General features: G+C 34.0%; 2 protein-coding genes across 2 annotated transcripts; both read left to right on the top strand.

The window, feature by feature from the left end:
• The first annotated feature begins 13,141 nt into the window (after positions 1–13,141).
• On the top strand, positions 13,142–24,638 carry LOC110452366. The gene is made up of 13 exons (XM_021500842.1): positions 13,142–13,257; positions 13,939–13,956; positions 17,217–17,237; positions 17,544–17,582; positions 17,927–18,043; positions 18,545–18,589; positions 18,884–18,904; positions 19,954–20,070; positions 21,524–21,541; positions 21,939–21,968; positions 22,478–22,501; positions 23,241–23,307; positions 23,547–24,638. Exons 1-12 carry the CDS (start codon positions 13,215–13,217, stop codon positions 23,267–23,269), a joined length of 522 nt encoding a protein of 173 aa, XP_021356517.1. The 5' UTR covers positions 13,142–13,214; the 3' UTR covers positions 23,270–23,307; positions 23,547–24,638.
• Positions 24,639–28,440: 3,802 nt separating this feature from the next.
• On the top strand, positions 28,441–36,952 carry LOC110452368. The gene is made up of 6 exons (XM_021500845.1): positions 28,441–28,507; positions 32,235–32,337; positions 35,377–35,540; positions 35,941–36,077; positions 36,605–36,749; positions 36,881–36,952. The coding sequence occupies exons 2-6, from the start codon at positions 32,247–32,249 to the stop codon at positions 36,950–36,952; spliced, it is 609 nt and encodes a 202-aa protein (XP_021356520.1). The 5' UTR covers positions 28,441–28,507; positions 32,235–32,246.
• Positions 36,953–72,089: the final 35,137 nt, after the last annotated feature.

The following is a 72,089-nucleotide window of genomic DNA, read 5'->3' on the forward strand; positions in this document are numbered from 1 at the left end:
GATAAAATATTTATAATCTTAAAAACCTCTTTGGTCATCAACTTAATACGCCTTACGTATCGTGACCACAGTATCGTGACCACAGTATCGTCACAGTATCGTGACCACAGTATCGTGATACGTATTGTATCGTCATGTCAATGTATCGTTGCAGCCCTAGGCAGCAGCCATACTCATACATTAAGGATCCGTGTTCCAATGCAGGCAAAACTCTAGATACGTCATACACAGTTATCTCCCCTTAGTTTCGTTAAGGATGTAACTATAGACGCTACTCTCACCAATAATTATAGCAATGAATATAGTGCTGGAAAATAGCACAATGTTAACACGGAAAAAAAAGAGGGAAAACAGACGACTTTTGGCATTAGCAAGAAAAGTGCAAATAAAGAGATATTCTAGTTGACCTTAGGTCTCCTCCCACTATCCTAACATGACCTTATCTGCCTATATATACAATATGTAGCTCACTTTTAGTAAGTTCAGTAAATCTGTTAGGACAGTAACTGACAATCTTGAAGCAAAATGAAACTGATTTCCCAGACAATATGATAATAAAAAATGTAACCCTACATATGCATTAATTGGCCTACGAACTTTTCGTGGGCGTTGGTCACATGCCGGGACATTGCTCCAATCTGATAAACGTAGGTAACAATAGATATAAATATATAGATTTGTATATAAAGATATCACTCGTAAACCTTCCAAATGAAGGAAATTGCGGTGGTATTTTGGCTAGCGTTGCTGGCATTTATTGACGAGGTGGTTCTGTGTCCCGGACAGGTCAGGAATATATACTGCTATCCTTAGTAATATGTGTTTTTATGTAGTGCATCAGCTTTTACAATGCATAAAGACTCCAAAATTTCATTTTTGTTTATTGGATATCTATGAAATGAGGCTATAAATCCTTTAAGCCACGTTCAGTTAAAAATCGTAACGAGTTATGAAAAGTGCAGATGAAATGGAAACGAATATAGGATTCTGTTCTTCACAGAATCAAAATTGTTACAAATATTCTGGCCAAAAAACCCCAAAGAACTAAGGTTGTCTTCAAATAGAGTTTCTTTATACGGGGGCCGTTGGTTAAGGCGTCTGACATTCGGCTACCACTAGCCCACCACCACTGGGTCGCGGCTTCGATACCTACGTGGGGCAGTCGTAAGGTACTGGCCGTAGGCCGGTGTTTTTTCTCTGGGGCTCTCCTCCACCACCAGGACCTGGCACGTGCAAAATGACCGAAGCTGTTGATAGAACGTAACATAAAAACCAAATAAAAGAAAAGTGCTCGAACAATTGTAGCACGTAGACTTTAGTCGCTGTTTTGTGTCATTGATCCCAGGACAGCGATATCGACATCGGTTAACATCTCTGATATGGGGTTAATACAACCACACATCGACCTCGTCAACTGGCTATTAATATATAAAAAAAGGTTTTTATGAGTAATATCACAACAATACATGTACGATCCGACACAGGCACTAAAACCATGAATAAACGAAACGTTTGAATATAAATAAGTTTAATTAGGTTTAAAATAAAATGGTTAGTGGAACGGCGGGTTAACTATATGTATAAGTGGTTCCGGTGTATATGTCTAGGGCGACAGTAGGACAACTAATGTGTCTGTACTGACGTGTCAGTATAGGGTGACATTTATGTAGCAGCTTTTGTCGTAATTGAAACTGAACCAAACCATTAGTATAATGATTGAACTTGGTCGCTCTTGCAAGTGACATTTACTACTAAACGCAGTGACGCATATATATACCTATCAGACAGCCAAGGACAAGCCAATCATGGGTTGAAGGGAGCCTGCTTCACGAGGCGAACAAATATGTAAGACATGAGAGTGTTAGTATTTAAGGTCACCAAATGTTAAATTCGGAAGTATTAGTAAATCACCATAGATTGGATAAGACAGAGAGGTAGGTCACAAACGATCTAACACGGGAAAGTATGTAGGTCACTACAATTCTACAACAGCAAAAGTATGAATATCATCAAAAATAAAATAGAAAAAAGGTTAGGTAAACCTAATGTTTAAAATATGAAATATGTATGTCACCAGATATATAATACAGAATGTTTCATATTCCTGTGTTTTTTTGTTTCTAGTATGCCAAGTTGATAAAGAGGTTTCGGAAAACAAACGGAACAAGTCATTACATTTTTCATAACTCAACAGCAATGTGCCGTATATTCCGTCTTGTTTCCCGGTTATTTATAAGTACCAAATATTCACCATGCACTTCCAAGCTAATTGTCATTGTAACAAAATAAAAAAAAATCAATAAGAAAAAAACAACATTAATTGCCATCAATGATATTGAACAAAACTTCATTTAATTCATGAATGGGTAAATTGCCTTGAACGATATTCATATGCATTGTAATACTCTAATAAAGTCGTCAGTATTATTTTAAAAATAATATGTACAACCAGCAAATAATTCCCGATAACCGATCCTTCTTATTTAAGATGACAAGAGGTTTTTCAATTTTATTTTTATTTTTAAAATTTTGATAGGGGTATAGGGATCAGTTCCGGAGTTAAGACGCATTATGAAAAATAAAAAAAAAATAACAAATGAAAAAACAAATAAAAAAATCTTGGTAAATGTAAATCAAGGTAAAGTAAATTATACTATTAACTTGCTTGGTTTCTTGCAAATTAATACACAATCGGATATACTTCATTTCGAGATCTGTGTATGTTTTTTTTTTTTTTTGCGAATACTTGAGTTCGAGTATGAGATAATGCTACTTCAATCTTTATTGTAATTATCACCGGATATAATATTCACAAACATTTGTTTTAAAGGACACATGCTTCTTCTTGCTTTTAATCACAAAAATAATTGTTTCAGCAAGTACCTTATAGCTCTACTACGAGACAGCAATTTCCACATTTGCAGGAGTTTAAGAGTTAGGTCCGTCAAAGTCGTTTTCATATACTTATTTTATTAAATAATTTCTGATTGGCCGATATCCCTCCACAAACCAGTCAATAACAAGAGGCACAGAGGGCCTGTATCGCTCACCTGGGTAATAAAGCAACCATGGGAAATTATTCTTATTATGTAAAATACTGCAACTATTTCCAAATATTGGATCAGTCTCTCAGCAACACCGTTCCTCATTAGGTCCCTTCTTTCTGCCCTTTTTAATCAGGGTGGATCACCCCCATTTCGGGCCCTCCCCTCTGCCCCCTAAAAACAACTATATATTCATGCGAAAAAAAGTTCCCTTTGCCCAAGGATGTTCTACACAGAATTGGCTTAAAACTCTCGAAATAAACTGAAAGTAAAGGATTTTAAACATTTAATATCATGTTCCCCCTTTGCTCTCAGTGGGAATACATTATGTTAAAACAAATTAAGTATCCCTTGCAAAATAATGCTCTGGACCAAAATAGTTAATTGGTTCAAATAAATCCAACCATACTGAATGAGAAGGATTTTAAAGATGTCGACCTATTATTCAAAGTTAAGGCCCATCTATCTGTATTCAGAGAAGCAACACCTTCCGTTTAAATTCAATCCCTTTCGCTAAAGGATGCTCCATATCAAATTTGGTTAAAATTACTCTAATGGTAAAGGAGAAGAAGGATTATTAAGATGTCAACCTCAGATTTCCGTTTATTGCCCACCTCTTAGCACCAAGAGGGCATTCCCCCTGGTAATATAAAATTAAATCACCTTTACCCAAGGATGCTCCAGGCTAAATTTGGATGATATCCTTTCAATGGTACAGAAGAAAAAGGATTTTAAAGGTTTAAACTTCAAATTACTCTATTCGATCCCGCCCCACAGCACCCAGAGGGGCCGCACCCTCCAGTTTTTACAGAATTGAATTCCCTTTGCCCATGGATTCGCCAGGCCAAAGTTAGTTTAAATCCCTCTGATGGTTCAGAAGAAGAAGGATTTTAAAGGTTTAAACTTCAAATTCGACTTTTGGGCCAACCCTGCAGCACTCAGATGGACCATACCCTCCGTTTATACAAAACTGAGTCACCTTTGCCCAAGAATGTTCCTGGTTAATTTTGGATAAAATCCTTCCAATGGTACAGAAGCAGAAGGATTTTAAAGGTTTGATTATCGAATTCCCATATTGGGCCAGCCCTGCAGCACAAAGAGGGGCGACACTCTCCGTTTATACAAAATTCAATTTCTTTTGCCTAAGGATGCTCCAGGCCAAAGTCAAAATCAAAAAGCTGTTCTGGACTAGTGGCGTTTTAAAGGAAAAATTGACGGACAGAAGACGGACACCGCGGTATGGCATTAGCTCACCATGGTCCTTTTTACCAGGCGAGCTTAAAACCGATATTCACCGATTTTCGCGAAATCCGGTAATTATCAAATTCTAAATATATAACCTGGAAATAACCTTAGTTTTCGGGCAAACCGACCTTTTCATTTCAGTAATAATTACCATAACTTCAGTATGCATATACAATACCTACACCCATCTTTGTAGCCCAAAAACAAAAGATTCAAATATCCCTACCCCCCTACCGTGACGTAAACCATATCTCGACGACAGAGCCACGGAGTGATCTCCCTTCCTCAAACCCCTTTTATGGAGCATAAATACGATTTTCGCGAAATCCGGTAATTATCAAATTCTAAATATATAACCTGGAAATAACCTTCGTTTTCGGGCAAATTGACCTCTTCCTTTACAATAACAGTTGTATTAATGGCGTCGGTGATAGCTAAGCCTAGTGACAGCTCGTTTAAACAACGATTTGCCACCGTCAGTAATGATGATTTTCAAATAATTTTGGCCCAAATGAGCCGTTAGGGTGTTTAGACAGTACATGCAGGAGAGCTTCTATTACGACGCTACTAAGGGAACAAATGTTGTTTCGTGGTAGAGGGAAATCCACGTGGAAAAACTACCATGCCATAGGAGGGATAACAACTCTATCAGTCATCATTCTCTTTTCCCGCCACTGCTGAGAATCGAACCAAAATTCCTGGGAGAGCGAGTTGTCTGAAGCTCACGCTTGATTGTACACATTGTTTGTCTAGTTGGTCAATTTGGACTAGTTGTAGTTGCATCTGCTTTGACTTTGCATGGTAGTGATATTTGAGGAAAAGTTTTATCGTAAAATAATCCATATGGAATTGATAAATTAATAAAAATATTTAAGTATGTTGATCTCATGATCTTTTTCTCTTTAGTAACTTTAAAGCCTATCTGTCCGTTTTATATTTCCAAATTAAATGCTTTTACATGTATTATGAGGATATGATATGAACACGATGGTCAAGTTTGACTTCCATACTAGTCCGAAATAACTAATTAGCATACTACAATATGATATCGTGCTTGCTCAAACCTCGAAAGAGTGACCCGATATTTATCAATATGTATATTTACTCTTCATTTCCACTTTATAACACTACCATGGTCAAGTCCGTGTGATAAAACCATTCCACAGGCGTAGTGATATCTCCACATGTCCGACTAACTACCGGATCGCTATTCCCCTCCGCACTAGCAAGTAGATACGCAAAATAACCCACCATGATTCAACAATATTCATCGTTTTATGTAAGTCTATATAATATTTGATTTTAATATGTTTCTTGATTACGTTATGGAAATAGTATCGAGATGTTTGTGTTTATTTCAACGAACTATATTTTTTACGGGGAAAGTCACGAGACAACATTCCGTGAGCAATTCAATGGGCTGTTCTACCTCCTGGACAAACACCGCGAAATTCGATTTTAAAGGTGCGTTGTGAACTTTGGACCAAAACACGGAACAGCATGCTGAGTAATGCTTAATTGTTGCTGCAGTTATATGTTATATAAGAATACGCAAGCTTCAGCTTGATTTCAGTTATTTGTAATACATGCGGCATACCTATATGCTATGTGTGTAGCTGTTGTGGTATTATATTTGTTGCACATCAATTACTATTTTCTTTGTTTAAATTTTTTGAGTTGGCTTCAAGGAAGTATCCTTGTATGCAGTGCGGGGAGGTGACATGATAGAAAACTGACAATATGTGTCGAGACTAAAAGATGTATGGCATTTCATGCAGTTTCCATGACCTCAATGCCAACTGAGATAATATTGATGTATGTATCATGTACGTGTACAGAGTGTAACAAGGAGTTTATCGTCGTAGGTCTAGACGCCCTACTATTATTGCCACCGTTACTGAGCAAGATTGTGATGTGATATGCAACGTTTTCATTGGTGCCACGTGTACTATTTCTGATACAGAGCGTATATAAATAACAGCTTCTTAGATGATTAGTCATTTTTAGCGCATAAACTTTTGAGCTATTTCATATGGTAAATGTTTAATATACTGCCATACCTATGTCTGTGGCTATCTCTTTCCCCCATACGATATTATTGCTAGGTGAACAAGTCAAGGCCGTTTGGATTCTTGCTTGAAACTACGCTTTGGATTAGGTATGCATTTAGTACCGTTGTTTTTAAAACAAAACACGTATTTTAATTACAAGAGAAATGCATGTTACATGTATCTGACAATTGAGACACATACATGTTGGACCTATCATTTACGATTTTTAGATATTTACATTAGAGAACATGTCAAACCAACAACTTTGTTCATTTATTGAGTAGATCCTGAAAAACCTAATAGATAATCCCACCCAGACTCTTTTGTTGCAAAAATCACAATTCTGGAGAATAAAACCATTGTAGTGAAAACATGCGAAAAACGATTTCATTATCCATCAAAATGGATCCCTTTATATAAGTATGTTCCCCATTTCTTCCCATAACACATGCAAGTGCAAAAAGGGCACTTGGTTCGTATTTTGGGAATGTTGTTAATTTACCGTCGAATATGTCAACAGAAGAGAGGGTAAACGAAAACCTTATTTTTTCAGTTATAGATGTATAAATAGTGAACTATTCAATCCTTTGTAATGGCAGAGTTCAAATGTGTCTTCAGGGGACTTTTTATCGATTGTATAGACATGTTTGATTGCAAATTGTCGTGTCCTATATGAAGCACTAACAATCATTTAGACAATCAAAGATACATTGTACTACATAATTCGAGCACCAACATAATATTACCCACATACTTAAGGGCGTTATACTCCTTTACCCAGTCAAGCATGTTTACTGTGCAAACACAGCAAAATCCCGACATACAGTTCTTACAATATGTAAACAATTCATCTTAAAATAAATAACAACTTTTTATGTTCTTTGCTTTGGAGAGGGTCATTGACATGTCCCGGAAACTGGAGCGTAATATACATGTACAACTATAGATCAACGTTATTTGCTTAGATTTTTTTTACTATAAAACATTTCAGCTTTACATTTAACTATACATTTTAAAATAATTTACACTGTTTAAAAGACTTTACATTGTTTTACTTCTAATACCGTTGCAACCACTTTTATCGCATTGTGTGCCTTTGTTGTAAAGATGCAAGCATTTTGCTTGCAACTAAAGAAAAGCGGCTGCATTTGAATATGAAATAAAACGTAGCTTTGTTTGTCTGATTTAAAGTTATGGCTGTTCAAAAGACGTTAATGAATATTTCAATTAAAGGAGATAGAAATCAAACAGTATTAAGTCATATATAAATTGACACATGCGTGTTTGGACCTATCCTTTAATATGTTTAGACATCTAAAAAGTTAAGATTTACATCCGATAATATGTCATCACCAAAACTAGGTCGAATTGGCGGGTAGACACTTAACAACTATAAATGGACTTAACCTGACACTCTTATTGCATGAATCACAATTCTGGTGAGTAAAAAAAAGTTTTAAATAAATCATTTGTAAATTTGTTTTCTCACTAACTTTCATGACACAATAAAACGTTATTTCTTTATGGAAATATTCAAATATTCTTTGGTTCTTCCAACAAAAATTGCATGTGCAAAGAAAAAAAGCTCCTGCAAACACTTCCAGTTAAGCTGGGTGAGCATTTTTTGCACTGTTTTTAGTTTATCGTCAAAAATGTCAACTGAAGAAAAGGTTAGCGAAAAAACGAGATTTGTCATTCGTGAATTTATAAATAGTACCTGTTTAGCATTCTGTAGTTGACCATTAGGGCAACATGAAAGTTTGAGAGCAGGAGAGTTAATGGACAGGTTTGATTGTATATTGCCGTGTCCTTTATGAATCACTAACAATCAGTTCTTTTGAAATATTTAAACAAAGATACCACACAATGCAAGCACCAACATAATATTTCCCACAGACTCATAGGCGTTAGGCGTCTTTAACCAGTCAAGCATTTTTTACAGTGCGAACATACTTAAACCACCAAATAAAGTTCTAACAATATGTAAGCAATTCATCTTAAATAAACACCAGTTGATGAGCCTTGCGTGGGAGACGGTCCTTGACATGTCCCAGAAACTAGAGCGTGCGATACGTTAAAACTCGCTCTTTGTAGCGTGCCTTAACACAAACTAACACGTGATAAATGAGTATTTTGTCCACACTTTGGTGACCGTCATTGCGCTTAATACGCACAAGTATGGAGCGAATGTCAGCTTAAGAGTCAGGGCAAACTATGACGAAACAAAATATATAATCATATAAAATGTAACAAACAATCATTTAGCCATAATTGTTTCTATTCAGATTTGTTATGTTACATTCAGTTTCAATACGTTATATTAGTTGCTGACCATAAGGACAATAGGTATAAATGAGGGCAAACAACAAATATTATTGTTTTTTTCCTGTAACATATTTAAAAATTTGAGAGTAGGTAGGTAACGAATTTAATTTTTATAAATATGTGATTTTAATAGGGGAGTGATCTTGAATTGAACAGTGATTCTATGAAAATTGATTAAAACGTTTAGGGTTGGCATAAACAAAATAAGCAAAAAAGTTAATCTTTTTTAAAAGTCGATACACATTGATATACATTTGGTATCACGTTAGTATGGAATATTGATACAAAAGTAAGTTCCAGCAGACGTCTTAGATAGTATAGACAATGCGTACAAATTCATAATAGTAAATGTAAAAAGATAATATACATTCATGACCCACTTGTATAAAACATCCCAACTCCTGAGATTTTCTCAAGTCCTCGATTTTCCACAGACAATACATTATTTGAGATTTCCTCAAGTCTAAGATTTCTCATGGACAATATATTGCTTGGGATTTCCTCAAACCAAAGATTTCCCATAGACAACACATTACTTGAGATTTCCTCAAGTCTAGACAATACATTACTTGATATTTTCTCAAGTCTACGATTTCCCATAGACAATACATTACTTGAGATTTCCTCAAGTCTAAGATTTCCCATAGACAATATATTGCTTCAGATTTACTCAAGTCTAAGATTTCCCATAGACAATACATTACTTGAGATTTCCTCAAGTGTAAGATTTCCCATAGACAATACATTAATTTTCCTCAGCTTTGAGATGTGTTATACAAGTGACCCTATATATAGTAGTACCATGTAAATGTCCACATTAACAGTGAACGGACATGACTTTTACCGATATAAGGCGAATATTTTACGCATGGACGAAACATTTCTCAGTATACAGTACACACTCCAATGGAATGTTCTAATGAACCGTAGCACCATCGAATTGCAATGCCAATGATCTAAAAGTCAAACCATCACAAGATTACTTTTGTTTGTAGAGACAATGAACGCTTAAGTGTTATGAAACCAATACTGCATTCCATAGCTATGTGACCATTGTGTTTATCGCAGCTTTGACCTCATAAATGGTCCCGTAGTGATAGTCACCTTTAATTTTCAGGAATAGTACACGTTTATCATATTAACATCTGCAAAAATACCTTCCTAGATATCTGGATGATAGGATGCAATACAACAAGATAAACTTTGCTTACTATTGTGATTATTCTGCCAGGTTTCAAATGTAAGTCTCAAAATACAATCAAGCATTGGGATACATGAGGTCATTACTCCAATCCCTCCCACGTTGCGGGAACACTTTGAGCAAGTCCTTCACTTGATATTTAATATCACACTATCGTACTTCAAGAACACGGGATTTTTTTGTTATTTTATAAAGTCGACTTAATTATTAATACTAAAACAATAAGAGCTGTACAATTCATTGACCAAACTTGCAAAATTCGGTAGCCTGTCATTTAAAAAATATGTTCATAGATCTACAGTGTGCGAAAAAAAAACCACTTAAAAAAACCGTTGTATTTATATAGCCAAAGCTGTTGAAATCTTTTTTTATTTCTATAATTTCGTTTATGGCAACGGCTGTACCACGGCGTAACAAAAAATCCATTTCAATTTTGTTTTTCCTACACTCGTTTTACATTAAGACATGTTTAGTGTAGGCAAATTATATATGAACGTATGAACGCAATAACAATTATTTATTTAGTTTATTAAAACGTATCACACAAACTACGGTAATAATTGATTACACAGCCCTAGGGAAGAGTGTTTACTAATAAGTTTGCCGTATCAGTTCAATGCCATTAGCTAGGCGAATATATTAAAAAAGCAGGATGATTTTTATCGAGCTCGTCATCAGAGCTGTATATCAAATATATTTTAAAGAAGATAGATAAGGTATCTTCATTTAATATGAAAACCAGTAAATGGACATTCTATGTGTTTCTGAATCGATTACGCCTATCTATAGAAATGTATGAACAACATACAATAAATGCATGATACTTTCAGGATTAGAAAATGTGCTTGAAATAAAAGCGGAGACTGCTCATAACAATGAACATTTGCTACCCAAAACAGATAACCCATGATCCTAAATTTATATATATATATCTTCCCACATACACAGGAAACAGGAAACCAGAATAGAGCAGACAGATTTATTACAGTTTATACACTTCCGTCAGTATGCGTCATACCTATTATGAAATTCATTTATGTGTACTAAACCTATCTACGTATGGACAGTGGACACTGGTGTATTGTCCAATTAGCTTCAGTGGTATCAGGTCTTCCCAAGGTCACGTTTATGACCAGTATTGTGTGCTTAACAATACACCACTGCACTATATACTTCGAAAACTATTATTAAAACTAATGTTTCTTGCATAGCAAAAACTCAATTAAATACATATTCGAGATATGTTTAAACATATAAAAAATGTACAAGTAATTATCATTTTTGATTTCTTATGAAAACAATCTGGGACACATCAAGCTTACAATACATGCAGTGTGAATTCGTTATGAATACGATGCCGAACATCGTGACATGGGCTGGGTCACTTCGGGTCACCTGCAGAATGTGTATCAAATTCCGCATGATGTGCATGTCCAACCAAACACGTATTGAACGAGCGACGTACTCACCTCAGGTCTTATTGATTATGTGATATTATTATCCTGATGATAGATAAAAATATCTCTGCAACGAGGAACGTAGGACACGTACAGGTGACTGCGCATTTGTAGTTATGTAATGAATACCGTACCAAAAAATATTTGCACTGTACTGTACAGCTGTTACGTCATTCTAGGAATCTTCGGTGATTCTAGGGCCCAAACAGTGGAAATCCAAACAAAGACAAAGTCTAAAATAGTGTTAAGGCAGAAAGGGAAATGTATGGAACACCTTACTTGAATGAGTTAAAAAAAAGTTAGAGGACTGGTAATTTTCAACGTTAATGAAGTACATACATTATGAACTCTACCACTACACAGAAGACATACTGTAATTCTGAATGTTACAGCAAACCTCTATACAAACATCTGTTCTAAGAAAATGTATAAAACCAGCCACAATAAACCATATTATTTCATTATATCTATGTTCAACCTAACAGCACATTTGCAAATGTTTCTTATCGTATTAAGCAACATGTTAAATTACACCCATTTTGACACACAAAATACGAATTTTATGACGTCAAGAATGTTTCCTCAATAAATTTCTTAATTCAAAACTATCGTTAATGAAATAGAATGTGACACTTTCATTCTCATTAGCCATATTATTTGATTATATCTATGTTCAACCTAACAATACATTTTCAAATGTTTCTTTTCGTATCATGCAACATGTTAAATTACATCCATTTTGACACACAAAATACGAATTTTATGACGTCATAAATGTTTCCTCAATTTATTCCTTATTTCAACACTATCATTAATATAAAGGATGTGTCACCTTCATTTTACCTACCCTTTGTTTGTTTTTCTTAAACCTTAAACTTCGTTTATGAAAAAAGAATTTCCAACGGAGAAAGCTTATTTATTTTTTAATGATTTCGCCAACACTGATTTCGTCTATTGTACTTTAAATAGCTTTATAATAAAATAAAAAGGAAAAAAATGAATACGAAAAATGTTTTAACACTGTGCAAAACACAGATAATAATAAAGTTACTATGTAAACCACTCACAGGAAAAACATGTCAAAATCGTACATTGTGTAAGCGTACATAAGTGTATTTTACTTTAAACTTAACGAAATGATATTGTCCAGTTACTATGAAAAGGTAAATGCTTTTAAAGGCAATCTAATTCCACGGAAAAATCCACTATTTAAAAGACAGAAGTTAAGTATATAATATGTAATGCAGCATGTAAATTAAGGTTCAGATATAATTACTACACATAGGTAAACACCGGATCATTGTCTCTTAGGGTAAAACATAAACACACATTTTCAATAAAACATCATGTATATATATAACGCATTGTGAAGTGTTATTGGCGTATAAACTGCATACAAATGTAATGTATGACATAATGAGTGACCTTACTATAGTGCATATGCATGCTGCTTTATATATTTGATATAGATATATACGGTTCATGCATGCCATAAACATCCATTTCATTGTACCTAACAGTACTAAGATTCTATATTTTCATGCCACTTCGTATAATGTTACTAATTGTTCTGATGACGTATCAATGTCATTACAATGTTTGTTTTTGCGGTATAACACCATTTTAGTGTCGTAGGTGACAAGCGCTGTCATGTCCTTGATACCTGCAGGAACGGTGATATATGTCTCGCGGATAGCTGATTAGATTGTTTTTGTCAACGATAATATGTTTATTGCAAAAGCATGACAGACAAGAGTGTTTCGTCGGCGGGGTATAAATACGACGTGAAGTTGTTATCATGTATTCAGTTCAATCGTCTTTTTGTCCCCTCTGTGCAGTGTCTGAGACATTAGTTCTTTTCGTGTTCCACATATTAAGTGATTTCTACAACATGTCTCTGAATAATCTTCTGTTCCTGTTTTCCTGCATTTTTGGTAAGTACACTATGTAGTCTAAAGTTACAAAAGACTATATTATATAATACAATCTGATGAATATTCATTTTAATAATCATACTCTGTCTCCATCAATTATATAGACGGTATTCATATTTCAATCTATTTTCAAATTAATAGTGAATTGTGCAATTGTATAATGAAAATGTGTATCTTTATATTAGCTGTGTATTAATAGTATAGTTATTCATTTTATATTTGTTTTTGAAATTTCTTTTCTACGTTTAAAAGATTAATTCAGAAATATGTGTTTATGGGGAAATCTATTCTTCTAGTTAATATGACATATATATTCCTTTACATTGTACGACTTCATAAAACTATTCATATCTTTATGATTATGTAATAAATAACAACTAGATATTTAAGGAATTCATTATATCAAATAGATAAGCCGCTGATAGTTATAATAAATCTGTTTATTCTAATTGATTTCACATTACCACATTATATAATAGTTAAAAAAAGAATATGGATAAATTATTATAAATCCGTAACCATAAATTATTTGATATAAAAGACTTATTATTGTCAATGGCTTTATGCATTTGATTGCATATTTCCTAAGTTGGCTGACCTCAAATAGTACTTATCCCCTTCCTTTAGAAATTTAAATTTCCACATTGATGTTAAAGTCTTGGTTTTTCGATTTCCTTGTAGTTGCCGCAAATGTTGAAGGTAAGACACTTTTTCATTTTTAATCTCTCATTTTAATTTTACATATTCCCATTGTTGAAAACCTGTTAACTTACATATGAGCAGATATAACCAAACTATACAGTCCCTCTTAATGTTTGTATAATATTGATGTTAAATCTATTTTTGTGCCAATACATCGTTAGATATTAATTAAAAAACATTTATCTTCGATATCGGTAACATCAGTTTTTCCAGTCAATCTGTATTATTATTCAAAAGCATTATGAATATCCGTGTTATCATATTTATCGACTCACTGCAATATCTCTTCAAATTATACATACAACAGTGAGGTTGGCATGTATGACTGTAAATCAAACTGTATTGAAATATTTTTGTGTTACAACATTGTCTTATATACTCACTTTGACAGATTAACATGCACACATAATACCGGAAAAACTCTACCTCTGCTTCATGATTTAATCGTATGACGTCATTATCATGTCACATGTGTGACTTCTTATTTGCTAACAAAACAAAGATTTATCAGTTTTATAATTTGCAAATTTGAATAAACTTTGGTAATTTGTACTATTTTATTATCTGAAAAAGGGACCACATACAAACATTTTTTGTTATCACGAAAAATCAATATTGCGACCGTTTCTCTCCATGGGGATTTGTCACCACGAAGGGGGGAACTCATACACAGTATGTTCATTCCACTTTCAAGTGGGTTTTTTTGCGTCAAAATTTATATTCGTAGCTGTAAATGAAATACTCCTTGCAATATTTAATCTGCACAGTAACATAATTTTCTTTATCCTAACCGAAGTATTTTTTTATTATTTTCTTGATGTATCTGTTGAAGAATAAGTAAACTGTATTTTACTGATACGAGTAAGGTATGTCGCACAGGGCGTTACCTGGTTCAATGACATGTAGGTTTTTCTAGTAATTGCTTTCCTTTGATATCGATGACGCAGACGTCTAAATTAATCATTGATGCCCCATAAAGATCATTTCTGCGACATAAAATGTTTACACGCAGTCTGTCGATATGACTAAACGTATGTGTAACACAATCCGTTTATCCTTGAATTCCAACGCCATCGCATTGACATGTTCACTTAGGCGTGTATTGCTGGCATAAAACACACATCCCGCCCTGATTGGAATGGGTGACGTATAATAATAATTATAATAATTAGAGGTTTTTAAAAACCGCTTTATTACAATCTAGGTCTTCTCATAGCGGTTCACACATAAGGAATCCCTTGTTATTGGACCTTTTGCAAACAGCCAATATTTTGTTTACTCCCTGACGAGAATACAGCCGGTGCTGCCATTTAGGCGCTCACCGCTAGCATTCAACAGATGCAGTACTGCCCAACCCCGTACTCATTTACAGCTGAGTAGACTGAAACAAGCGGGGTGAAATATCTTGTTCAAGGATACAACGCGGTGCAACGACGGGACTCGAGCTCGAGACCCTTTGGGTACGAGCCCGAAGTCTTACCACAAGTCTACCGTGCCTTTTAAGACGACAGGGTTAAACGAGATTCTTACTATTTTCATGCACAACATCATTTAATTTTTTGGAAGTATTTGTATGTCGATCATTTGGTATTTTCTAATCCACTGCACTTTGTATTCTTGTTAATTTGATTCTGTTTTAATTTCTGTGCGCTTCTTTTCTCTTGTTTATGGGGTTTAATCTAATATATTTGTATAGAGCTATAAACAAACATATCATTATATTAAGCGTTTGTCTTAAAAGGGAACTAAAGCAAACCGAAATTTGAAAGAAGAAAAAAAGTGGTACGAATTCTGAGTCCAACATAATGCTTCTTCGAAATCCAGGTCCCGAGTGTGAATGTATCAGTACTAACGTGACTTAGTCTCACATATGTAAAAGAAACCGTTTGTTAAGATAGTCGTAAAAGATGGGAGCCTGTGGAAACTATCTAATCATTGAACTGTTTAAGGAATTCCTGTCATGCGCTTACTATATATAGGTGTATAAGATTGATACATGACGCCAGGTGTATATCTGTTGTCGCCAGGTATTTTCAGGTAACAATCACTAGCCTGTCAATAGCTGTCCTATAAAGACATTACTTCAGCTATACGTGTTTGCCTCCATGGTGTCATCGACATTTACTATCATGGTCTATTTTATGGGAAAACCGTCTGGTAGTGAGACCGATCTTATGTTAGAGAATACAATTGTTGGCTTTTCCTGTGAGCTCCTGTACACCTTATACAAAGCCACGAGGTCTGTGGCTGCTCTATTTTTATGATCATAGACTGATAAACACCAATAGTGATCTCATCACCTTGTGTATTCCTTCCAAGTCTTCTCACGAAGATTCGTGACTTTTGGTCACTCTTAATTGCATGACATATATTGTCTGTCAAACACTCGCAGTCTTACGATGGATGGTATCTGTGGCACAATTCAAATTTACGATGGATGATGGCTGACGAATATTACTGTTTGCAAGACAAATCGTGACTACCAGAGATGGTAAATAGTATACAATAATCATCAAGCAGCCCCCCAACGCTAACCACAGAATTTCGCCTTGTAGCTGATATGCAAAACATATCCAGCCCTCATGTTACCCTCAACGCCACACACCTCCGATCTGCGTGTAGCCAAAATCCCACATACACAACCCAACGTGTGTAGCTCCAAACCCAAATGTATTCCGCATTGTCCATCACTTAAGTTAACTATAACACAATCTCAAAGGTGTCTTCATTTTCCTTACTGAGCAGTCATGATAGAAATGGGTAACATTTCAATATCAATATGCCACTCTCTGTTGAAGGTGTAAAGCAAAGAAATGGGCATAAGGGGGTCACACAATAGAAAAGGAATAAACAGCACGTGTTCCAAAAAAAGAAACACATAGATTGATAACCATTTGTAAAAAAAAAAAAAAAAAAAAAAGGGAAAACTGTTAACACAAAAGTACTTCTCTAGCAATCAGTGAATCAGATGGGTTTTTTTTATTTTAAAAGACACGGGAAATTAGCCACATTGTACAAACAAGATTTAACAGCAGATTTACTCATTTCATTGTACCTCCTCGGATACTAGTCAAAAAGTTGTATATTTTGTAATCATACTTGAATGAGTATGATGTTTTTCGATAAGTCTATTCATTTAAAAAAAAATACAAATCAAATTAAAGAAAAAGGGAAATGAAAACGAATGCTAGATTAATGACAACCAATGCATTTTTTGTTCCCAAATTGACTGATATGTGCTCCTTATTTCGTTGCAGCTTTAGTATTTGGATCGAGACGTAAGTACATTTTTATTATCAGTCCTATGAAAAACAGTATATCATCAGAAATTATTGTTTCCATAATGCACGTTTAATAGATATTGACAAATACATAAAAAACAAGGATAAAAATAGAAGGGTTTTTTTTAATGAAAAACGTAGCTTTATTTCTATGAATCAATTCAATAAAACATCTGGTGTCTAAGTTCTCCTCGAGGACATTTGGTTACGCAACAGGACACGGTCGAGTTTGTAGCAAATAAACAATGTTTTCTTCTCCTTATTAACTTTGTTATAACATGAGTCAAACAATATTTCTTGCAGATGCATTATATTCACCTAGACAAGCTATTCTATCATCAGGTAAGTGACATCGATGGGGAACATTTTACTTATTCTATGATGTATGAAAGATGCATTATATTGACGTTATTATGATTCAGCACATGATAGATACAATTTCGGATACTCATGTTTTCTTTGTTTCGGAATTTCTTCTGATCTAATGGTTATGTTGTGATATGGTAGTTCTTCCTAAATGCATGTTGTCCACTCAACGGATAATTTCAAACTGATTTTTCATAAGAAAAGTAATGTATTGAGAATAAAATCAGCTAATAATATTTGAGTTATTTAGTATAAACAATCTTGCATTTAGCCATTTTAAAAATGACACAACAAATTAACGCAATGATTTATTTAAACAGCAATGCATGACGCCGATACGGTCAATATCGGTTTCGGAGGCAGTGACAGAAGAATGTCAAGTTTGTCTGCACTCTCAAATCTTGGCCTAGGACTTGGTCGTCGAAGCATTCGGCCACGTAAGTGTAGCATCTAGAATGAAATGTTTCTCTTTGATGTCTAATTAATGCGGAATCATAGACAAGATATTTTAAATGGTATAGACAGAAAAAAAACCTTGACACATGTATGATGAATCTCTTTGTTATTCGCTACCTCGCATACCGTCAACTTATTTCCAAGTACCCCTTTTTCTTTTTCTTCATAATTCCTATATATACTCTTCATTTTTTCACAGAAACCAAAAGGTAGATATAGAAAAGTGGACAAAAACAGTGTTTTCCAATAAATGTTAGTAATAGGCGAAGTGGAAAATGCGATGAATGACATAATATCAACAGCTTCCTGTACAGGGTTTCGATATAGTCCTTTCTCTAAACGCATCTCACTGTTCGATGCAGTTCAATTTATCAAGGGTTATTTCTTTTGCTAATGATTTTAATAGTAATTGTGATTACAAGATCATTAAATGTCTTGATTTAAAAAAATAAGAAAAACATTTTTTTTTTTATCATTAATAGGACTCAGCTCAGGACAAAGAAGGGGAAACAACATCGTTGTCCTTGGTAAGTAGATTTCTGAGCTAAATCATACATTCAATCTTCATTTATATGTATTCATATTAACATTTCATATGTAAAACATCTACCTCGGAAATGTTGCCTACCATCACACACAGCGTTTTGAAACCCATTTAATGTAAATTACTGCAATGTATTTCTGGAACCAGCTGTTTGTATTTCATTTTCACCCTCTATGTATTATGACGTTTTCTTAATTAGCCTTGGAATTGATCTTTTAAAAAAATAATAGTTTCACAGATGATATAACCTCATTAACCTTTTTTGTGTGATTTTCAGGAACTGGCGACATGGATTATCGTAAGTAGTAGATAATCTCTTCACACAACACGTTGATTTACTAGTCGTTTCCTATTTCAACTATGAATTATAGAAAAAAAATATGTAACACCACCAATAGGTGTTTTTGCTATGACGATTCGATGACTCATACGGTATGTACTCTGTCACAAAGCGTAGTTTCGGTACATGTATAACAACTTATTGTACATATGCTTACGGCGAAGACGAATCGACATCGATGTGGGGACAACTGGTACGCATCTTACACCTTTGGGTACATACGCTTCATTGGCCATTTGTCTGACGAATGTGACATAGTACATGCCGTACTAGACATCGAAACGTCAAATAAAAAACACTTATTGGTTGTGTTACAAGAATCTTTTCATAATTCATAATTACCCGAAGAATATGTTTAGACATTTAAAGTATGACTCCTTATGTTTGTATTAAATGAATGATTATAACCGCCTCAAAATATGTACAACGAGGGTTTTTAAAAAAAGCGTGTTATTTGGAAACTGTGCCAATTAATGTATCATTAATGTTAAAATGAAATCATTGAACGCAAAATATAGTCTCTTGTTCGTTGACTCTATAGTTTACTTTCTATATCAACTTTAAATTTCGTACTAGAACTGAATAAGTACCTAGAACGTCATTTCCCTTTTCTGGTGACCTATAGTCTGTTTTGAATCTTTGCAGCTTTACAAATAGGGTTTAGTTTGGTTTGGTTTAATTTTGTTTAACGTCCTATTAACAGCTAAGGTCATTACGGACATGCCTCTATGTGTGAAGTGTAAGCGTGCTTGTGCAGGAGACAAGAAACAAGCAGGGCTGTACTGTGAAACATGCATTGCAATTGAATATAATGCAAAAGAAAAAAGACCGCCTTAAATCTGTAAAAAAACCACGCAAGTCATGATTAAATCGATTAGCATGGTTTGTCACTGTTTCAAATGATATAGTGATATAACTGATAATAGACATTTTTCACTTATATTTCTACAAAATGCACGTACTGTTTAAACTTCCTTTTGCATACATTTTGATATGTTTCTTTACAGCTTCATTAGAGTACGGAAGCAGTATTGGTAGCCTCAGTGGCCTAGGAAGCATTGGTGGCCTCGGTGGCTTAGGTAGCATTGGTGGCATCAGCAGGATCGGAGGTCTCGGTGGATACGGTAAATGTTAATATGTTGAGCGCAGGTCGTTTAAACTTTTATACATATGTACATATGCTACATTTTTCTGACATTAATTTTATCTCCAAAAACGCTAGATGATGAACATTTCAAAAATTAAATATAAAATTTAGACAAAACTAATTAAAAAAAAAATTAAACTCATTATGACATAGCTTAAATTAGTGAAGCATGTAGATTCAGGCTTATTGCACCGATTAAATACTAATTCTAAGGTAAGAATGTAGTGATTGAATTATCAAAGACACTCTTTCGTCATTGTCATAGTAATTGCCTTATAAATACCCAACAACACCATCAAGAGGAACGTGATTGCCTGTATGTTCATATTAATGTGTTATATATCTTAACTAGGATAAGTGTATGGCATTACACGTTCAAATTTAACTATTTCCCTAAGTTTAACAGCTCATCAATTGTGCATATATACATTCCAACATAAAGTAAACAATTAAACAACAACACACATACACATCACGTCCTAGAGGAGTAGAGAGATATCTTGCACTGCTAAAATAATGTAATTGAAAATAAAATGATATTTGGTGATACAGACATATTAATATATTATTGACAAGTACTAGATACTTAATTCAGTACATTTTGTCATCTTCTACTAGCTATTCTTACATTTTTCGCCTTATTAGCTATTTATTTTTTGTTGATAACAACTTAATAAATGTAAACATACTTGTATTTCTGATATAGAAAGGTTTAATAAATGAACTGTTTAAATTAGAATGAAATGGATATTTAAGAACAAAATATTTTTTTGTCTTTTTCATCATTAGAGGCACATAACGAACAAACCCTGTGTCTGTGGTATCTTGGTATCTACCAGTTTCTATATTAACTTTACAGATTTCTATTCACAATGTGACGTCACTTAAGAAAACAAATGCTTCTTGTCAAGATGTCCATAGTTTATTACAATTATGGTGGGCTATGACATCATATGTATGCTATCATTATAAATTATGACGTCACTTATCTAAAAAAAAGATATGTGATGATTGATGAAATCTCACAAGCGTTCCATAAACACTACAAGAAAAAAGCCATATAATTATAGGTTAAACCCGATGTACGACTCGTGAAATAAATTCAACTGTAAATGCAATTGCGAAAGATAAACTTTTAACGAATCTTGCAAACAATACTAAATAGTAAAAAGGACGGTAATCTGTAGTTATATCAAATAGCCTTTCATTGCATTAAGGATGATCTATCAATTCAATGAAACGATATACAAATGGATACACTTGCATACGTATTAAAACTGTAACAGATCGCTATTTGTAAATATAATAAAACACGCAGACATATTTCTTTAATATAATGTTAAGCATAAGATGATACGTATTGGTATTTCTAACGAAATACATAGTTGTACTAATCGTAGTAACACCAATTTATTTCTCTGTTAATACAGGCGGTGATTCTGATCATAGTAAGTAAACGCCGTGCTAGGGGTATAGTGGGTCATTAATTGATTAATACTATAACTTAAATCCAAAATATCCACACAATAAATGTATTATTTGTAGTACAAGTACAAGTTTTTTGCATTATTTTTATGCTTTAATGTCATTCCTATATTGATCACATTGCTAATTAATTTTGATTACCGCTTTATATATCTAATGTAAATAACCTCTTTGAACGACAATTTCAAAGAGTTTCATATTTCGCCACTATATATATTTATTATGATTCATGATGTCTTTTTTTCGGTGTGTCACAAATTCTTGCTGTTGTGTCTTGCAGGAAACACATATGTTCGATATAATATAAATGTATGCCAGATCATTCATTCATATTTTTATTTGTATTGTTTTATGTTACAGTAACAGTTCCACGGGGCACAGATTTACGATGTAAGTTAAATACTTCATTCATGCAGTGTTTTCCTTGATTTAATGCGACTGCACAATGACATTAGCTGTATGTCTCTATAATAACAATGCATTTAAAAAAGTATTTTTACCGTGTGTCAATAACGTTTTGTTCTAATACATTGCACTTAAGGGTTTACAAGAATAAGTATTTGCTTTGAAAAAAATAGTAGTAACAAAACAAAAACAGATACAAAATGTGTTCATCATTTAGCTAATAACATGTTACTGCACTTCCTTTTTAAATGTCTAACACGTATGAAAATTATTTGTTGAAGAAATAAGTTAAACCGATTAAAACAGTCATATTTAACTATTTCATTCACTGACTCAATTAATAAAGGATGCAAATGATGTTGGTATATCATAAAATGTGTTTCTAAAGTATACTTGACCCATAGTAATAAATTCGATTCAAAATATAAGCCTTAAATAACACATTCATATACGTTTTGCGCCATTGTCAATATTTGTATTTGTATCTATTACAGTGGCTGCAAGAGCAGGCCTTTTTGGTAAGTAAGATGATTACTACAATTTATCCAAGATAAAACAGTTTCTTAATTTGTTGGGTCATTTTTTTAATTTTTTTTTATAAAAAACACATAAAATTTAGTGTATATATTGACTACAAAATTAACAACTGACTAACATGTAAAAGAAAAATATGGATTCTCTTCCTAATTTGCCGTTTTATAACAACCTAGTTAAGCGGGAAATTGATAAAAAAAGGGGCAGTCCAATTGTTTATTTTGAATCTTGATTGCAAATTAGTTAAAAAATAAATAAAAAATAAATAAAAAATACTCTATATGTTTACACCAGTGTGTTATTCAAAGTCACGGGAAGTACGCAAGCTTTTACGACAAACAGATTAAGTGGATATCGCATTTCAGATATACCCTTAAATTTGATCACTAAAAGTTTGCGCAGTGCGTCCATTTTTTTGATAATCTTATTCTATTTATTTATCTATCATTTATAAACAAAAATTAAAGATCTTATTAGGAATGCACAGCGTCAAACTTTTAAAGTTAAGAAGGTGCGAGGACAGAATCGGACAATAGTGGATGAGAATTGGGCAATGGTCAGTTATACAAAAAAAACCACCTTTAACACTGATGGCAATGACAAATTATTTGGAATGGGTTATATAATATATAATGTTTTTAATCCTAATTATTATTTGTTTTACCTCATCAATCCTATGTTAAATGTTTACATTACATTTTGTTTTATTGTTTCTCATTACAGAGGATGCCGACAGCATCAATTTCTTATAAACAGAAGAAAAACATGCTGAAATTCCACTATTTGTAAGGTATGCACGAAAAATTCTATCGAATATTGCGCTTTCGAGGCACGACAGTACATTTTGAATCAATAATGAAAAAACTAAAGCAATATGAAGTTATGTATTATAATCTCCTGTAATTGTAAAACATTTGAATAATCCCAAGCGAACTGTATGTAAATTTACTCTCGTTAGCGTTAATATTTTCGGATGTCTGTACATTGTATGTGTGCGCTGATTGTTAAACAATATTCTATATGTTACAGTTCACCACATCTCACTGGAGGGAGGGACGCATGCTAGGGGACGTCACTCCTGTCGCTGTTTGGCGTGTACATCATCATACAAACATTTGAACATTGTTCATGAACTGTTGTGTTGTATGCGTCACTTGTATATAATAAACATTTCTAACCTATATTGACTTTGAGAAACGCCACAATATACGTATAGCTATTTGATATCGTATTTATACGGTTTCAATAAAGCAATTACGACGACACACAACAGATTCGAACACAACTGATATGTACATTTATATAGCACCTCATGTATGTTCTCACTTAAAAAAGACCTATCTATCGTTTTATATGAATTCATAAATGATTGAATTTAGTAATAGTTTTCGTCATTAAATATTTTCGTATGGTGATTTTTGGCAACTCTCTAACATTCGAAGAAAAGTTGGTGTTTCTTTTATCTTCCTCAATAATCGAAGATTTATCGATGTTTTTCGATAAATACTTATAAGTGGGAGTAAAAAAATAAAAGCAAGATGTTTTTTGATTTTTTTTTTTGTTAATTTTGTCGAACCAATATCTATTGCCATGGTATTTCATCGGCTTATTTGATTGATAAGTGCTAATGTTGAGACAAGAAACAAAATATCTACACCTAAGACAGAAAATGTGTGATGCTGATTTGCGAATATAGTACCAAACGCAATCAGATTATATCATATTATGATACACTACGCATGTGAGAAATATGGTTTAATACATAGGGGTAAAATGATGTTTACATATTTCTTAATCCGCAGGATCAATCTTTTGAGAGGGGAAGTTGTAGTTAGAATACTTTGCGCCAAATGTCAAAACATTGATTTATATAATTTTTGACAAGAATGTATACGTTTTGTTTGCAAGATGTCTCAAAATTGGCTCTGATAATATATATGTATGCTTTACTGAATTATCATAATGTAATTTATGCAAAAATATGTCTCGGGGATGACGTTCTAATGAAATGTCAAATAAATAAAATATTTTGTTCAGAATAAGGAGACTTTGTATATTAATTTATTAATCGTTGTGTATAAAGGTACTAATACAATTTATTATATTTTCTAATAAACTTCCTCCCAAAACATTTATAAATAATTGTTTGAGAGTTTTATTTAACATGCATGCATGTAATGAATTTAAATGAGAATTTTGGTTTCATTATTCTTAGAAAAATGTGTAAAAGAACAACGCCCCCGCCCCCCCCCCCCTCCATTCTCCTTTAAAACGATATTTTTGGAAAATGTGAAATGTCAGACATATCTACAATATTAAGCAAATCGTTTGTGCTATTGTATGATGAATTTGTGTAATATAGATTTATTCCAATAACAACGGTCCTTCAGAAATGACTGTAACTACTATCCATAGCACGCCAGTTATTGTAATAACAGGATGAAGATTTATATTATGACGTCGTGTCAAATATTACAATGGCTAATATTTTTAGTTTTAAAACGTGTTTATTATATACTTACATTTACTTAAATGTGCATGACAGAAAAACGTCAACAAATTAATACAACTGCACGCAAAGGGATTTGAATTATGAAATACTGAATATTGTAAAACATATCTCTTTTGACGGGGATACTGTAAATGTTTGTTTTGTCAAATTTTCGCCCTTCGCCCACGATATCGATTTTCGCCCATCACATTTAATTACTAGTATATTATGAGAAATGGACACTGGGTGAAAATCGACTTCATCGACGAAGGGCGAAAGTTTGACTAGGCGAACGTTTTACTGGACGAAAGTTTGAGTAGGCGAAAGTTTGAGTAGGCGAAAGTTTGACTGGGCGAAAAAGTAACGGTATACATTATCCCCGGTATGTATGAATAGAAAAAATCGCTGATTATAGGCAGTAATAAGCATATCCAAAGTCGAAAAAACTCTAATATGGAAGGCTTACCGATTATGACTGATGCAATGTTATGATTTACCTCATACAATTACATTTATAAATCATATATCAGTGGACATTCGCGATATCCAGGGCTTACGCTCACGTTCATTTCCTACACCCCTGGAATATGTCATAGAAAAATTGACGCACATGGCTAGCCTTTTGATTGGTCTCAGGTTACAAAACCTGACCAAACACAAGGCTGGTACCTGTCCTTTGAAGATGACTCAGGAGCGACGCCCAACTTCAAAGCCAATAAGTTTTACCTTTTCGAGACCGAGAGAGCTTGTTGATGTACATCAACGGATCAAAATATTCTTCTTGTCTCATCCACAAGGTGGCGCACACTGAGTCTTCAATTTTGCTTTGACATATCCCAGGGATGCATAGAGCGAAAGTAAATATAACCCCTGAATATCGAGAATGATCTGTGGGTTGCAAACTGCAAACAAAATCAACGAAATTAAAAAATAACAGGATGAGATTGACGTGTGTTGGTGAATTCCGTCTTGCGTATTGCAGAGTTATCTTCTCTTGAGAGCAGGTATTGAATGTTACGTCATTTGTTTGTGAGAGTAAAGTCATCATTTTTTGAGAAAATGACGTAATTTTCTCACACAAACCAATGACGGAACAATTAATACAAGCTCTCAAGAGAAGATAACTCTGCAATACGCAAATAGGAAATACTTTATTGGTGATTTATACTTTACTGGTGATTATATTTGTACTTTAGCAATTTTCAAATTTCATTTAGTAAATTAATCACAGTTATGGATTGTGTGCGGTAAGGGGGTCAGTTATCACAGTCCTAGCTTTGCTTCAGCTCCTTACAACCGACTCACGATCTTGTTTTTTCTTCGTTCTAGTTACATTACGATATCAAAAATGATAGCAGTGAACTATATATTGGTGTTCTGGAAGGGTCATGTATATACATCAGAGCAGAGAAGACAGGAAACTAATATGTTCAGGAAAAAAACATTTCCCTTTTTTGCTCATATATGCCATATGAATGGCTAAATTGTAGATGATTGATCCAGTTTGTTCTTCGTTGCGACAATGCCGGTCAACTACTCATTGGCAATGACACATGGGGAAAAACATTCGTGTCCGTCCTTCTATAGTTCATCTTGATGAAAAGTCTGGTCGCTGGCACGGCTGGGAGTTACTGCTTGATAAGAGATGTACATCATAAGGTTTTGCCTTTTTTGATCGCTTACATGTTACCTTTTGCAGAAATGACAAGGTATACCAAACTGACTGGTTTACAAAACACTGACCAAATGATACCATAATTCTGATCTTCTGATCGTCACATCACATGGACATTGGAGTATGGACAGAAATTGCAACCCATTTCAGATACATGGCTGGACGCAGACATCAGTAATCATTTCGGTGTATGATGACCATGTAAAAAAATCTAACTGTTTTCGGTCTGTTGTAGGTAAGGGTTTATGGGGTGACGTGGTCACGGGGGAGGTAGCTAAGTTCCTTAACGACAACAGACGTCATCAGTGTGACCAGAACTTGCTCATGTACAAAACACTTACTGAATGCTACCATGACTCCGTCCGTGTACATCACATATTAATGAAGTTGTGGCAATGGAGTATGGATAAAAAAAATACAATCCATTTCAGATATATAGCTAGACGAATCAATCATTTCGGTGTAAGTTTGGAACTCTCCGCTGGCCATGTACGATATATGTAAAAGATCTTAACGGTTTTCGGTCTGTTTTACGTCAGGGTTAATGGGTACACGGGTTCACGGAGGAGGTAGATGCGTTCCTTAACGACAATAACACTATTAGTGTTTCTAGAATATTATTGACAATGCGGGCATTATGGACGGTTATATAGCTGTATAGCACTGCTCAAATGTTTTTTTTTATTATAGCTGAAATATTAATAGTCCCACAGAGAGAGGGTTTTGGTGGTCTTTCATACCACATAAATGATCTCGCGTAAGTGATTAAATCGTCCACTTCGATGTTATCAAAACAATCAGGAGAACGCATATGACAACAAAGCAATGCATATTTCTTTGTTTTATAAACCTGGCTAAGGAAATAAAAAGGTACTAGTGAATTAATTTGGCACTGCATACAAAACTCTTAACAATTCCACTGAAGTTAATTTGTCATACAGTATTCTCTCCCTCAGCACTTTTTTAAATGCAATCCCAGCGGAAATGGGTCAATGAACGTATGGTAATCAGATAACTAGTTTACAGTGACCTATTTAGTCGGAGATGTAGCTTTTGAATCCGCTCTGGAGCTGTGATATTGTTATCTCAAACACAGTTTTCGTGGTATTTCATATATTTTACTTTTGTTAAGGTTCAGATTAATTAAAGCTATTTTCATTTCGTTGTCAGTAATACTAATTGTTAAAAGGATGAAAACCTGTGTTTTAATCGTGCAAAATAAAACAATATTTTAGGAAAATATACGGAAATGTAAACAAAATAAAAGATACTTTGATGAAAACACAAGAACGGATCACAAGGACTTAATAACAATACGAAATTACACACATGGGACCGAAAAGGCACTAAAGCAAAAGGGAATGCATCATAATTCTTTGCACAAAGACACGATAACCTAGAAAATAATGGCTTCATAATAGCAAAAATTAAGCTAAATTAATAAACAATATTTTTTTGCATTCTTATTAATGAAATAAAATAGCAAACTAAGTCACCATGATTATTTTATATTAATTGTCGAAATCATAACTTACTTAACACTTCTTATTTATTAGGTTAAATAATTAAATAGAAATATTTCTCATCGATGGATAAAACATAAACGGAGACGTTTATAATGGTAATATATATATATACTATTCTAATTAGCAAGGATAATGTACATGAGACTGATAAAATTTGATTTACAGATTGACATTAACGGTCACGTGATATGCGTTATAGACGCCATGTTGAGTGAAGCGCAGTTGGTTATGCTGGAATGGTCGGATACTTGTATTTGAAATCAGGGTTTGATTATCTGTACGAAGACGTCCAAGACAGGTAAGATATCATTATGATTTTCATTCATATTATTCATTAGATCAGACACAATCTATTATTTTATAAATGTGCAATTTATTTGCATGTGCAATATTGGTTCAATACATTTCATATAAAAGACGCATCATTCTGACACCTGAATTATCTTACAACAATTTTGAAACAAGTCTTATTAACATATTACAAAACTTTTGTCAGTTTAAACATTATTCAAAGATGTGGAATATAAAAGTCTGAAAAATTAAAGTACTTATAGATGCGGACCTTAGGTAGAAGTGTGCGTTAAGTATACGTTGGGCGGCTACCGCCTGAAACTGACTAAATAGATATTGCTTATATCCGGTTTTATCACTTCCGCATCCTGAATGACGAGCAGTTGGATTAAGGAAAACCTAACTGATGAAAAATAAATTATGAATAGAAATATTAGAAACAATGGTTGGTTGACATTAAATATATACACCATCCACTTATGAAAGCTTTGTTAAGGACCGATCACTAGCCATACACCACTGGGGTTCGCGGGTTCGAGACCTTCGTAGGACAGTCGCCAGGTATGAGTTATAGGTCGGTATTTGTTCCGGTCACTCCAGTTTTCCCATCCCATCGACATCTGGCACATACGTAAATGACCATTGCTGTAAATAGGATGTCAAATACTGTATGTAAGAAACTAAACCAAATCGCTTTGGTATGTTACATAATCAGGATAAAATAAATTGCAGTATTGATCTTATTTAGAAAAGATCATATACATGTCATTGATGAAGATACTGTAGCCTATTTTTACATTTAGGATATTTAATAAAGAATATGTATTAATATGTAAATGATGAGTGTGATATGAATATGGATACATCAAGGAACTGTTCGAGCAAACTGTCAGTTCATTGACATTTTGACATCGTTCATGTGCGAAGTAGATCGAATCAATTTGCATAATATGAATAATAACATACAAAATAATATATAAAGATATTTTAAAAATGTTTTTGTTCATACATTAATTGAAAGATTCATCAAATAAGCCAACAATTGGCCTGCATTGCATTGCAAGCAAAATAGGGTAATAATGAACGCTATTGTCAAAACACAAAGGTTAAATTAGACTTTAAAGTCAGTAAACGAAACATAAAGGTGCCGAAACCATGAGAAAAAAAGTAATACATGAAGTAACATCCTTCGACAGGTTAACCATTTCCTGAATCGAATTAAACTTACATCATGTCTTCTGTCAAATTCAGGAAATGAAACAGGCCATGGATAATCTAAGGTAATGTGAATAGGGATTAGACACTTCAGACTATGACGTAGCTCACGTTAAAGACTCGTCGATAGTTAAAAATGTGCATCAACAGGGGCAACGAAGCAGGCATCAGAGTAGGAAATCATGTAATGTTTGTCACAAGCGTTTCTATTTGTTATAACAAGCTTCCTGCTCCTTACGTGGGCGTCAAATAATAGCATATTGTTCCTGTTTCTAATGCTTCCAGGGCCTATCGTTTATAATTCTGACGATCTACCAAGACAGAACTGCTCTACAAACAGAACACAATACATCTCCAGTACACATGCAGGCATACACACATAGGGAGATATTAGCCAGGTGATATAGGACTTGTAGTTAGCGCCTGATAAGGCAGCTTCTGCGAATTCCCCAACAATTTATATCCTAATTGTATTAATAGTATACATATTTACTGTAAAGCGCTTTAGAGTGGCTTATGCTAGCTAGATAGGGCGCTATATCAAATGTTGTATATATTTTTTTTATTATTACCAATCAACTTGACCAGGGTGGCATTCTCGCTTTCAAAAAATAACTCATCCCGAGTTATCCAGGGGTCATGTGAGCGTATCACTGGTTTGGTCTCGTAACTCTTTCCCTCGTCCGTCTGTTGGGGCAAATCTTACAAATGTTATTATATTTTGCAATGTCTCTGCTATGGGTCGAAAAGGGAGCATCTTATCTGGAGGCTGAGGATCTTCCGAATGAAATATAAAATAATCTTTAGTTGAGTCTGTATGAAGCCTTGTATGTAAGAATTTAGCATTTAGAATTGTCTCTCAAGTTTGAAAACAGTTTTAGATATAAATCAATATATCAGACAGTCTTTTGAAAATAGTCTTTATATATACCAACAAATGTTGAACTCACGGAGAGCAGTCGCTCTATTTTCCATAACAAACACCCACATATGGTTTGATTGCTCCATGGGACATACTAATAGTTAATGTAACGACAAATAACATACACGGAAACAAAATATGTCATTTCCTCGAGTGTTGAAAACAAATGTGCCTGGTGAAGTGAAAACAGTTATATAATATTTGCTCGACTTTTCTGTTAATTTTTCTATGAAATCACACTGTATTTTGAATTTATATTAAGCACCGATTAGAGATTTTTTGGAACATTTGGTTATGTGACAAACATGCGGATTTCCTTTTTTAAGCACACTTTTTTCTTCGTTTCACGTAATTCTAAGTGCTCATTGGCGTTGTAATATGTTTTAATAAGTAATTCCATTGCGATTTTCTTCGCCGAATAAAAAATGTAAAAAATGCTGATTCATCACAATCGATCAGGTATAATATATATACAAGATTAATATTGATAACGTTAGCTATTGCTTTAATTCATTACATCCACTCCTTGTCATTATCAATTAAAACGCGCATTTTAAAATATAATTAGGCAATTAATATGGGAAACATTTAGCATGGAGACAGCTACAATGCATAATTGAATGAATTGTAATAGTATTTTTTGTCTTCTTCATTGATGGTGTCATAGAACATTCCATCAATAACTGTGCCGTGTGAAAAAATTAAAAATGATTTGCATAACGATAATGGTTCTTTTATTCATTGAAATGAGACGCGAATGGTGTCACGGTGATGTGTGCTACTTTACAATTTGTGTTAGTATTTTTCCCTGGTTCATTATATTTGTATATTATCAGATCCATATCAATTTTTTCCCGTATTAATGCGTTATTTCTTCCAGGCCGTACTTAAACTTACTTAATTACATCTTAAATATTTACATGTAAAAAAAATACCATCGCAAGAATGTTATAACGTACATAGTTCAATATTTAGCCATGATATTAATTGATATTTAACAGCATTTAAAAAAAATGTAATGAAATCCAAGAAAACGCAGACAAAGAAAATACAATATTTCAAAATAGGTTATTTATAATATAGGAAAAAATATAAAAAAATGCCAAAAAAGTCAATACTACTAGCAAATCCTTATCTTCATTCATACCAGAGACAGTCTGGTTGAGGTCATATTTTCGTGACCTTATACTGGAGCCAATAAGCGTGGCTAAAATTATCGGGATATCCAGGTTATCGAAGCAGTACCATAATAATGAAATGTGAGATTCTACTACCAAATCATCGCTTTAACAATTTTATACAGATAATACCGTTACCATATGCTCAGAGAAGCTTTTCTTTTTTGAATGTGCGAAAATTTCAGAGCTTTCACACAAAAGGATTTTTTTTTTTTTGCGTTTAAAGAGTCACCAATTAGCGAATAAACTACGAGTTAAAATAATGTCAAAACATTATTTTATTTTGACCTATTTTGATGTTAAAAATATATCGTAACCATCACAAACACAAAACATTGTATTACCTACATTTATTTCCTATATAATACCCCTTCTATTTCATTGGTAATTATATTGCCATTTTCATTTTTTTCTTTCAGATAGCAACGATCATGATTACAATGCAACTGCTCCTGACTTTGTCTGTAATGCTGGGTGTCACCAATGGTTACGGACATAACACCAAACCTTTCAACCCAACCGGTATCAACTTAACTTATATGTTTTCCACTTCACTGTCAAACCTATTTGTTATATTATGAAATATTGCAGAGCTTCGTCTGTTTGTTTGAGTGGTCCGCTTCACTACCGAGTAGTTAAGTTATCCAGCAGATTAAGAAAAGATAGAAAAAAGAGTAGGATGGATAAATTATATAGTGAAGGGATAAAACAGGGTGATAGAGGGAATACTTAACAAAGCCAGTAACCATGTGATTTAAAATAAGATATAGGCATAACGTCAATTCTATTAATTTTCGTTAAAAGCAGAACTAAGTGTTAGTATGTGTAGTTTTCAAATGGTACTTATTTCCCCTGTTGATGTCAATGTTGAAAATTCAGATGCATGATAGGAATGTCAGCAATGATTCGTTTAAAACTGAATTCAGTAGTATTTTGTGATATTTTTAAGTAGTACTTGGTTCGCTTGTTGAAGTCCATCCATACTGGATAAACGAAGTGTATTCCGTCTTTGCGTATTGCAGAGTTATCTTTCTTGTGAGCAGGTATTAATTGTTACGTCATTGGCTTATGTGATAAAAATTACGTTGTTTTCTCAAGCATTGATGACGTTACTCTCACAAACAAATGACATAGCAATCAATACCTGCTCACAAGAAAAGATAACTCTGCAATACGCAAAGACGGAATAACGATATACCTATCTTCGATTGTTTAAGAATTCAGTCAAAGTTAGGTTTTCCTAACGACATGTCGTCATGTTTCTGTTCCCTAATTAACTACCAGAATAAATGGAAAAATGTAAATAATTAATGTTTCGCCGAATGAAAGTCGTTTGTTTCAGAAGTCGCCATTCTCACTAATATGTTATATATAATAATATTGTAACTTCTCCTTTGTAAATCAAGTTATTTTAAGTGTATCAGTGTAGCACACTGAACATTGAGACATGATAGCATACGGTAGTTTATATAATAAGATATGATTATAATACAATTAATGCGAATTATTATTTAACGATGTGCAGGTAAGATTGAAACAATGAATGGAATTACCAAATCAAGCTTTGATCATACCGATATATACTTGATGCGCCTTAAGGGGTGCTCAAAATACATCATGTATCACGAAGGGATATTGTGCTGTATTCTAAATGATTATGACAAAAATATGATAAGGATCATAGGTCATGTGTTCGAGGCCCGATCAGGGCATGTGTAAGAAAAAAAGCCTTTCCTACGTCAATCCTGTTTTATATTATCTATCCAATAAATAAACATAACGTAGCATATACCTGATTGTATGTTGATTGCAAGGTGTGAGACATTTACTACCTGTCGTAATTGTACGGTCGAATACATTAACCATCATACTTTCCAGGATGAAAACATGGTTGACTGTATTTACCATATGTATATATATATATAAGTTCTCATACAAATCTGTAATTATACATGTGAAACGTTTTTTTAAGTTGCATACACTATTTGGTTTTTATTGGCGATATTGCTTCTGTTTTGATCTATTACCAGCTACTTGTTCGGACCCAGAGCCTGTATTGGCACCCATACTTATAAGATTGACAAAATAAGTTTTTCGTTATTATGAAAGAGTTATTTCCCTTTCTCCATTAGTTTCAGCTTGGTAACGCATTCGTTGTTTCCATGCAGTTCAATAAAATGAATATTTTCAGTTATAAAGATATTAACTTGTCAATATCTAGTTTCTAGATTATAAAGCACACAATTCACATTTAGAATATAGAGAAGCAATACACATCATACTGACGATGCTTATTTTTCCTTTTACCTACATGTAAAACGCTCTGTGTCATCTTTATTTTTTTTTACATATGTTAGTGTTTAAAGTTGGCTGACATCTTCTACCTGATGAATTGTCTAATATACTCAAATCGTATATTATATAAAAAATATATTCTGCATTGAATATGAATATTAATTAACATCACACGAGAAAGATAAACTTTTCTTAGCACATGAATCAAAGTTAGGTAAAGCACACTGACCTCCCACTAAATAGCTTATGATCCGTGCTAATCACCTGGATATCATTATTTATCAACACCAGACTGTCTTTTCACTTGTTGAAATCCAATCCGGCTTTCTTTATTTTGCCCCATTTCGTCCTCGTTGTATCTTCGTTGAACTTGTTGTCTATTCATGAAAGGACAAGTTCTTACGCTATGCTTATTTTGTCCATAGTTGCTGCTGGCTGTGTTTACCGTTATGGTATATGTCATAACGCTCCATCTTGTCAAAATTTGCTTTTAATGTACATACACTGCTTCCGTTTGTCCAGATACGTATTGTTACCAAGGACATTTTCGTCAAGTCAGACGTTTTTTACTCAATATTTTGACCAATGGTCATTTCGCCGTTTACATGTTATAACCAGAAAAGGTGTGTTCTTTGGTAATTTTCGTTGTAATGATAAATGGGCTCTCGTTAGAGAGAACGAAAAGGATAAAAGTTGAACTGCGTAGTGTCATATAGTTCAATCAATCGTGAACTGATGTTGGATATGTATGATACGATGCTATGCAACACGGCTAACAATAACTGATCAATATTATAAATTTATGGACATTTAAAGAGGTTGCGTTTCATTCGCGTGTCAGTGTATGAAGATAGGTCTCTTAATGACATCTGTACTAGGAGCCTTAAATACAGACGAGAACAGATGGGTCTTTTAATCCTTCTTGAATATGGTCAGGGTTCTTGACTTCGTGAAGGGTGATTGTAAGCTATTCCACAACGTGGCCGAAACCCTTCCAAAGCCTTCCAACGTTACTTACGACGCCAAATCACCAAGCGGTGAGGTACAGATCTCACCATGTCACAGTTCAAACCGAAGCGACATGTTGATGTTGCATAAGTCCCATTGAATAATGTTTTATTTGAGATTATAATGGACAAATCTATGTAGTGGGCACATTTGGCTTAATGTCCATTGTAACAGTAGTAAATAAGTTATCATCGGTTTTCATTGTCTAATATCTAATTTGATATCAGTTTTGATTTATTATTTTTCAATTTGTTTCAGTGACAGTAAGAAAATGTAACAGAAACAAGCTCGTCGTCCACATGAAAAACGCTACGGAAGGAGGCATACTCTATATATTAGGAAAGGGACCCGGATGTAAACATAGAACTTCGGAAAGTTTACATGATTATGCCTTTCGATTTGACACCTGCAAAGTAGATTTGGTAAATGAGAGCTGTTGTATTATTTCTATTACATTAACTGTTAAAATGGCTACCCATACCTTTTTTCATTCTTTAGTATGCATCATATTACGGTTTAAGACGGTTTTGACTACTTGCAACCGTGACTTTAAGGCTGTACTGTCTGGAAAATAGATTTGTTAAAAAGGGAGTGAATTTATCAAATGTAATGTTAAATATCTAGTCATGATCTTAAAAGAATGAATTTGATAAAAAAAGAAGAAGAAATAAATAGATAAATAAATAAATAAAAGAAAGTAGTTACAATAAATAGATAGAAATATTAAGAAGAAAAATATTTTGGTACTAATACATATATTTCCCTTGGATTTGTAGACATTTTTTATCAACTTTTCTGTATTTGTTTTCATGACTGTTACAGAGTAAAATGTTTCGTGTGATTGTACAACAAAGGTCGTATGCGCAGACAGCTAGCGATAAGACAGTACAGGTGATTTGCGCTATTGATATGTCCGACCCCAACTCTATTGATGTATCCGACTTCAACTCAGATCACACGTAAGAGACATCAGAAAAACAGTAGCTTCTTTTATTATATTCAACTCATATCATTAAATGGACCAGATAAGTATCACACAGATTCAGCGTAGGCTTAATAATAGTTAGTACTATATATGTCCGGATTATCTAACATGGAGATTAAGAAAATAATCATGTGATTGGTTTTTTAATACCAGTTGTTTCATAAACAATCGTCCCCGATCGGATGTGAAAAGGTATGGGATCACCTGCCCGACCACGTAGGTTTTCCCTGGGTTCTCTAAGTTCCCCTAACATTAAGACTCCCGCGCGCTAACATCCGGGCCAACAAGAATGAGTACTTTAGGTTTTAAAAACCTGTTTCATAATTGTTGTCAAATAATTAAAGTCTACATAAACAATCATGAACTCGATGTATAGATATGTAAGACCTTTAATATGAAACAATTTGTGTTTTTAAATTGGATGCAAGTCAATTGCATTTTGCTCACAAAAATATTCAAGTGTCTTTCACTTATATTTACATTCCATTTTCCTTCTCTCAGAAGTCACAGAGACAGTAGGTCCGGTGCAGATGGACAACACACACGTCAGCCATCAAACACGGGTCCAATAGATTACATACAATCTAAGGGAAATGAAGAACAAACGTCAGCTAAATATGCAACATCTCCGGTGTCTGCTGACGAGGTAGGGGATTCCCTGTCAACATGGTTTAAAGTTGCAATGAAAGTAAATATTGACCCTCCAGTGTATCAATACCCTTCACGGTCTGGATACTGGAAACCTGAAACAACCCCTGTTACCATGACAACGCCCAGAACAACGACAATGTTCACTACGACACCATCTACAGAACCAACTACGGCAACAACCACGATACCAACTTCTAAACCAACCACGACCGAAAAAAACACTGACGTCACAGCCTATGCTACTACTGAAATGTCTAAAACAGTGAAAGGCATTACTACAACACCTACTACAACTAAACCTGAACCTACGGCATATAAACACATAACAATATATCAAGCACCGTATATGATGACGACAAGTCCGAAGAGTACTAAAGTAGTCGGTTATAAGGCAACTTCACCACCAACAACAACGTATGACCGCTCTAAGCAAATTGCTTACGATGTTTTACTAAGGAATAACCAATTTCAAAAGACGCTTCTTTTGATTGCTGACTTTCTACTAAAACGGAAAGTTACTCGTAAGTATATCATGTTTAAGGGGTTCAAGACAAAATCAGCTATAATTGTAAAAAATACCTTGTTGGAATTATACTATTCTGAACACGTACTAGCATATTTAAGAAATAATCAACATGTGCACGCACATAAGTTGATTATGTTTATTCTACCACGTCAAATGTAACTAATTGTAAAGTGTTGCTGTCTTATAAGGCGACATGACCTAGATAATTCAAAATGCAAATAAGACGCTGTTCTTTTGCGCGTGCAAGATTTCTCACGTGATCGTGTTGCTTCGTTTTAACTTGATCAATGTCGCGCCAATATTTCGCTCAATAATGCACTCTTTATAACCAATGCAAACCGTCGTTACATCACAGACGTGGTAGAGTGAAATATAATTAACAAATACCATTATTTTGTTATTTAAATTTGCATGGAGCAATACTTTTGAGATTTGTTATATGTTTTACAGGTTCTCCTCACGGTCCTGTTCACACAAAGAAAAGTTCTCCAACAACTCTCCTTTATCAACTAGTCCACCAATACAACCGCAAGGCGGACAATCGTTTCAATCAGCTATCTCGGAATCAGCAACAGACGAATACAATACATAAAATACTTCAACTGCTCAAGAAGGGTCATACACAGACAAAGGCTATAACTACAAGAACGAGTCGGAAACATCGAGCGAAGGGACATATGGACAATCTACAGTTGATTTATAAGCATTTTCAACAACGAGAAAATCAACAGATTAACGCTAATACACTGCAACGTCTTCGAGAGCATGTCAGCAAAAACAATCATGTTGTAGGACACCACCGAAAGCATGTCAACAAAAACAAACATGGACGTGGACACCTTCAAGAGCATGTAAAAAAACAAACATGGGCTTAGACACCTTCAAGAGCATGTCAACAAAAACAAACATGGACTTAGACACCTTCAAGAGCAATTCAACAAAAACAAACGTGGACTTAGACACCTTCAAGAGCATGTCAACAAAAACAAACATGGACTTAGACACCTTCAAGAGCATTTAAAAAAACAACAGCATGTGATTGGACACCATAAAGAGCATGTTAACACACATATGAAATTGGACACAAGGAAGAACAAAGAAGAAAAGAGAAAAAAGAGAAACATGTTTTAGAAAAGTCCAAGGGAGAAACAATCCATAAACAGGATCAGACGCATGCACAAGCAAGTCATTCGCTTACAAATAGGCATGAAGGATTGACCCACAAAAACGATGGTACGACTTCAGAGTCCAAGGGTGTACCAAGTGTAAATACAAAAGGAAAAGTAGAATTATTGAAACAGCTTGTGCATTTGTTTTATGGTCACTGAATAAGCAATATATTTGGAAAAACGCAAGTATCACTGAAAAATTTGTGTCTGTCATCAGCATAATCGCTACGTTATACAAGTCTGGCTCATTGTCTAAGACTTGATAACACTATTTATTAGAGCTACTATTTTTACTTATGGAATGTTCAATGTTATGTATTGTATTTATATCAGCTGTAAGTTTTGTGTAATCGTCTCCAGAAACAAATGAAATATATGACTTATGTACTTAGTAATTAATAACAAATAGTTGTACAACTATGTTCTTAACATGTTATAATATGAAGGTTAATATACCATACCAGATTGGCATAGCTTATTCATAATATCCAATGTTTATAACGTTAGCTTAATATTTAACTATCTACACGTCACTCTGTGTGGATCTTGCCAGGAAGAATCTAGTGAAAGAAGATAGTTAATATTCACTCATGACCCTGGTGAGGTCAAGCTACAGTACTGTTTGACCTGTACTTTTTATAAGCAATTTGAGTTATCTCTTCTATATCATTGACCTGCAAATTGATATATGTTTAGTGTATAAGTTGCATCTGTTTTTCAATTTTTCGTTTCACTATAAATTATAATATATATATACTGCTTCATACAAATGCATGCAGAAAAGAACTGAAATAGGCGCATAGCCTGTTGTTCGATCCCATCCATACACCAGCATGAATAACATTTGCTGAAATGAAATGACTGAAATATAGATAAACATGATGATCAACCGTTCACGAGTGAGGGGTCCTTTTTCTTCCTGATCGGTTCTTGAATAAACAAATTATTTCTGTTTCCGTTTGGGAGCACTATTGCCATTAATTATGACATCACAACGAGAGATTGCGGCCCAAAGCATATTTGATGATGTCAATTTTCAGAGATGGCCAAAGAAATAGCGTTAGAGTGTTACTTCCATGTTCTAGATCATAAACAGAATGTTTTACAACTCATAGAAGTTTTAAGATCTAACGGGCCAGGACTAATGCGATAAATTGTGGTTTGGGTAGAAATATAGAATCAGCATGTAATTCTACCACAACTTAAGATTACATGATAATTATGATTTCTCCATTTATTGTCATTTTAAATAAATAAATAAATATTATTTGCTGCAAAATTGTAAATCTTTACGTTACTATTTTACATTCAGCAACTCAGTTACTAAAACAAAATAGAGTAAAGAAACACAGACATAAAAATAAAGAGACAAAACAATAAATGAATTACGCAAAAACAGTATTCTGCAAAGGAGTGTGCAATAAAAAAATGGCAAACATCCTTTAATGTTTCTGAATGTTCTAATGCTGGACACCATTTTTACATTAATATCGATCATTCCAGGTGTTCTATAAAATATATGCGACCAAGAGTAATTCCCCTTGTGACCAATAAGTTTACCATATCATTTCAGTTTGTTTAGCGACAACAAACTCCATTGATTTGAAACAATCACGACGATGCCTCGATGTTAACTTGGATAACCTATATATCATAGTGAAAACATATGTAATAATACACGACGATGGCAACAAACGTTTGCTTAAAAGACGAAATAATTTTCGATAAATTAATGAAGGTCGATTGTATTGAACTGAATCTAACTTAAACACGGAAACACATACAGAAATCCTCATAACATCACATAAAAAATGATGCATTTTTCATGTACATAAAACAGGTGATATACGTGCTTTTGTACAATACGTATATATCAGATTCGAGTAACGGCAAAAAAAGTTGTTTATGTCATCTAAAGCGAGGTTTCATCTCGGCGCACTGGTAAGCTTAGACTCGGGAATTAATTTCAAATAATTTCCCATCTCTACTCTTCATTGATGATAGACACTTTTGTTAATACATTTTATATTTTCTTTTTATTTGTCGTGAATATTTCTGAAAAAGAACATAGTCTGCGATTCAATAACGCGATAACTAAGTTCCGTATGTAAGGCTCGCAGCAATGTTTGTTTAAAATGATATTTGTAAAGCTTGTTATACCTTACAAAGATATATGAATTTCATCAAATTTTGAATAGCCATAAACATATATATATATACATATAACTAATCTCTACGACATTAAGTCATAATGTAATGAAAGGATAGTCATTTGCTCTTCACATCGTAAATAACGGTATGTCTCTCTTTTCCAAAGAGATCTTCATAACCTTTTCACGTTATTGAGCAACGCTAATTCCAATCATACTTACAGAGGAGGATGGAGGATATTTGTTCGGGTTAACTAATTGTCTTTGTTTGAGTCGGCTCTTTTGAAAAAGCATAACCACAATCTGTACAAAACAACGTTGGATTTTCGTCAGTAGAATACTGCAAAATACTTAATAAAATGTTGCCAATTTACTAATTTTCCTTGTCATTAATTGATACTTAATAATAACTAAAAAATCAATCCCATTGTTCAGTGTGCACCAGTGTATAGGACGTGACTTTATTGTACTGACAAGGACATCACCTGGTAACCAACGAGATGAATGATCGATAAGCACCGTTTTAAATGGTAAATAATGAGATGAAATATCTGTTCTGGCGAGGATGGCTTGTATTTTAGTAACAGCGTTATAGTGAATTATGTTAGGAAACTTTCTTGATGATTACAACAGAAATAACACTACGTTTGTAACGATATATCAGTTCCGTGCTAGGAGATGTCTTCCCCGGCTGTGTCGTGGATTTTCCCTTATAACTACGTCGCATCAGAAAAACAACATCTGTTTTATAATACGATGACTGGTATGTTTTGTATATATATAGACACATCAGTGTGTCATGTTTACCTAATTATTAATTACTGTCAATGTTAAAACTACGTATATTTTCTTTGTTCAGTCTTTATAATACAATTTATCTGTACTCATACACAACATACAACCATGTCATACATCCTTAACCAAACAAAAAAACAAGTAGCATTATACAGACTCATTCATTTCTGATGACGCAGATGTTTTCTTGTGTAAGTGTGTTGTGATTTTTCAAAAATCATTAATTAAAGAATGGTTTACCTTGTTGTTGTGACTCAAACGTTTACAAGTAATTTGCCATATGCTCACGTGAATGAGATGAATATACGCTATAAAAGCAAATTATCCTGATAAACAGAAATGTTGATAACAAATATGCCTAACTGTAGAAAAATAATTGTAAAATATCAAGAAATTGGGAATCGCTATTAATTTGGGAGAAGGTTTTTATAAAAAAAAATCCTCAAATAAGACTAGTGAACCTTGTTTTTTTATTTGAAAAGGGCAGATGGCAACCATTTTATTTTTATTATTCAAACAGAGGCTGCTTGAGTGTATGTAGTACAGTGGTTAAATTAAGCGAAAAAAATCTACTTTTGAAGGAAAAAAATGTAAATTAAATAAATGACACATCATATTGCAGTTTCATTCACCTGTGGATTATTATTTGAATAACACTCATGTTTATGTCATTCAATACAACAATAGCTTGGTTATATAAAAAGTGGATCAACAAATATTTCAATTGTCTGAACTTAACCATGTGTAAAGGGTACACGTTCACTTCACATTAAAGTATGCTTAACGAACAAAGAAAAAAAAAAAAAAACAGTGTTCTATTGTCTGCTGATAAAATCAGCGATGCTGATCGAAAGCAAAAGGAAAAAATAAGGTTTGATAGAGAACGAAAAGAACACTGAAAAAAAAGAGAATTGTATACCTTAATAAGAAGAGAGACCCGCACGAAAGAGAAAAATAGGGAAACCTCACGACCCATGAATGTGTGACGAACTGAGGTGATCATGAATAGTGTCGTTTTTCTGCACCTCGTAAACCGAACATGGTATGTGCCCGTCAAAAATCGGTAAGCAGGAAAATGTAGGACGCCACGTGAAGACATAACATGCATCAATTGAGGAATGTTTGTACGACATTGAAACGTCCCAAGCGTTGATCGATGCGTAAATACGGAAAACTACCCATACGTATTCTACATACGTCTCAGGTAGTGCGTAGTGATCTTAAACGAGGACGGTAACCTAAGTGTAGCACTATACCACCGCGCAATAAACAAGCGATTTGTTGGTTGTCCGATGAATAAATATGAATTATATATCTGTTATTGTGTTCCTAAAGGTACCTTTTGTATTGATATAGCCGACAACAATTGCAATGCCTTCATAACGAGGGCGAATACGGATTATGACGTCACATTTCTTTGATTCCTGACGTCTACATATTATTTTTAATTATTTCCGTATCGATTTGTTGCTGTACCGATTGGTTAATATCATAAAAAAGACGAATTTGACAGTTTCAATAGCACCAACGTTGCATACAATGCAGAAGCAAAATCGGTATGACCTCAACATCACGTGTGTCTATGGGTCGATTTTTGCCAGATATATACTAGGTAGTTTCTGAGCCATATTCATCATTATTTACGCTAGTTTGCAAATAAGAACTCATATGTGACAAGCTAGTATCTTGACCAGTTGAGGGATGTACGCTATAAAGTGAAATATTCGTTGTGTATAAACATTCGTGGTTTTCGTGGTTATTATTGAACCACGAAAATAAATGTAACGAATTTCAATTATCTAATGTTTGTATTTATGTTAGGATATCGAACGAAAGTTTGTACCACGAAACGATCTAAATGGCTTCAAACCGCGAAGGAAAGTGCCCACGAAATGTTCGTGTAATACGGTATGTAATTAATGTAGGGTAACCTGATTGTTTTCACTGTCTTGCGGGTAATATATCTTCCTCGGTAAATAGATAAATGCCTTTTTTGTTGATTGACGTCCGTATATTTGACCTCATTATGCATAACATACTGATGATATCTGACGAATGACTTCGTTAAGGTCGACGATCGAATTGACTTATTATGCATTCATTGGAGTATAATTATATCTATGTTGCTCGATAGTGACCTTATTATATACATATACATTAATTTTACAATTATAAACTGCTTATGAATAATGCAATATGCTATTGAAAGAATCCTTATAAATTAGTTTAATCAAAAGGCGGAGAAAAGGAATTCGAATCACATCAAAACAAACCCCTGAATCAAGAACGATTGGGGAAAACTGAGCCACGCTTTACGACGACAACGTGTCAGTATGTGGTGTTTAGATAAGGGTTTAAATACAAATGACAACAAAATGTTTTATTTCATAATAATACTGTCTTCTCATTTGTCTGGGCGATCTTAAAAATTAAAATAAAGTAAACAATAAAGATATAACTCAGAACCCAAAGGTAGTACTGTAAAAAAAAATTTCGATGACACACAAAATATAAGAAAAGATACCATTAACCCTTCATTGGAGGCACGGTAGTCTAGTGGTAGGACGCCGGGCTCGTGACCAAAGGGTTGGGGATTCGAGTCATGGCACGGCACTATGTTGTATCTTTGAACAAGATACTTTACTCCGCTTGTCCCAGTCTACTCAGCTGTAAATGAATACCTGGTGGGGCAGTGCTAGATTGGTTGAATGCTAGCTGTTAGCGCCGAAATTGCAGCTCCGGCTGTATGCTCCCCAGGAAGTTGAGAAAGGTATTGGTTGGTTACAAAGGCCCTATAACCACGGACAATAATTTGTGAATCGCTTTGAGATCGAACTAGGTTGGGATAAAACAGTATATAAGAACCTCGAAATATTATTATTACTATTATTTTACTAGAAACAACACAAGTAACATTCATGTCAGTGTACTCATGTATGTATTGTGTCACTCGCTCTACAATTATGTCTGAAATCTTTTTGTATCAGCAAAGTGTAAAATGAGGTATTAAGTTTAACAGAAACCGAATCAGAAGTCTCCTGAACTGCCCCTGTAAAGTAGTAGTAGTAAAGGAGATAATTTGCAATGATATTTGTAATACACTTGCAAACTCATTTTTATCAAGTACAATAACATCTTCTTTGTACACACCTATAATTGTGTCAATCAAATATGTGCCATGGCCGCCATAGTTGATGACCTATCCGTAAATTGCACAATCATTATATATATTCATGCCAATGCTCGTTTGAAGTTCCATAAGCAAGTGTTAGCAAATAATTTAACAACAACAACAAAAAGAACCACAGCAAAATCAATAAATCACTCATTTTGAAGAAATTCCTAACTTGGAATACTGACGCACACTTTACTATATATGTTATTATATATGTAAAGGTAAAATGAATGCTGCACTAGTGGTTTTTTACGTCAATAAAGGGCAAACAGGAGACCGGGTGAACATTTTCTGTTATACTTGATATCGTCAATTAACAATACAAGTTTGCATTTCATCACTAAATTGAGGAGTTGACAATACGTTTAACAAAACCTTTATTATGAGTGCTTACACTCTGTAAAAGCTTTGTAATGACAATATATATCAACACAAAATGATTATCAATTATAGTTATGATTCGCATGATTGCGTTACTTATCATACGTGAAAAAACTGCAATAATATATTACGTGAGAAAAATTTGACGGATTTTCATGAAATATTTCTTTGTTTAGTACAATGTCAATTCGGACTGAGGTATACGATTTTTTCTTGGCCCTATGGTTAGCTTTTTTAATGCTGTTCTTAAATAAATGCAACAGTGTATGATCTGACATTCAACCTAATTAATGATAATGTCACTCTGAGCGAATGAATAACCCATTGTGTCCAGCTAAAAGACTGAGTTCAGTCACCCCGGGACGGTGTGTCCAGTCTAGACATGTTTGTAATAAGCTGTCACTTTCCGTGTTATCTACTGATGCCTACAGATACGGTTCTATGTAGTAATTATCACTGTCATTGTATTCTTATTTTATCACACCCCTGTATTTATACATGTAAGAGTTGTCACTGACAAATGATGGAGACAGTTTGATATGCACAAGCATATCCCTCATATGACAACTATGACAACCCCTTTTAGGGCTTTACTCCAAATTGTTATTGTAGTTCATATAATGTATGCCCTCCCCACATTCGTAAATGTGAAAGAAACAAAATCGACAAGATTTCACAATCGTTAACTTTTCTGACTATAAAAAACGACCTATTTCTATTTTTTGTTTAACCAGATACGATGCGATTTCCAATTTTAGAAAGGGCCCATATTTTTTGCTGATACACTTATAAGCTTTTTTACAATGAACTACAGGTCTACCTATTTGAGATAGATCCTTTTGTTGCGTAATAACATATGATTCTTTACATATTCGTATCATAATCTAAACAAAGGCCAAGAACGGATAACTTCGTTTTTTTATGGTTCGAAAGTCAACGCCATTGAAGTGTATTGGAATGCAGAACGAATACACCAGTGTTGTTAAACGCTAATGGAATATGAGTCTGGTTTTGTTACTTTACTTCGATGAACAAAAAATAAGGATTTGATCAATGAAATCTTCTTTTGTTAAAATGTGTTTAAGTTAAAAACATTTTTTTTTTTGTGTTTTTGAACAATTGTATAAACGTGTGATATACTGTTCCTATTGTGATAAATGATCTAAGAGCTTGATGCATAGTTGTGGATTTGGTAAATAGTCGTCTGGTTGGATAACGGGTCATAATTGCGATAAATAGTCTTTTAGTTTGATAAATGGTGTCTTGGGAGAGGGCATAGTTAGTTTATAAATAACTTGTACCAATCCCTTTGACCATTCAGCGTCAATAGAATATGTTTGAGTGAATGTAGTCCTGTGTAGTTACTACTATTGGATGATAGGTAATTGCGTGGAAGGTAATTCATTTAAAAGATCTAAGGCTTAAAATGCATCGTGTACGCAGAACCAGAAGAATTTCCTTAAGTTTTTGGCTTGCCAACATTATTTTTCAAGCGATGTCCCCTTTAAATGAGATCAATGTTGAAAAGAATACAGAAGAAAACGGCATATATTGTTGTGTTTTGCTGTGTTTGTTTTATACACATGACGTCGACGATCTTTATGTCTTTAAGATGCATATTACTGTTTGACATCAAACGTAGACATGATTGGAAAATGATAAGTAACGTCAACAAAATGACCATGTCTGACAAGTCTACATATACTCAGACGTGGATAACCTGATACTTGTAGATTGAACAGATTAGCCATTTCATTCATTGTCCCTTAGGATAGACACAGGCCAGAACTACCTGACTGTTATATAGTAGATAAGTACAGGAACACATTTCCCCATATAGCTCTCACACATTAGCGAAACATTGTTTTTTTTTTTGGGGGGGGGGGGGGGGGGGGGTTATTGGAAAAATATTTCCGATGAATCATTTCGTCGCAATGACAAATGATGTCGAGAAGCATTACTATGTAACGTCCTATATAAATATTCGATATAGTAGATAACGCCCAGTGTGCTATTCATTGGTAGGTAAAATGATTAGCAACCCTTAGCAGTTTTCTCCGAGGAGACAGGATACCTAAAATTACATTAGGCGAAAGTATTTCTACAAAGATACTTCAGAACGAGTTATGACATGGTTAGTCCCCAACTGATAATTTACGAAGTTAATACATATTTGCACCTGCTTATTCAGTGTGTTAGTCAGACAATTGCTCATCCAGTGCTTCACTTGTGTTGTATGTTCTTTTACCTATTATTGCCAATATTTATATTAGTAACTCGTGTCATGGCAGAGTGCATTACTTATGATCTTCCTACTACAGAATATACAGAATAACAATTTCATACTCATCCCGTGTTTCGTTGAAATAGCATAGCTCATGTATCCTTTTCGATAAAAGTATGTATATCTGAAGTTAGAACCGTACATGAGACACACCCATGCACTATAACATATGTCATTGCCTTGTTATGTATAGGGTACTGACCCTTTTGTTAATTCTGTGCTTGGCACCTACGTTTGTTCAGAGGTTGGATACTATAAATTGCCTGCAACTCTTTTACTATCGTCAAATATGAAAGCGGTTTCATCCTAGGCACAATTCTTCCTTAGTGAATGTTATGCTTTCGCAAATGCATTTGAGAGAAAGCAATCATAGGGCATTCCAAAAGTTTTGTAATGAACGCCGATCTTTTTTCAAATCAGCACATTTTGTTTTTAGAGTGTCATTGTTATATTGCTTGAGGGAAGGACATGGAAGTCATGCGGATTTTTTTGTCTTATCACAAGTATTATCGTTTCAAGTTTTGGAACTGTCTTCAGTAGAGTGTGTTTTTATATTATTGCAGTTACCCTACTATGAGGTACTGTATGCTGGTTTTCCATTAGTTGTAAGTTTGCAGTTTGTTGCTCAAATATAGAAGCATACACTCTTGTTTGAAAATGACAAGAATCCCCATTCGGATGTTTTACGACATACGTAAATTATATTTTTTTTAAAAACTCAAAGATCTGAACATGTTATTTTATATATCGGATCGTGATATTTACAAAAAAAAATGTATATACTTTGTAAAACATATATCATATATCATTCTTAAAATAATATAATTAAAAAATGCTTTTACAAATATTCAACCACCATTTCAATTTTTGTTTTGCCGATAATGCTGAGCGAAGTACTACAGTATCAATGTAGAGTATTTCAATAGCAACATCTTGAATATATCAGTCTTTATAATGCTATATGAAATTACTTGATAAACAAAATAAAGCAGTTTATCATCAGACTTATTTGTTAGGTTTGTCACCTTTGCTTTCTTTGTAATTCATTGTAAGCAATATACATCTTCCATGTCTTGAGAAGAAAGAAATATCTTCGCATTGTATATGTGCTAGGATTCAGACAGTAACAAATGCTTTCAATCATCAAGGCTTTTTTAAACTGATGTTTTTTTATATCTTTAAATGACAGAGCGTTAACTGTACTCTGTTATTTTGAACACATATATTTACTGAAATTAATGAGGCTCGTGATAGATGGCCTGAAATAAATCAGTAAAGGTCACAGACACAAGAGGTCAGGAGAGTTGGTCACTTGGAAGAACGTAACACTAACACAGACACTTATAGGTGATTACAACTTTGAAATTTGATAATAGACACAGTAAGCCAACAACGAATTACAGTGCATCATTCAGCTGATTGGTCCTTAGCAGACTCATTTGTGATAATATAAGCCATATATATATATATATATCTGAAATTCAAATTATCTTAAATACTGTTAAAACAGAGGGGCAGGGGCGTTCAACCTCCTGATTTATAAAGGACTTGGTGCAGTATGGGTCGTTTTCAGCCTCGTACACATAAATATTTCACCTTGAATGCATTTACCAATTTCTTTTATAAACATTATATTGGTTAATTGGGGCTTTATTTCTTGGTGCAGATTATTTTTAAAATGCGCATGCGTACAAGTCCTACCATAGCAACACAATTGTGTTGCTAAGTCGAAATAGCCAAAACATGGTGTTTTTTGACAGTACGCATTCAGAAATAAAAGCCTCTGCATGTGACAAAAACAAAATCCTTTCTACGAATGAACACTGGTATAACACTGTTTAAGCATGAGAAATATTTATTTGTTTGGTAAATAAACTTTTAAAAATATTGAAGTATGATTTTAACGTAATTAGCACACAACAGACGGTATTCACACATTTAGTTGTGAAAAAATACGGGTTTATACCTCCCTTCGTTATTTTATATCTCCTTTACCAGTTGTCGGATGAATTTGAGATTTAATATTTTGTTCTTCATTTATTATAGATTTCAAATTTAACAACACATTATAAATCCCTGATTAGGTCAGAAATGTCCCTGAAAGGGACTGGTCGGGGAAAAAAATACAAAATAAATGGGTCTAAATGCGTTCTCTGGTCTTCCAAAAGTTATGCAACGGCAATATGATGGTCGAGTTCTGCTTGCAATGTCCAGGTTTGACCACTGAAATCTCGGAGAAGCCCCGCGTAAATTTAGCGCAGATCTATTTATATGTGTCGTGTGGTTGTTTTGAAAGTGAGGCAGTCAAGATAACAACAATAGCACGCCGTCATGTGCCATGTTGGACTCAACTAGCGGACAAGACAGCAATACTATACGTAAATAATTGTTTTTAAAGGTCATGTATGATGCAAATGTAGTATTCCTACCTATATGTTGTTGTTATATATAACGGTATTGATACCTCGTGCCTGTCATGACTTTTGCATGCATCTTTTTCTTTCGCCGCGATGTTTACATTTGGCCTTGTTGATGACGCGCGTGCGGTAAAATTACATCACTGATCTGGGTCAATTGAGAGTTTTAGAATGTCAGGTGACGATTTAGGATTTCTTTAATATAATTATATTTTTTACTCTTAGGGAGTGAATTTCAGCAAAATTTGCATCGGTATATTTCATAAGAAGGTATTTTAAACATGTGTATGCCATTTTAGCAAATGTGACATGTTTTCACCGACCAGCCCCTTTAATGTAACCTAACATAACCAGAAATCGACCAAAATGAATAAACCTAATAGTTCTTTCAGTTACGTAATTACGTAATCCTAAAACCTAGACCCTAAATGCTGCAAAGTTTCAGCCTGGTTATTTTAGTCATCTTGTGTACCCAATTTTAGGAGTTGCTACAATAATCACTTAGATACTTACTATTGCAAAACCAAAAAGAGGAGGAGGGGTTAAAACAAAATACAAAATATCACAGTTTCACGAACAGCATACATATAAAACGTGCCGCAAGGTTTAAAGGCCAACTGTGCTCTTCGCCAAGCTATGACTATGAGGGTCATAGCTTGTTTGTGGGGCTTAATTGACCTTAGCTTTTATTTGGACGTTAAACTATATACAAACAATACCAGTCAAGCTATCACTGTGAGAGTCAGAGCTTGACAAAATGACCAGTCGGTATTGTAACTTTGGAACATGTTTAATACGACCATTCTTTTTGTAGAAAGTAAAAGTTTAATAGCACATGCTCTTAAACTGATCAATCGTATTACAAACAAAATAAAAAAGTAACAAAATAAAAACAGCGTTAGGCGTCTCTACCAAAACCGAAACTATTGTGATCATCAAGGTTTGCGAAAATTCACAAGTCTAGCCCACCACCTCATATTCCGAAATAGGCATTAAGACCAGAACCGGCTATCACTCCTTATCAAATTGTAAAAGATAAAATGGTATGTATGCCGAAAATATGTTTTGCCGCGCTATACAGAAAGGACTGAAATGTTGAATGCGAGAGAAGAGAACACCAGCCTAGCTGGAAGTTCCCTTTTGGTTGCCTTATATCAAGACTAGCGAAGAGCCACGTGAGCAAACGAACACGTGTATTGCTGACCAGTGACCTGATTATGCAATTAAATGTATACAGTGTACGGAAGATTACTATAGTATATATATATATATATATATTTGTTAAGCTTTGTCATGGTCCCATAAACTTTACTGTCTATACACGTTGTATATATCGTTCGTAGATCGTCAATGTGTCTTGTTTTGCTCATAACCTAAATACTTTCCTAGATTAGACGATAGATAACGGTAAACGAATGCGATGTAGGGAATGCTTGCAATGTAAACAACTTTCTTAGGTGTGTTTTGCATGTGCATGTGGATACTGCATACTGAAGTAATTAAGGAGTTATCCAGTTTTTCTTGAATAAAAAGGAATATCTAAATGCAGAAATCGAATCAAACAAATGATGACTTCTAAGAAAAGGACAAACATCACAATCAAATGTATCGTTCTCATTTGTTCAATTAAAAGATGCTAACATGGATGTATAACGTGTGAATTTTCTTCGTATACAAGATGACCGGTATCGGCAGAGATATATTTTGCTTACCTTTGATTTGTGGGTGAGGCTAAAATGATCACTCACGTTGACAATGCGAGGTTATCGAACAAACATTAATGGCAACACGCCGCTGCTTAACGACCCTAGTGGAGGGTAGTTTATGGTCGTGATTTGTATACTAGGCGAACTTTTCATTTACACAAGAGCAAGTATGTGTAAATCATTTTGTCACATGTGGTAAATAATAAAAAGGAAGGAGAGAAGTCGGCGTTATGATAAAAGCACTCCGTAGTTTTTATTCTTATGACATGTGATGATTCTTAACTAGCGAAAAGACCATACGGTACATTGAAACGTATTATTTGTTCGACTTTCCGCATCTACAACAAAAAAACGCGTTCAAACATAATAAGTTTCAATATCTTCATATCTTTGATGTTTATTTTAAAAAGGCGGATAACTCTAAATGTGAAATATTTAGTCACTGAGGTTTGCCGCAGCCTTATAGCTGGCAGACATCAATGTATAGTTAAAATCAAATATAGTTAAAGCATACAATATCTGTTGTAATCGAATCTTATAAAGCTGTAACGTTAGAAGGGGTTTGCTATGAACATTTTATTTCCATTTTGCTGTTATTCTTCATGTATTTTTGAACAATTTAAAGATGGGGACTTCATTCGTTTGACATCAAATATGCTTTATGATTCTTGAATGGACGAAATAATTGCATGATCCAGATAAAGTTAAATATTGTTTTATTTTCTTCATTTAAAGGCATTCTTTTTCAAAAAGTTGCTTCTTTATTTTTCGTATTACGAATTATCACCTTATCAATTCGAACAGAATGCAATCCTTTGCCTATATTTGTATATATGAATGGTTGCATTAATCAACTGTTGTTCGAAACCATATTAAAGTCAACATCGGTCAACTTTCTTCAATATTATACATGTAACAAAGATGATTAGATTAAAGTTCTATAATGTTGTTTATTTGTTTTATAGATTTTTTTGTTATTGAAACTCATAACTTGTTAGAAAATTAAAAAAAATAACACAGAGAAAGCAAATGCATGTTGATTTTTTTTTTTAAATTTAATTTGTTTATTTATCTTTTATTTGTTTTGTATTCTTCAACTCCATTGAACCAATTATTTCTTTTGAAGATGATCTTTGTAAAAGATTTCCAATATATGTGAACTGTACAATGATACCAGGTCCATTATTAGCCATAATTTGACCTTAGCTGATCTGACGTTTTATTGTCCAAGACTTCATGTACTGTCAATGTTTCTATAGATATGGCCGGCAGTACTAATCGTAAGTTCAGGTCATACCATTGTCATATTTATTAGATCTACAGAAAAATATGTGTGACCCTTCGGGCTATATTCGACGTCCATAAGTCTGACCTAAATACCTGTGTATGTTAATTAATAAAGCTGTCTAAGAGATCACCTATCTATAGATATGAGTTTATATGTTACCGATTGTTATTCTTTACAACAGAGACATGTCTTATGCGGGGAAATCAAACGTATGATTCTGCACCATTGAGTATTCTACATGGAAATATTCCAACACACAAGAGAAATCAACAAAGACGAATATTAAATCGAAAATACAAGCGAAATTCGTTACAATTGGAACTGGAAATTGAGTATCTAATTTAAAAGAATAAACAAAGGAAGATGTTATATGGAGACCCACCAAACTGTACGGGGATTATAAAGCAGGGCGTTATAGAAGTAAAAGCGTATTCTTCAGCGACTTCAATCACCATATAAAATATGGTAAAATCCAAATATTGTCAAATTCATAAAAGCAAGAAGTGATGCAAAGCTTCAAGCTCCATATCACACGCATAGAAGAAAAAACATCCCAATGGGATCTTTACGGTGACCCTGTAACATGCCATACTATAAATCGATAACAAATGACAGCACCTGAATCTAGAGAACGAACATGTATATAAATAAAGTATAACTTGAAGCCATTATGACGAGTATGAATTCGTAAGAGTAAAATACCCTTATCGTTCATTTAATTGATTTAGTAAAAAAAAAAAGTTTTTTTACGTACGGAAAAAATACATACACTATAACTCCAGTCATCATTGTTCGGAAGAGCAATAGAGTCACGTGTAGCATTTTCTTTCGTTTTACTCAAAATTTCAACCTACTTATTCTTGTTATCAAGTCGACATTTCTAGTTATAATCTCTAAATTTGGTGTTAACAAGTCGAAATATCAAGTTTTTATCTTGAAACGTCGATATATTATCTTCGAATTTCGAGTACGTACCCCAAAAAGACTATTTTTGTTTACGTTGACCTTATGTTCTTCCGTACAGTCTCCCTGACTGTGCATTTTCTATAAATACCCCCTCCCTCTTCCACATTGTTTCGCCAAATGAAGCGGCGCATTAGCATTTAATTCGAATGGTTCAATCATCTGTGATCACCGTCTTCATTAGTTTATCGCTGTTTCAATGACAAAAAAGCCACAACATCAATCATATACAAGCAAACCATTAACAATCGATATTGAGTTATCGATATTAGTCATCAAACAAATAAGTCATTAATCATGACAGGATTCATAACTTTTTTTTCATGATTCATCGTCATCTGTTTGAAATAAATAATGAAAAAATGTTAGAATTGTATTGTTTATTTCTTTGGATAAAAAATAAGATTGACAATTTCATCGAATACATAAAAAAATAAAATCATGACCGATACGTTTCATTAGCATTACGACAGACATTATCTATCTTAAATCTATCATTATTTATTAATGTACGTGGATACATTTGAAATATACATCTGTTTTATGTTAGAAAAAATTACGAGTCATGCTAACTAGTGAAGGCAATAGTACAACGTCAGAAGCTGTTTACACTCATTAAGGGGAGATAATTTCGAAGTTGTTGATATCTCCCAAAAAATGGGGGTGGTGTGGGGGTATGGTATCGGCAATACAATGGAACATCCTTTCACTATACAATCAAAATATGATGATATGATTGGTCTATTGACGATGTAGCAAGTACATCACAGTGCAGCTACAAAATGACATTTTTGACACGAGATTAAGCGTGGAGAGGCCGTTACATTATCGTCTACACCGCCAGGGGGTTCTCTCGGCGAAGTTTCAACACATATAAACGATGTTAACGTCGGTTCTACGCTATATTTGTTACTAATGAAAATTAAGTTCGTCAGAGTGTATCTGCACTTTGTATACTTTTTGAATACTTGTATAAATAGTATGGTAAACACGGTGGTTAGTGAAACAACAGGGTCAGGAGGTCTTTCAACAGCAGTTAGATTGTTGTTGGCATCGATTTTTAAAGGTTTTGTGATGACTTCCCCTGTTTGTTTTGGTAATTTTACGATTATGATGTTATCGCTCTCCATCAACTTTGATTAAGGATATGATTCTGTCTATTTGTGTTGATTTCTTTATTCTGTATCCTTATTGTTGGCGTTTTGTTGCTGTTGCATTTATATGTATACATATCACACGTTTTTATTTGAATTTCATTTTTATATAAAGTTTTACCGACCTTGACAAAAAAACAAATAATACAAATGTCATGTATTTACAAATGCATTTTCGATACCACTCTCAATGTAAAATCAGCAAGCATTCTTGCATTGCGTGAATTAAACGATAGCAAAGTCATATAATCAAATTTATTTTACAAACGTTTTATCAAGCAGTATTTGACATTTAAACCAAGACAACATATGATGTAAAGGCACGTGTACCTGACGTCCATAATAGATTCAAATACTTTTACAATACCAGTGTTGGTTTGCGGCAAAATTGCAATTAGAAGAAAATTTTAAAAGACATTAAAATCCGATGAATCAAGCAAAAACATTTATAAAAATTTTGATCGAATTAAAAAAGTAACAAAAACAAAACAAAACAAAATGAAATAAGATGAACCAAAACCGAAAACAATAACCCTTAACTTACATACGAGTAGACTGTAACAAGCGGAGTAACGTATCTTGCTCATAGATACAACTCAGTGCTATGCCATGACTCGAACCCGCAACTGTTCGGTCACGAGCCCGGCATCCTACCACTAGACTTCCATGCATGCTGTGAAAAGAAAATATTATTAATGTTTTAAACGTTACTTTCAATTTGATATGATAGGTTCCTGAATAATGATATGTCTATCAGCTATTTTTCTCAGAATCAAAATACAAAAGTAATCCTCGTCTTACAATGTTAAATATCGTCACTGAAGGTAGATATGGTCGGTAAACTTGAATTTTGCGAAAAATAGATCCTAAGATATTATATATTTTTTTGTATTGTTTTATTTTTTCATTTGTTTTCTTAAGATATTGACCGTGCTAGATTACCGGCGAAATTAGGAATCGCGAAAACCAAAAAGCTTCTCTTGCAGACAATCCATATTTATTAGATTTATTTAACTTCAGTGGTCAGTACGGAATTACATGCAATTTAGTGAAGACTAATTATATTGTATATGCTATACATTACAATAATTCGTTAACGTTGAAATACCATACACAACAGAAACAAATAGATTTCCAATTATTGTATAGTCACATCACTAGCTTAGAATGGTTTAGTTTGGTTGTATTTGTTAAGCATCCTATTGACAGCTAATATCAGTGTAGGACGTACCTCCATGTGTGTTGTGTAAGCGTGCATGTGCGTCGGAGACAGGGGATGTTGGTGTACTTGCCTCCTTGTGATAGCATGGATCGTATGCCGACTTATAGTGATATCTCAATGAAATACCATGCCACCAGGCGAGACACTCCTCCCGTTCACATTTTACTGACAATTGGTGAACTAGTTGTTGCCATTACCCTTACTGCTGAACGTTAAGCAGAAAAAACACTACTATTTTGAAGAACTGTGGTATGTCATGGCAAGGGGAAGAACCAATTGCCCTCCTCGTATGGGCTAACGTTCAAAATTACAGCTTAAAGGGGGTATTTCCAAGCAAAGCGGTGGAGAATTAAAGGCAGCTAGGAGTAAAGAGAAATATAAAGATCCCAAATATTACAAAGGGTGCAGCAGATTTACTTTGGTCGCTTTTGTGTCCCCCCTTAGAGCACACAAATGCAAATCCCAAATTATGCAGTGTGTTCCTTCATTAGTCGCCTCTTTCGATACATGCATTGGGTAGCAGCGGGTCTATTCTTTTCTTGATCCCCGACCTGCAGGGGTGACGTTTAGAGTGTGCATGTACAATAAGGGGGTAAATAACCACACACATTTAATTCGCAGACGGTGTCACTTACCCCGCATCACTATTGAGTATTAAATCAAACTACAGCGTAAAAAGGTTGAAACTAATTTAATATAAAGTTTGCAAAAAACTGTTTAATTTATTTGCACATAATGTTTAAAATATACATTTTTTGAATTGATGGTGTTTACAATATATGCTTTATAGTGTTACATTTTAATCACAATGTAAATAACAGTTTTCTGTTCTTCCCTCGTGCCCTGCTGAGTAAAAATAAATCTTGTAAAAAGCAAAAACACATTTAATTTTTATATTCATATGTTTATACAAATCACCTGCAACGAAGAGAAACGCTAACATTTGCTAACATACACGAAACAACATCTGCTCATGATCGTTATTACACCCGGCTTGTTTAAATCAAATTCAACACGCACAAACAGACAAGCTAGGTAAACACAATGTCTGATAATATATATATATATATATAAAACGTTCTCCCGAAAAAAATCACGGGTTACATTATAAGCTTACATGGTATGAACAACTCGGGACTTGTATACACTGTTGCTTTTTTGCTGACGTTGTCTACATGTATTGTATTGTTACGACACAATAAATACCGCATTGGAACACGGCACGCACTTGTATTTGTTAAAATGGATGCATTGTCTGATCAGTATATATGGATTTTGTTTCCTTGAATCCCTGCATCAGGAAATAACGGACTGTGTTACGTCAGTGTCAATTATCTTAGTGGTGACAGAAAACTAGATAATATACAATCTTTAACCGCAAAATTGAGATAAACATAATTATCATATCAGCATTCATTGTTAATTGTTTATTAAGTTTAACATGGCGTAGTATATAAATATACAGGTGTGTATTGATGTGTGTTAAAGCCATAAAAAAGTTAAAAGGGGGTTTCAGAATAGACTTAACTAGTTTATCTTTGTGTTCTATGCTGTGGCATAATATATGTGTTTGTTTAAAGAAACACCTGTGACACCAGTCCTGTTCTTTCTATAAATTGATATATAACATGTCATAATGTAATGTTGACAAGACGTTTCGTCCTGCTTAAAAGAACATAGTTATATATATGATTTGCTCCGGTACTTGTAACTCCTCATTTTAATATACATATTTACAGAGGTACTAATGATGTTAGAACTGACATACTAATACATTTAAGACGTCATCGATTTCGTAGAATTATATTGCAAAACGATTGGACTTTGTTTTCTGGAAATACATTTCCAGGAAATACATTTCCAGGAAATTATCGGATCAATCTTACCTTACACTTAATACACAAACATTGAATCCAAATTGATGCGGGTCAAATCTGATATAACATTCATTAGCATGCCAAGTTATGATAAGTAAAACCTTTAATCATGAAAATGCAAATCCAACATTAAAACGTATTTTCCAAAGACTTCTTTACCTCTTGATATTATGTCTGACTGTAACTGAAATCGCTTCCAGGTCTTTTGCCAGTAATTATGGATACTAGTTTGAAATATTCCCAAAGCAGTCATGAAACAACAGAATGATCAACAGACATGGAATATAGAATACCATTATACATTTATAATGCATGCAATGACCGAGTTCAACAAACAGAATGGTTCCGTTGACACTAGTGCACTGACCGGTAATCACTGCCTTGAACCTCTGTGTGACCACTTGACTTGCCACCAGTGGGGTCAGATGGATGCAAAAGACTTGACAAAAAATACATTAACAATGCGGGCGTGGCAACTAGTGATGATTACGGTATGATCAACAATACATCAATATGCACTGTATAAAAAGGCATAATCGACGCATCATAATCTAAAAACGGGGTGTTTATATAGTCAATATCAAAGCAAAGGCATTTGCTGGGTATTAAAAAACACGTGTCGATATGGAGGTTTGGTAACAGGCTGACATACATTTTTGACCCCAAATTGAGATATGGTTTGACCCGACGTGCAACACACCAACTATTTCTGTTTAAACATCTAACGAGCCGAGCGTCAACCGTCCATACATGATATACAGCTAACGCATGTTACATACTAAGATGTCCTGACCGAGGGAAACGTACGTACATGTGTACTGCTACACTTAACATTTTTGTTGTATGCTAATGTATAAAGAATGAGTTGTCGTTTCAAGGTAAATATTTGAAATATTTAAGGTGTATGCACAGTATTATCAGACGTATTCTGCTGTCATTTCTGCATCTGAACTTTAAACATCTGCTGAAAAAAACATGTTATCCCTTTCACCCCCATGTAACTTTGGTAGACTCTACCCTGCATTGATATGGATGAGTCCATTATGATCTACAGTGGGGAAAGGGTTAATATACAACGTTCATTATGTCTACACTACATATATGAAATGAAACATGATTAAAATGTTGTCATCAATAATAAGTTTTAGAATTATATTTTCAAACAATTTATTACAATGCCAAACATAAATTATGAGTATCAGTTTTATTGCAGAATGCAAGTGCTGATCCGGATATTGTTTATAGTCATATTATATTATCCGTTTAGTTTCTTAGGCTACGTAATATAACTCCCTTTTTTCTAGAACATACCTATGCGGTAGGCTTTCTGACTCTGAAGACAATTGCAAGATTTAATTTGTGGCTATTTCATAATATAGTGTAGACTTGTAAAAACACGTAGATTGTTTGTTTTGCTTCTCATACACCTCCGTGATCCCACACATACACATCCATAGAATAATATCCTTTTTTTCTGCTATAATACACTTTAGTTTGAAGGCAAGATATAACGTTTCACTTTTGTTTTAAAATCGTGACCAATGTGAAACACAAAGTGATTATGCGACTTATCTCGAATCTATGTTAAGTGCAAATTACTATCGTCATTTGTATTGCACGTTGTTTATTTATTTACATATACTGAAAATGTACCTCATTAGTTAGCTAAACAACAAACTCACAAATTCCTGAAAAAAATACTTTCAAACTGAGAATAAATATATCTTTAAATTAACTGACCTGCTGTACATATTTATTGCACATAAATGATAAAAAGAATAATTCACGCCAAAAGTTGATATTTTTGGTCCATGAACTTGTTAAGATAAATAGCAATGATGTGTTGTTTGTTCAGGACCTTGAATAGGAAGTAAATAAACTAGTCAAGCACGCCTCTACCAGAGCATAGGCATATAAATGCTACATTGCTACGTTTTCCTTCAAGTTACATACAATCTTAGATATGTTCTCCATATATTGAAATATATTTTGATGTTTAAAGAGATTGTTTATTTGTTTGTGTTTTTCGTCTTATCTACAGCTGTGGTTATTTAAGGACGTGCCAGGTTTTGGTGTTGGATGAAAAGCCGGTGTTCCCGGAGAAAAAACCCGACCTAGGGCCAGTACATGCCGACTGTCACACGTATGTCTAGAACCCGCAACCTAGTGATGGGGGGCTAGTGGTAGCAAAATGTCAGACGCCTTAACCACTTGGCCACCGTAGCCCCCGTATTAATAGTGGTTCCTTTACAACTGGTGTTGGCTATCAAACATTTTTAACGCGAGTTGTTTACTTTTCTAATTGTGTAAAATCACGAGAATAAACGCGTTGTACAACTAGCTTCTCTGAGTAAGATGATCATTATAGCCAGCCATTACATGAGAAAGGATCTTTTTCACCCACTGTGTTTTTGCAATCATATGTTTCATTTGAAAATATATCATTTCCGTTACCGATCTGCCAGAAATTGAAAGGTATTGGTTACGGTAGTATTTACCGATTTTTTTTATTATTATTACATGTATTATCTTATTTTTTTATTTTATTTTTTTGTTTATATACATATACAAATATGTTTATTTAGTTGAAGTCATGGAAACCAATACTTTATATCAATCTTTGTTACTTATACATATGTCCATTTCCTAGTTATTCTTGACATTAGGTCACCAGTCATCAGTTTACCTGCTGGCACGGATTGGAATATCAGCTATACAAATTCACCATTACATTAATGTTGTTAATAAGTTATATGAAGCACAATAACGTTTTTTTTTTAAATGGCATAAGCAGCGATCCTGAATTACATTGTGCCGGAGGAAACACAAATTAATGTCCATGAATAACAATAAACAAGTCATTCTGGGAACTGTAGGATCCACCAAATATCACTAATCTCTATAGAAAGTAGTCTCAAGGTGCTCGGATATACTAACTGAACAGCTGTCATAAGTATATAGGCTAAACATGAGGACACGAAGAATTACATGTGATTAAGCCTTACAGATCTGCCATAAATTGTTATTGTTTATGGTAGTATTTACCGCTTGTTTTTATTATTATTACATATATTATCTAATTTTTTCATTAAAGTCGAGTCATATCTGTGTCCCTTGAAACTCAATTGTCCCTTTTGAGTTTTGATGAATAATTTAACAGCAGAGTAAATTCACCTTCCAACATCTTATGAACGAAATTTTACTGTGCGAGGCAAAAGCTGAACAAGTGTACACTGTTTTCTGTCGCTGTAACAACTTAAATTTGACCTTGATTTACATGCCGAGAGTCGTCAATTCCGTCTTTGCGTATTGCAGAGTTATCTTCTCTTGTTAGCAGGTATTGATTGTTACGTCATTGGTTTGTGTGTGAAAATTACGTCGTTTTATCAAAAATTGATGACGTTATTGTCACAAACCAATAACGTAACAACCAATGCCTGCTCACAAGAGAAGATAACTCTGCAATAGGCAAAGACGGAATGGAGCAATAGGCGGGGTTTTTCTGTATATTCTGTGTATTTCTAGATATTCCAGAACAATTCGACCTGTATGAATGGAACTGTTTTACGCTTCATCTCATATATTTTGTTCAAGGGGGAAAGTTCTTGTTGATAACGATAATAACTAAATAGAAATATACAATAAGCAATCGTTTGGAAGATTGTTTTCGAAAGGGCCGGTTTCCAAAACGGCCCCTTCTCTGATTCAAATTTCCTGTTGGTGGTGCATTGCCCATGCCATTGTGGTAACAAATCTATAAAGTATAAAGATTTAGGTCACTTGGTTTGTTTTTTATGGCTTCTCAAAGTTGTACCTTTCAGAAGCTGTCTAAGTGTTGATAAAATGTGCATGTTATGTAAAATATTAATGAAAATCTAATCAAATGATGGTCACCGTAAAGAATACATTCATGGCATGATTGTGACAAAAAATCATGTTTCCATCGCGCCATTTGGCTGTTTTATGGAAGAAACAATCTCAAAAATGCCATTTTCGATGATAACATTTTAGACACAAAAACTGTGTTTTTTAGAGAATACACCCTTTTATGGGCGTTGGATGCAAACCAATTTTTATCCTATTAAACAGTACGTAATATGCTATTGATGAGAGGAAAAATCATCAAAATGTAAGTGGTGGAACATTTTCAAATGTTGGGTTGAATTAGCCTATGGTTGAATTGCCGATTTTCGACTTTCTTTAGATAATTAACAAAAAAACGAGAGTATTTGCTCGGTATGTTGAGAATATGTACACAGATATGAAAAAAAGTGAGAGAAACACTTTTTCATAAAAAAAATCCAAGATGGCTACTTCACAAGTCCCCGTGGTTGAAGACATTGGCTGACAAATAGACAGAACAACAAACAAAACGTGTTCCTTATGATTTTGGTTGGTTTTCGCATTTACGGGAGTGTTCATAGCTACGGGCGATTGTATAATACCTATATTTATAAGTTTGGTTAGTCACATGGTAACGGGGATCTTTCATATCGAGCCCCAAACATACTTTCGACATATGCACTCCGTTGCCGCATGGAAAACTATTTCAAGTTTTGTCGGAATTTCTTTACCTGTGGTTGTAATGGTCGAGGGTTTTCCAGCGTCCTGTAATACCCAAGGTAGTACAAGATACTGGAGATGTGCGCACACATTCCCATCGTTCTCTCTCCAACTGGGCACTGGCAGTAGTAGTCCTTTATTGGGGCCTCAACATCGGGTGAAACGGTGAACCGTATCCAAACGTTATATTTCGTTTGGCTTTTGTGTCGAGAATGTATTTGACATCGGAGAAGGTCTGGGGAGTGCTGGTAAAGCCACACCTCATAGTCTCCGTCATCACTTAAATGTTCGGCGATGTAACCAGGAGCCAGAGATATCTGATACGTTCCACACGTAATGGTTCTCAAGTAATCAAGATCGAGACGGGGAAACAGTACGGAAGATGCATCCATCTTGACAAACTCGGACCTTGCCCGTCTAGATAGATCCGGATCTGTCTTGACTCTCTGAGCTAAACCATTCGGTGTTGTCAAACGGTCCTTCATACGTTCAGCCATTAGCCTATCTTTGGCATCTCTCTCTGGAGATCTCTGGTAGATCGGTCCTCTAATACCATTCAGACAGGCTGTGACGGTTCGAAGCAAAGCCTCGATGACATTGATAAAGCTGTTAGACACCAATTGCGTTCGGAAGAACGTCCAGTGTTTCAGACGACCATGATAGGATTCCACAATCCACCTCGATTTGGTGATAGTTCTGTCAAGATTTGCTTGGACGTCAGAATGTTGACTTTGACCGGGTTTCAGGTATGACGGCATGCTAGCATTGAGGCCAGAGGCTTCGAGAACTGGTAGGACATCTCTAAAACCTCGGTCAACGACAACGTTGTCGTCTGGTTGTAGCCAAGTAACTAGCTTGTCCATGACTTTTTTTGTAATTGTAGCATCATTTTCGCTGCCAGTGAATGGTCCTACTGTGTCCAGAATGTAGCCATCTGGTAAGGCGATGCTCATGAATTTGAGATAGTTTCTCTTCTTCTGGCCACAGTAGGACATTCTCTGGAGCTTGTGGTCGGAGCTTTTCTGGATATAAATATAGGTGCCATCTAATATGGCAGTGGCTTTATCTCCAAAAAATGCTTCTGAAAAGACAGTATTGTGCCCGAGCAACTGTTCTCTTGTCAAGTGATCCGGACCTAGAAATTGTGGGACTATCGATGTGTCTAATGCCTGTACTATGGAGTGGAAAGTTTTGGACACACTTGACTTGGAAATTCCAAAAAGAGAAGAACACTGACTCCAGGAAATGTCGGTTTTCAGTTTTACCCAGAACAGTAATAGAGCATCGTGTGTAGTCTTGGTATATATACCAGATGAAAGATATGGGGAACAGTGCGAGTGGATTTCGAGGAACTGATCTTTGGACCAACCTGTCCAGGCCATGCATGCCGAGTCATCAAGAGAAGAAAAGCTTATTGTAAACGCAGACTGGTTCTGTGAAAGGACGTGCGACACCTCTAGGAGGTCATTAATGATTTCGGACGATTTTGATGGTAACTGAGATTCCAAGGAACCTCTACCATCAAGGACAACCTCTGTAGACGGATCTAAGTCGTTACCAATAAGGTGAATGGAGCAGACGCGGGATGAGGTGGGACACCACAGTTTGTGTGAATAGATCAGGTGATGTCTTGCACGTTTTGGTAAGACTGATGATTTTGTTCCATTTCTTGCAAAGGTAACAAGACAGAGACAGCATTTTTTGTGTGAAGATGATCCATTCAAAAGATCATGAAGGGTCAGCAACGGCAGGATATGGGACGGGGAGTCGTCTTCTTCCTCTATTTCCTGGTTCTGCTCGGGTTCAGGTTCAGGCTGATTTTTGTTCCGAAGATACTTCATGTAGCACTTCTGGCAAATAAGTGCTTGTTCCTTTGCTGACATCAATCCTTGTTGCACCAGCGTATCTAGGAGCCATTTATATTGTGGACTATTTACATTGCGTGCACTTCTGTTCTTATTGCCACTACGTTTCTTGAAGTATACTTGACACCCTTCTCCAACACATTTACCCTCCATCTTGAAACAATAACGATTGGTTTATGAAGCGTCGATAAAGTAACAAAATAGCAAGCCACCGATGATTGCTGTANTTAAACATATAAACTTGATGTTTACGTATGTTTCTATATTCTAGCAACATCTATAAACTTATCTTTCTGTCTATACATTCTTATATTTAGAAAGTGTTTTTAAACAAACTTAATCGACACATGTAAAATTACAACACAATCCCGTAAACAGGTAAACATAACCACTTTGTACATGTACATATTATATGTACCTGGACCGTAGTTTTCTCCCCGCCTGGGGCACTTACGTAACTCGTCGGGTAAGGCCGGGTGTGTGAAAATCCAGGTGAAGGGGAGCTATAGACAAACGAATGCAAATAACAAATACTATTCATTACGGTCAAACGGTATCGCATATCAGCTCTGTGTGTCAGGCACTGGTCAGGTAAAACTCCGGACACTCATAAAATTGTTATTTACCTGTTCTGTTACCTTGGAGCCAAACCCATTCTTGACAGCCTAACGGTCGCTGTAATACTGTGTAACACGCATTGTGAAATTGTATAATCTTGATTATTGTGATGAGAAATTACAGATATACACTGTGCACATTATCGCATACAAGCCTTCGGTATTTTTGTCATTCCGTATTTTTTATCTACAAATGATACCAAATCGCACAGTTGTGCGGAGAGAAGCGCACAACGGGGCGAACGATTGCTAAATCGCACAGTTGTGCGCACCATGTGTGGACGATGTGCGGACGGTGTGTGAACGATGTATGCACGGTGTGCGGTCCCACAACTGNCATGGAATTAGCTGATTTTTGGTACACATATGAAACAAGTAAAGCTCTATCCGATTTTCTGATGGAAATTTGCATCCAAAACTATATAACGGGAGAAAATTGCAATTTTATGGCATTTTTCTTCATAATTGTGTCTCTGCAAGTGCATTTTCATCCGAGAATTTTTTTTTTTATGTTTTATGAATAAACACGATGTTTTGGAAATATTTATCAAAAGCAATTTATACTATGTTGCGAATTACAATTTCGAGATAACCTTCTTTTATTTACGAACTTATGTCTTTGATGCTGCAATTGACAACATTATAGAAATACATTTTCACTGAAATTATGAAATCTGGGTGTCGGAAAGGTGTAAAATTATTCTTCGGAAAAGAAAAAAAAAAGTAGTTGAGCTAGATAAGAAATTATACGGGGGCAGGCTCCTATGGAGAATTAACATTACTGGAAACAGGCCCTTTAAACTGGTTTCTGTTTTAAATGTGAAGTATTGATTGACTTGATGAGATAGGAACGCATTGAACTAGAAAATCTAATTGCTTAAGCAATGATAATAATTCCATGAATAAGCGCATGGTCATATGTTTTATGTACTAAATGCAGTGTATCCGTGGATATATGTCCATCGCTCCTGATCTGCTGTAAACAAAGCGATGATAACATTTTGTCCTTATCTAGAGTGATCGTGCTGACCGATTATTAGCACCTGTAGATTGTTTTATAAACTTCCTTCAGACTCCACATGACTAATAGGATTAGTGTTTATTCCAATGTTTTGAAATGACATCTTGGATAGATTGATAACATATGCGCTAATATATATATACTATCATACTAAGGTAGTTGCTTGTGTATAATATATTGAATGATAGTGTGAGAACTATTCATATACATTTTTTTTAAATGTACATCATGTATAGAAATGAATATTTTGTACAGAACTGGTGTATATGAAATGTTAAATTATGAATGTTTCTATACAGATGTATGGTGTATATGAAATGTTTAATAAGAATGTTTCTGTACAAATGTATGGAGTGTATGAAATGTTTGATATGAATATTTCTATACAGATGTATGGCATGTATGAAATATTTAAGATAAATGTTCCATCCTGTTGTATGAATGTTTCTGCACAAATGCATGGTGTGAATGAAATGTTTAATATAAGTGTTTCTATACGGATGTATGATGTGTATGACTTTTTTTTATATAACTGTTCTTTACATGTGTATGAAATATTTGATATGCATGTTCTATACAGATCTATGGTGTGTATGAGTATATATGAAATGTTTGAAATAAATATGTCATAAATTAGCATGTTCTGTTATGATCATGATAGTACACACGATCAGTAGCTCAGATTAATATTTTCTTCAGACCCAATACTTAGAAAACTGGGTATATGAAATGAGTATGGTTAACATGAAATGAGTATGGTTAACATGAAATGTGTATGGAATGTTTAGGATGAGAGTACTGTGAAGTATGTTATAGTCTTCCAAATATTGTCATGTGTATGTGCTTTGAAAAACTGAATAAAAATATAAATTAAAAAAAAAAAAAACTTCCTTCAGACTCATTGTTTGATTAATGTAATTTGTAGTGTCTAGACAACATCCTGTTTGATAACTCGTTTTGCCCTTGTTAAGGGTAAATAATACTGATATTTATCTCATAAAATTAGGTAAAATTCGATGTATCATAATGATTCATCGAATTTTTATCTTAAGTCGTAAACATACCTATACATATAACACAATATTGTTTTAAAAATATTGTTGACAACACCACATTGTAACTGTAGATATTTACAATATCATAGCTATATTTTGATTTGGTATTGCACGTGAATGTACTTAGTAGGATTGATTACGGTACGGTAAGTAAATTCCATTTGCATAATCTATATAGCAAAACACGTTTTAAAATAACGTATCAATTGACCACGTTAACAGAATGAATAGACAGTTTCATACTTAAGTTTGTCATCCTCGTAAATGTCACATGTAAATAATGTATACGATATATCTTCATAGAATTAAAAATTGCTTCTAACGAGATGATAACGTATTGACACCTTGGTTGTTAGAAGGAGTGTTATTGATTCATTATAATACGCCTACAGTGATAAAAAAAATTAACCTCCAAATGATATTCAATGATCAATTATAGAACGAGCATTGCCATGTTTATTTTACATATATCGCAAGGCACGATGAAACAAGCATAAGTTTGTGCATCTAATGTTTGGAATTATTAGAATAGGAAATGAAATTCTTAACTACAAAGGTAGCTAGTATACTTGGAGAGCCAAACAGTGTCTCCATGTACCGAACAAAAACCCATTTCGTCGACCAATGATCCTTTTAAGCTCATTAAAACAAGAAACAACGTTTACCTTTATAAAATATTTTTTCCTTTTGTACTGTAAAATCTTCTTTTTCTTGGGGTTTTCATTTCTTTGATTTAGTTGGTATTCTTCAACCACGAATTCATAGGTCATAGACATAATAACAAGTTTTATTTAAAGCAATAACTGTTTGGGTTGGTACTCATAGTCCACGAATTCATGTATCCGCGATTTTTTTATTTTTTTTTCAGGAATGACATTTTGGCCCCACGCAAAAACCTGATATCACTATATCATGTTAACCTTTACATATTATGATGTAGTTATGTCGAGGTATATCTTAATGACAAATTACATGTTTCACATGTAATATTCATGTAGAATAATGATGATCAAAAATTAAAGATAGATTAAGTAATTAGCATATTACTTAATTGATTAACTAACGATATTAAGCCTTATATTTATGTAATTACAAGTTGCCGATTGAGCTTTAGTGATTTTATTTCTTGCAATCGAGACTAAAAAGAACCTTGCTTGTCGACTGACTGCCTCAATGTGTTCGTGGTAACTCCGAAAATGATTCGTTGATGTTACCATGTCCCACATATCATAATGTTGTTTGTTTGCATTATTTTGATATTAACCGTTTCTAACCTTCATATTGATATGTTTCCATTTCTATTTTACTCTTAACATTTGCTTATTTTGATTTAAAATACGACTCAAATATGATATTCCTATGTATTGCTTCACCATCTATGTATTCGCCAGACACAAATATACACAAACATTGTTAACATTGAAACCAGTACTGTGTCATAGTCTTGTTATAACGAAAATGTCAAAGTGCATTTAATTAAATATAAATGTCACCTAAATCATCTTATAACAAATAATGTATGTATGAATCATCGAATAATCATTAGTCTGCCAGGGTGGGGTGAAAAGGGCAAATATGTGACATGTTGGGCTTAAATGTTTCTGTCAATCAAAACAAATATTAAAACAATTTAATTAGTGTATTGTAGCCAGTATAAATGCCATAACAGTTACCGAAACGTACATGTGAATGCAATTCATAAAAAAACAAGTCTACAGAGTTTCTAAAGGATACCATTCCCACTGTTCTGTGGTATTTCTTACAATCTATACACAGTAACCTAAGCTAAAAATCGTTTTAGACAGAATTTTATCACATTGCGGCGGCGAGGACATTTACTTTGACCACATAGCTCACTCAGGTAGCGTGTTTTATCAAAAAAGGATGAGTTTGTTTTTAGTTTAAAATATTTTTTCGTATGTTGTATTCGACTTGGATTTTAGAAAAGTTTGAAAATGTTACTGTGAGGAATGAATTATGTGTTTTCCCCATATGCTGCTAGTGTGAAGTGCGATTGCATGCTGGCATCAGAGAGTAAACTGTTATCTGTCTTCTTGGAATACGTTTATTCGCCAATGCACGCAATTCCAAGCAGCATGTTGACAATCAGAAATACGTCATTCACTGCATATGTAAATTAGTGTTGTGTAAAATAGCATGTGAGGTTCATAAGTTTCGGTATATTTTGATGCTTAGACGGTCTCTTTGGTAAAGTGTCTATATATGACAACGAGGAAATACAAATGTCTGACTGTGTGTTTGTTTGTCTGTATTATACTTGTGACGTGTTCCAATTTGCATACATCTATTGCATTTCCACACATGTCAATCTAGGAAACAGCGCGTTATATTCGATACAGTCTTAACGAGCAGTCTTCAATTTCAATTTTACATGATTGATTTGTGGATATTAATTCAAATACATGTCTACTTAATGTCAAACCGCATGTTCTCCATGGCATGTTCTAACTATTTATGTTAAACATTATTTCACACGAATGCAATATATATGTCAACGGAACGCGTTAAAGTACATCAACCTCAATTCACTGCAATCGTATAAGGTGAACTTCATTGTGATCGACTATTAACATCAGCAACAGAGAAAGTTTTACTAAATTCAACGACAAACAAAAATAATGCAAAAACAATAAAAACAAATAAACCAAAAATATAAATAAATAAAAAAGCTTAAATGAAATAAACGCGAAATATTTCAAATACATGGTAATAAAAAGAAACAAAAAATAAAATTAAAAAAAGTTGAGAAATGAATCAAAAGCAAGGCAAACGGGGAAAAACAGGGATCATAATTATTCAAATGTTTCATGATCAACATAGGTTTCTGTTATGATCCCGTTCCTAATTAAAGAGATAACCTTTTTCTTTTTAAATTGGAATATTATTAAATTTTGAAATTTTATATAATAAGATCTGTTTGATGAATGAGTGCTATGGTTTTTATTAATCCACTATACCAATTTTCAGACGGGAACGTGTCCTGTCTGTATTATCAAGGGCATCAAAGACATTGTGTAGACTTAAAGATAGCATATAAAAACGAAAACTTCTTCAAACAGAAGCACATAGTCAGAAGTGTATATTAAGTTAAGCTGTTTAATCAAATATTGCTTTTACCATCAAAATAGTCAGGATATACACCCGAACAATGATGTAATGATCAACGCCCAATGCTTCTACATGACTGGCATTGTAGATATGAATATTTATATCTAATACGATACATGTCTTTTTTTATTATGACGTCTTATCAATCACAATATGATGTTTATTGAAAAGATTGTGTTTCTTTTGAGTACTTTCATATGATACAGATGACACTTATGCAATCAATGAATGGTATTTAATGAGATGGGTTACAGGTTTTGTAGTTGGTATTTCCGCGACCTTGTTCACATGTAATTGAGGTCACTTGGACGTTTCTTTTTCATTAAGTTGAGGAAAAGCACGTGTGTTTTTTTATTAGCCATAAACTTAATTCCTTTACATCTAAATCGGTATGTATTGGAAGGTGTAGCAAATGAAGCGTCATAATCCCTGTCAATCAAATAAAATATAGACAGGTCGAGCTTTACAAGAATATTAATCAGAACATTGCCTATGTTTCACATCAAAATTACACTAATTGTATATTTCGTTTCTCCTGGTGTGGTTATAAAATCTCTGAACATATTTGTAATTACTTAAGATTTTAAAATAAATCAGTGAATTAAAGTTATTTATATCTGTTTATAAATCATTAAGTTGTCAATGCTTGTTAAAGCTGAAATTTGATTTATTATGTGGTAACATGATGAAATTGTTATTAAAGGTACCATGTCTGTGTGTTCTCTTATCATCTTTAAAAAAAAGCCTTGTCATCCTTGTGCTATGTTATTAATGTAGTAATTATCAATACAATAAAATTAAATTTAAATATTAAAAAAAAACATAATTGTGTCGTGCATTGAGGAATGATTTACAGCGAGTGTCAAAATATCAATATATAATTTAATCGTGCTGGTAACAAGCATTTTGATTGGCTCATCAAATTATGTTATCAGCCTTTAACGTAAAAAATGACGTCGCCGTTTGTAACGTCGCTTTTGATTGGCTGATACAGCGGCGTAACAAATTCTAAGAGAAAAGAGTCCTTCAATAAAAGCGGATTTCCACATGGATTGTTTAAAGGAAATTAAATTATAAGGAATAACTTGAATATAGTTTTTATGTTATGGAGCTAAAACACAAAAAAAAAACATTTGTTTATGATGGTGTTTTGTGCTATAGCTCCATAACATGAAAGATATATTCAAGTTAATCCTTAAATAAAAATAAAACAGGTATTGAAAACAATCAAGACATATTTTCTTTTCTTGATAAGTACATGGTCAACATATTTACAAAAATAATGCATAACTCTGGTACTGTCGGATCGCAAAATTGTCAGTTTAATTTAGTACGAAGAATAACGGTGACAAGTTACAGTTGAACTTCGATATCTAGAACTCTTTTACTTCGAAGACACTGTTTATCTCGAACTATTTAACCGTTATCTTTCTTTTTTCTAAATATCCGAAACATATAAAGATATATGAATATTTTACCGAAAGAAAATAATCATAAACTTCCAAAATGTTAGTTTAATAAATACATAAAATGAAATTAATGTTACATTGTATACTGTTTCCAGGACAATTTCTAATTAGTTAAGTTGACAATTTGAGGTAACAGTGAGATAATAGTTTAAGTGCAAAAGTGTCATTTCCCGGTCAAACAATATCATGCACTTACAGAGTAACATTGCGTTATTTCACATTATATCTGAATGATTACGTCTCTCATTCAGTATGAAATAAAAACAATGACCTGCTCTGATTCACTTTATGGTCGTATCAAGGTGACAACTTTCCGGAATAAGTAATTTTAATCTGACAAGTCTCTTTGAAGACAAAAAACTAGAGACGTTATATAAAGTGTCATATTCGGAAACTTTACCTTTTCGGTTTCTTTCCTTTACTACATTTGTTCCAGCGGAAATCTTTTTGGTACCTCTGGAATGATGGTTTAAGATGACGAGTTGAGAAATGTTATGCGATCGAGTCCA

Source organism: Mizuhopecten yessoensis, unplaced genomic scaffold (assembly GCF_002113885.1).
Source record: "Mizuhopecten yessoensis strain PY_sf001 unplaced genomic scaffold, ASM211388v2 scaffold6647, whole genome shotgun sequence".
In the NCBI taxonomy this organism is placed as follows: Eukaryota; Metazoa; Mollusca; class Bivalvia; order Pectinida; family Pectinidae; genus Mizuhopecten; species Mizuhopecten yessoensis.

What these genes read in the sequence shown, in the direction of transcription:
- LOC110452368 (XM_021500845.1), top strand. Translation starts at nt 32,247, where the DNA reads ATGATTACAATGCAACTGCTCCTGACTTTGTCTGTAATGCTGGGTGTC. An exon ending in GACTTCAACTCAGATCACAC is followed by an intron (nt 36,078 to 36,604) that starts GTAAGAGACATC and finishes TCCTTCTCTCAG; the next exon opens with AAGTCACAGAGACAGTAGGT. An exon ending in CTCCGGTGTCTGCTGACGAG is followed by an intron (nt 36,750 to 36,880) that starts GTAGGGGATTCC and finishes GACAACGCCCAG; the next exon opens with AACAACGACAATGTTCACTA.
- LOC110452366 (XM_021500842.1), top strand. Translation starts at nt 13,215, where the DNA reads ATGTCTCTGAATAATCTTCTGTTCCTGTTTTCCTGCATTTTTG. An exon ending in TCGTCGAAGCATTCGGCCAC is followed by an intron (nt 18,044 to 18,544) that starts GTAAGTGTAGCA and finishes TATCATTAATAG; the next exon opens with GACTCAGCTCAGGACAAAGA. An exon ending in ACGGGGCACAGATTTACGAT is followed by an intron (nt 21,969 to 22,477) that starts GTAAGTTAAATA and finishes TATCTATTACAG; the next exon opens with TGGCTGCAAGAGCAGGCCTT.